Raw genomic sequence first — 72,089 nt, 5'->3', positions numbered from 1 at the left:
CAGCTCACAAATCACTGCACCTGTACATAGCCCATCTATAAATGTATTTATTTTGCTCCTTTGCACACCAGTATTTCTACTTTGCACGCTCATCTACTGTCAAATCTACCATTCCAGTGTTTTAATTGCTATATTGTAATTCCTTCACCACCATGGCCTATTTATTGCCTTTTATTGTCTACCCCGACCTCCCTTATGTCACCTTATTTGCCCACATTGTATATAGACTTATTTCTCTACTGTATTATTGACTGTATGTTTGTTGTACTCCATGTGTAACTCTGTGTTGTTGTATGTGTTGAACTGCTTTGCTTTATCTTGACCAGGTCGCAATTGTAAATGAGAACTTGTCCTCAACTTGCCTACCTGGTTAAATAAAGGTGAAGTAAAAATATAAAAAAAGAAAAACATGCCAGTGTGGGTCTGCAGGTGTTTGTATGACTTATGTATGTATGACCCCCCCCCCCTCCAGTATAATCAGACTGATAATGATAAGGTCCACCCATACCTATTTAAATTCACTGCAGTGCTGCCACCATGGTGTCCACTGTGTGTCAGAAATCTCATAGCAGTAGACTGGTACATGAGTCCAGATGGAAAGTTACTAAAGCTGTAGAGTAAACCACATGACACACAACGGGCCCCACCCTGTGGTTTGGTTTACCTGTGGTGAGTTCATAGGCATCCTCATCAGTCATAGTTGTGGTCGGTAATGCTCTCTCAATGGCTAGGCGTGGCCCCTTCATGATTAGAGCCAGACTGAAGGAAGCTATGTGGGCGGAATTTCCTCACAAGGTTCTAGAAATGATTGACGTAGAAAATACCAATGGAGTTCATTCAAATCAAATCATATAGTACTGAGGAAAAAAAGCATGAATACTGTAGTTACAACAGTAATGATTAAATACACAGAAGTATATAAGGGTATTAAAACATGTAACAACCAATTGCTGTGGTGACTCAGCTGAAGGGCGTGGCTCAGCAGTCAGCCAGTGGTGCACCAGGCACCACCCTGCATAAGCCAAGACATGTCCAGGGTGACTCCATGTTAGGGTAGATAGAAAAGCTAACTAAATCAGTGTCTGTTGGAAACTTACTCCTACTTCATAGGAAGGGCTTTTTTTGCTCCCTCATAACTGTAAATCTAATGGATAGATGATATCCTACACTACACATTGGTTGGCTTGCCTCATGTCAACCACAGGAAAGACACTATACTTGGTAGGAATCTGTGCTTCTTTCAAACCAATCCTGAGTGCTCCTGTATGCCAGTGAATCTGACAGATTATACAGCTGTGACATATTTATGCATTGACTTCATTTCCTCTATGGGAAATGTCCTTATGTTGTTCCCTTTGGGAGAAATGTGTTTCCCTCACAAGCCAAATGGTTTGTCACCTGAAGCTTGCATTACCGAGTCGGTGCTTCTATTACTTGCCTGTTAAGTTACATTCCTGTCTTAAATGTTACGGCTTTACAGGTTGAAGCAGGAGTTGATCTGAAGCTCAGTGTGATTTCTTTGACAGCTGGCTGCCTCCACAGTATTTGGGTGTGTCGCTGCTGAATGACATTGGGATCCCAGAGAGAGAGAGAGAGAGAGAGAGAGAGAGAGAGAGAGAGAGAGAGAGAGAGAGAGAGAGAGAGAGAGAGAGAGAGAGAGAGAGAGAGAGAGAGAGAGAGAGAGAGAGAGAGAGAGAGAGAGAGAGAGAGAGAGAGAGAGAGAGAGAGAGAGAGAGAGAGAGATATCTTGCATAACTCTAACCTCTCCCAATGCAAGTCGCCTGTTTGAAAGTGTGTACCGGTCGAGGGAAAAGAGGCAGTGAGAGGAAAGAAAGCATAGATAGACAGAGGGTGAGCAAGAGAGCCACTCCAACCTACACACAGCAGTAATGCATGCAGGCAAACCTAGCAGCCTGTCCCTGGGTGGGAGGAATGGATGCCTACTTGTTGTGTAACAGTGTCCTCCTCCACACTCTGCAGAACACTGAGTTATTACATGGTTTATTCCATCCTTAGTTTTCCCAGCGTTACTCTCAGACCTTCTCTTCTAAGCAGCGTCTTTCCAACAGGAAGATATTCCATTTTTATCCCTCTGCATTTGATTCTCACATGTATTTTTTAAAACTTTATTTAACTAGGCAAATCAGTTAAGAACAAAGTCTTATTTACAATGACGGTCTACCCCGGCCAAACCCGGATGATGCTGTGCCAATTGTGCGTCGCACTATGGTACTCCCAATCACTGCCGGATGTGATACAGCCTGGATACGAACCAGAGACTTTAGTGACACACCTTGCCCTGAGATGCAGTGCCTTAGACCGCTGCACCACTTATCAGTCACATTTATCTGCTTTCGTTCTTGCAATGTCTGTACGCCAATAATAAATCCTATTATTCTCACAAAAACTGTCCCTGCAGCGTTGGTGGTCATATTCTCTAAACTCAGTCCCAACCTCTGACGCACTGCATGCCACTCTCAATCAACACAGGACAACAAACACGCAAGCCTCATTGATTTGACCGGTTTGGCACCTGCACCTCCCCAGCTCCCCTATTGACCACTGTGTAGTCCAATCACTTGGCATTGAGTCAGCCTGACCACACAATGACCTTCGACTACAATAGCAGGCCTGTGACAGATTGGAGATGTGGTTCCATGTAGCCTGGAGGTTTATGTTGGTGCGTAGCCTGTACTGGTCATATGCTCTGGCTGATCAAACACACCACCGTTAGACTTGCGCTCATCAGCAATGGAGTGGAATGTATGAATACAGATATTCTGTTGATGCCCAGAAACATATTACTGCACAAGCACACAAGCATGCAGTACACAGTCACCATCATGGAAGCTGATACCTGACTGTGTGGTGTTATGGGTATTGTGTTGAGTGGAAGTTGTATAGTATGTAATATATTTACATATATGTATATGACATATGTATTACATGCATACTATACAACATCCATGTCTGTGCTGTGTATGTTTGTGAGTTCCAGATGTATGGATACAAAACGACACAATAAAGGGATCAGGCACTACTCAGCTCCACAACACTGTCCCTCATCACACAAGCAGAAAATGGTGTCTATGGAGACTGGAGAAAATAGCCCTATATTTGCTACCATACAGGGAGGCAGGACATAACTCTCACCTTCAATCACACATATCCATGAAGGTTTGATTGTGCACAAAACCTCCATGTACTGGGAAATCTGATACGGGTTGTGTTCTTAAATTCAGGGTCTGTGTTCTTATTACATTCAGTGTGCTCTGGGTGTTCGCAAATGTAGAGTGTTGTCAGAGTGTTGTCTGTTTGTAAATGCAGAGCGCACAACGCTATGGCCGAGGAGTAGGGTTGATCCAATCATTCTGATCTCACCCCAGCAGTCAAGCACCCAAGCTAACTAACTAAAGTTGGCTAGCTTGCTAGCTACTTCCAGACACAAATGAGAGAACATCTCACTCTGATAATTCTACTCGCCCAAGCAGAGCTGGTTAGGCTGTTAGGCTGTTTTCATGTGATCTAGAGCGTTAGTGACTAACTCTGCTGCTGGCAACAATTGAATGAAAGTTTTTTTGCCGACGTTTACTGACACCGGTTATATTCAGCTGGGGTTGCGGTTTGTAAATTCATCAGTTATTCTGCGCTCTGGCACACTCCAGAGTGCTCTGAAATCGGATTAGGTAAACAGCAACAAGAATGTCAACAGTTTGAATGTTACCCTGTTGGAATGTTGAAGGCTTTGGTTAGATGGGGAATTAAATGTGGTTGGTATATAAATGTTGGCTGGTGTCTGTGGTAATGTTATGTTAATTGCACCATGTTAATTGTACCAAATGTTATGTTAATTGTACCATATACGCATAAGAAGCCATTACCGATCCACCACCTTGTGAGTCGAGTCAAACTTCAAGCAGAGGCACTCTTTACGTTGTGAGGGAAATGTTCATTCTTCTCTCTCTCTCTCTCTCTCTCTCTCTCTCTCTCTCTCTCTCTCTCTCTCTGCTTACTCAAGGTCATTCATCAACCCCATCTCTATCCTCCCTCCCGCCTCTCTGTTTCTCCGTCTTCTCTCTCTCTGCCATGTTTATGTGCAGCTCAGCAGGAGCAGATTGACAGTGAAGGGGGATGCAGTCGAATATTTACTTCTGCTGGAGTGTGTTACCCCAAACAGCTCAGGGACCTTCAGAGCTCCTATTCCATTTTGCAATGATGTGGAATGAAACTTGGCAGCCAGAGCTGCAAGCCCTGGAGTGTGTGTGTGTGTGTGTGTGTGTGTGTGTGTGTGTGTGTGTGTGTGTGTGTGTGTGTGTGTGTGTGTGTGTGTGTGTGTGTGTGTGTGTGTGTGTGTGTGTGTGTGTGTGTGTGTGTGTGTGTGTGTGTGTGTGTGTGTGTGTGTGTGTGTGTTGGGTGCATGTGTGATATATCGATGGGGTCTGTGTTAGCAGGGATGCGTTAATTAAGCAATAAGGCCCAAGGGTGTGTGGTATATGGCCAATATACCAAGGCTAAGGGCTGTTCTTATGCATGGCGCAACACAGAGTGCCTGGATAAGTCCTTAGCCATGATATATTGGCCATTTACTGAACCACAAACCCAGAGGTGACTTATTGCTATTATAAACTGGTTGACAACATAATTAGAACAGTAAAAATAATTGTTTTGTCATACCCGTGGTATAAGGTCTGATATACCACAGCTTTCAGCCAACCAGCTTTCAGGGCTTGAACGACCCGGTTTATAATGAAAACAATAACACATTATTCTATAGGGATAGTGATGGAAATAATGAGAATGGTTTGCAGCGCATAGAATGATTTGCCTCTGTGAGAGTATGTTATTGTGCACATATGTGAGTCAGTTTGAACATGTCTGAATGTGATAGGGTGCTTGGGCAAGAGAGGGGGATGGATGGGGGAAGGGAAGCTGAGTCAGCCAACCAGAGGGAGGGAGTGAGAGAGAGGTGCAGTAGCAGCCACCACTATGCCCTGTAACCCTGTAAGACTAGCACACTAAAGGAGCACCAATGCAATGCAAAGCAGAGCAGGAGATTACCAACGAGGAACAGAGGACTGTTAGGGTGTTATAAGAGCATTCTCTTTCATTTAACCTCTGCCGCTCTGGGGACTGAAAATGTGTATCATGCATTCAGTCAATGAAGACTACACTTGCCACTTCCAACCAAAGGAAGAGCTTCTCTGATTTAACTGTTTGGCAGATCAATATTCTCCCATTCAAATACACGTCATCTAACACATCTAACATCTAACACTATCAGGTGTCACACCTGATAAAGACCTAAAGGCCAAAACGTCATAATGAATGCACCTGAGATTGCATATTGTTATGTATAGACACAGCCCACTGAATCTGTATGTGTTTTCTCTCTTTCGCGTGACAGCAACAGAAACGAGGAGTAAGGCAACCTGAACATATGGACCGTACGCTCGTACAGCCTTTAAGAGTCAGCTCCCAAGGTTGACTGTGCTATAGTTGGCCCACGGCCCTGGATTCTGATCGGCTCCGTCTTGGCCTGTCAGCTGGGAGGAAATAGCTATTAAGGACACGTCAATCAATCGCCGAGGAATCTGGTAGAAAGAGCAGCTGGAAAGAACAGCTCACTTCCTGTTAATGTTCCTGTTAGGGACATTTGATTGACAAGCCGAATAAAACAATTGCAGGGAATAATTGCCACTAATTGCCAATAAGTGCTAGACAGCTGCCTACTTACCATAAACCCAAAATGCCCTTCTGAATGTATGTTTTGATATCTGGCTAAGCTAGCCAATTGACATCACCGATGCTAACAAAGTTAGCCAGCACAGAAACCAAAATGTCCCCTTTGTTGCACCTCAAATGAAAGCATTATAGCAATAAACTCAGTCTGAGCTGGCTGGTCTCAGTGATGCATTGCATGCCTCTTATCGGACGTATATCTTAAAGCTATCTGAAGGTTGTCTTGTGCCTCTGGGTAGCGTTACACTGAGAACGACTATACATTTCCATTACACCAAGCTACGGTAGGACCAAACATACATTTGTATTCATACAAGGTCTCAAAGCACTGTGCTGTGACTGAATGATCTCCCTCTCCATCTCTGACACACTCAGTACAATAACCTGCCTCTTTAATGCAAAGCAAGTGTTTGGTTTTTGAATCCCCTCCATGTTATTATTCATTTGTTCAAAAGAGTGTTCTCCACTGTGCTGGTATAAAAGCAAGCTGGGGAGAAAACACAAGCAACTGACCTTAGTGAAGGTCACATGATTCAATACATAACACACACACAAGCACGCACATGCTCACACACATACACACACACACACACACACAGTGGTGTAAAGTACCTAAGTAAAAAATACTTTACAGTACTACTTAAGTAGTTTTTATGGATAACTGTACCTTACTTTTCCCTTTATATTTTTGACAACTTTAACTTTTACTTCACTACATTCCTAAAGAAAATTATGTACTTTTTACACCGTACATTTTCCCTGACACCCAAAAGCACTCATTACATTTGCTTAGCAGGACAGAAAAAATTGCAAAATTCATGCACATATCAAGTGAACATCCCTGGTCATCCCAACGGCCTCTAATTTGGCAGACTCATTAAATGTCTGAGTGTTGGAGTGTGCCATGGTCTATCCGTAAAAAATATATATATATTTTCATAATATCAGGAATTTTAAATTATTTATTTTTTATACTTAAGTATATTTTAGCATTTACATGTATTTTACTAAGTAATTTTCTATTAAGGTATCTTTACTTTTACTCAAGTAGGAATGTTGGGTACTTTTTCCACTGCACACACAACAACATCACAGGCACTTGCACATTTGTATTTGTATTTATTAAGGATCCCCATTAGCTGCAGCTACTCTCCCTGGGGTCTTCCTGGGGTCCATACTGTAGCTACAGTGACAGTCATGCATCTAAACCCAGTTGTACACTCTCACAAACACACACCTCCAATTGAAAGGCTTTACAGAGTAGTGGTGTGGTGTAAGAACACTCTCTATAGAATGGTACACTTGATGAGCACTGTGTCTGCATTATTCCACAAGCTAGTCATGGGGATATCAAAGAGTGCAAGACAGAGTGCTGCTGCACCGTATCTTCTCAGCATACCAAACTGAACACAGCATCCCACTGTGCCCACTGTGCCTGACATACTCCACAGTCCAAACAATACAGCTCATATGCACGTACCTACTTCACATACTGCGTGCATAATGCACATCATAGAGCGGTGAGTAATTAGCTAAACTCATTAGCAATATGTTTGTGTGAATCAAAAGACTAATGGAGGGTGGAGTGGTGGAAGCAGGTCAATAATACCAAGAGAGAAAAAATCCCACTTAACTATTCAGTATCTCTCTATCTCTCTATTCAGTCTCTCTCTCTCTCTATTCAGTCTCTCTCTCCCCCCCCACCCTCTCTCTACTCAGTATTTCTCTCTCTCTCTCTCACTCTCTTTCTCTCTCTATCCAGTATGCCTCTCTCTCTCTCTCTTTCTCTCTCTATTCAGTATGCCTCTCTCTCTCTTTCTCTCTCTATTCAGTATCTCTCTCTTTCTCTCTCTATTCAGTATCTCTCTGTGTGTCTCTCTCTCTGTCTCCCCCCCTCTCTCTCTCCCTCGCTCTATTCAGTTTTTCTATGTTCATAATGAGATCCCAGACCCAACCAGCTGTGGAGGGTAATGTAATATGAGTAATAATGATGTCCTCTCCACCAGTCAGTCTCAGTAGGAAGAGACACACACCAAAACACACTCACACACACACCCTGGTGCCAGTCATACAGAAGGCGTTTTAATTGGCTTTAATTGCAGTAGTGGGTTGGGTGGTGAACTGGAACACACAGGCCGAATTGCTATGCTTTCCCTCCTAAACATGCCTCCTCAATGTGTAGACCACCTCCTGCTTGCTCACTCCATCAACACTCCTCTGGCACAGGTGGACTGCCAGATGGACCTGTCGAGTGCACGAGTACATACCACAGGAGGATGTTTGATTTATTTGATGCCATTCCATCTATTCCGCTCCAGCCATTACCACAAGCCCGTCCTCCCCAATTAAGAAGCCACCAACCTCCTGTGGTACATACACTGTGTCGGACAAAGACATCCAAGAAAAGAGTTTAATAACTCTTACCCTGAACATTCACATGCCTTAGTCAATATCATTTCCACAACAAATACATTACTCTATTCTTCTGCAATAAAGCACAACACTGAATTTTTATGAATTCCAGCACACAGTTGCCATAATGTTGGCTGAGATCCAAGATGAGAACTCAAAAGTAGAACTCCCACCATGGGATTATTCAGCCTATTTAAGGCCACTATTTATAAACTGGAAGCACTGGGGTGGACAAGAGGCACTCCACTGTCTAAAATGAACAATTCTCAATTAACCCGTGATCAATGTGACTTAACCCAGATTAACCCATGATCAATGTGACTTAAACAACATTAACCCATGATCAATGTGACTTAACCCACATTAACCCATGATCAATGTGACTTAACCAACATTAAACCATGATCAATGTGACTTAACCCACATTAACCCATGATCAATGTGACTTAAACAACATTAAACCATGATCAATTAACATTAACCCATGATCAATGTGACTTAAACCACATTAACCCATGATCAATGTGACTTAACCCACATTAACCATGATCAATGTGACTTCATCAATGTGACTTAACCCAATTCAACCATGATCATTGACTTAACCCATGATTCAACCATGTGACTTAACCAACATTAAACCATGATCAATGTGACTTAACCCACATTAACCCATGATCAATGTGACTTAACCCAGATTAACCCATGATCAATGTGACTTAACCCACATTAACCCATGATCAATGTGACTTAACCCACATTAACCCATGATCAATGTGACTTAACCCACATTAACCTGTGATCAATGTGACTTAACCCACATTAACCCATGATCAATGTGACTTAAGCCACATTAACCCATGATCAATGTGACTTAAGCCACATTAACCCATGATCAATGTGACTTAAGCCACATTAACCCATGATCAATGTGACTTATGACACATTAACCCATGATCAATGTGACTTAAGCCACATTAACCCATGATCAATGTGACTTAAGCCACATTAACCCATGATCAATGTGACTTTCACAAGTGCCTAATAAGAGGAAGATAAACAAATCTTATCTGCATCAATCAATGACTCAATCAACTTATCAACCTTCTTAGTCGCAGTTGGAAATACAATACAGCCATGCTTAATTATGAAACACTGTGTGCTGAAAATCTGATTGGAAGGCTGCGGTCCAGGCTGATTATCACCATGCCCTAGTGTTTTGTTTGTTTGGCCAAACGTTTAAAGGCCCAATGCAGCCATTTTTCTATCAATATCAAATCATTTCTTGGTAACAATGAAGTACCTTACTGTAATACATTTCTGTAACACTTTATTTGGGTCGTCCATCTGTAGATGCTCTACCCTTGTGTTTTCATGTGATCCGATGTGATCTTATGTGAACACATGACGTCATGTGTTTTCCACATGTGAAATCATATGTTTTTTTTCTTTAAGTGTACAGACTATCAGTAACATTTCAACTAACTATCTGCTAACCATAACCCTAGCCACAATGGTAACCTTAGCAAGCAGTTCCTTATCAACATATAGCTTGTTGATAGTATGACCATCTGTAGAGCATCTACAGATGGAGTATCTGGACTATGCAAATAAAGTGTGACCTAGATTCCCATTAAAAAGGGCAAAAATAGCTTTTAAGCAAAAAACTATTTCTCAAACAATAATTTTACTAGGGCTGTCTGGGAGTGGTCTGAGTGGGAAGTGGAAACTGAAAACGAGCTGTTATTGGCAGAGTGGTTTGGAACTTTCTATACAAAGTTGCTGCAAGATTTTGACCTTTCGCTCTTTGAGCCCTACAAGAAAATGAGTAAACCTAAACCCATATTCCTGGTGCCACGGCTTCCTCCTTCCACTCCACCTACACCTTCTTGTTGACAATACCATTCTTTCAAGAGTGAGGTCCTAGGCGTCTTTCCTACACCATCCCAGGCATTTTCTTCACAAGAGTTTTGTACTTTGATTTTTGTCTGGTTTCTGGTCATTCATCTGTACATGAATCAACTTGCTTACTCTGCTGTATTTGCATGTTACAGCAAACCTATTGCCCTTTCTCATATCCTTACTTATCCTGCCACACCTTTACCCAGTCGTTAACCTGAAGGGGAATAACACCCACACTGTACATTAAGCATGGAATACTTTTGATATGAAACAGCAGTCCACAAAATAATGCTTTGTTCATACAAAGTACAACTATGATTTCATGATTTATAGTCTGAGGTGGAATTGGGAATGGAATGTTTGGGAACATAATTCACAACTTGAAAATCTCAGGCATGTACTTTATTTTTCAAAATTGCGACAGTGTAGAGTTCTCAGTGTAAATGTTCCTAATTCCACCACTGATTGCAGGACCCTAGCTTACACATAGCCATTTTGCACACTAGGCATACTGCCAACAGTATGTAGGTATCCATTTATTCAGGCAAGATACAACATTTACAACCAATGGTCAAGATTTTAGGCCTCCCACTACTTTATACTTCTCTATAGACCGATCTCGTATCAATCATCATTCACTGAAACAGTAGGCCTGCCCAGCACCTAACCCCACCCCCAGTGTTCGAAAACGACCCTTGTCTTTCTCACTGACACTGAAAACCTTAGGTATACTGAACAAAAATACAAACGCAACATGCAACAATTTCAAAGATTTTACTGAGTTACAGTTCATATAAGGAAATCAACCAATTGAAATAAATAAATGAGGCCCTAAACTATGGATGTCACATGACTGGGCAGGGGAGCAGCCATGAGAGGGCATAGGCTCACTCACTTGGCAACCGGGCCCACTGCTGCAGTCAGTATGCCAATTGCACGCTCTCTCAAAGCTTGAGACATTTGTGGCATTGTGTTGTGGGACAAAACTGCACATTTTAAAGTGGCCTTTTATTGTCCCCAGCACAAGGAGCACCAGTGTAATGATCATGCTCTTTTATCAGCTTCTTGATATGGCAAACCAGTCAGTCAGGTGGATGGATTATTTTGGCAAAGGAGAAATGCTCACTAACAGGGATGTAAACACATTTCCACAAAATGTTGATTTGACTTGATTTGAAATTTGTGCCAGAAAATGTAGATAAATAAGCTTTTTGTGCGTATGGAGAAAAAAAAATCTGGAACTTTTTATTTCAGCTCATGAAACATGGGACCAACACTTTACATGTAGCATTTATATTTTAGTTCAGTGTACATTGGGTTGAGCTGGTGTTTATCTTCTTATCTATCTTCAGTAAACCTGCACATGGATTTTCAGGTTATTAATCAAAGCATGAACAGTGTGATAGACTTTGGCTTATGCGCTATGTAAACAACATACTAAAGGTCCGCGCCTCGTAAAATCTCGTCACTGTCTTTTGACAATGGTCCTAGCATACTATGCCTACTCCCACACATACAGTGCGAATGCATACTGCAGCTACTGAATATAACCTATACTCAGTACTCAGAGTTTACTTTAGCCTGGGTTTCTCCTCAACTCTCACATCATGCTGCAGTAATTTCTGTTTTCTGCTCAGTAATTTCTTTAAAAATGAGAAATGTTTTCAAGATAAATAAATAAACAAATACAATATAGAGGTGTTTGGGTGAATGTTATTGTTATTATAAAATAAATATGTTTTTTTGCCTTTTCACTTGACAGACACTCCCAAACCACATCAGGCTTCACACAGAGCCAAAAGGCTTCAGGGGAGAATCCATCCAGCCTCCAGACAGTCTGAGTCAGTCTGCCCAGTCATTAGACGCAGTAGGTAGAAGCACACGGCTGCAGTCAACTGTGAAGAGGAAAATAGTCCAAATAAAACACAATGCATGTAGTCTGAGAGCAACAGAATCTCAATTATTTCCCTTATTCATTATTCTCACAAACCTTTCTGCCTTTGTTGCATCTGGGGTAAAGGATTGGGAGTTTTGGGGGATTTTAAAGCCAATTCCAACAGGAGCCAAGTTTCAAGATTTAATGTCACGCGCACAAGCACAGTGAAATGCCTTTCTTGCAAGTGTAAGGTTCTGTATTTATTTTCTTAGTCACTTTGTGTTCTGTTTCGTTGTCTTCTTGAATGTAGCCCTGTTTCTTTGTGTTCTTGAACATAGCCCTGTCTTTCATTTTTGTTCATTGATTTCTCCTGCCGCGCTCTGCGTGTGAATCTACAGTTGAAGTCGGAAGTTTACAAACACCTTAGCCATGTACATTTAAACTCAGTTTTTCACAATTCCTGACATTTAATCGAAGTAAACATTCCCTGTCTTAGGTCAGTTAGGATCACCACTTCATTTTAAGAATGTGAAATGTCAGAATAATAGTAGAGAGAATGATTTATTTCAGCTTTTATTTCTTTCATCACATTCCCAGTGGGTCAGACGTTTACATACACTCAATTAGTATTTGGTAGCATTGCTTTTAAATTGATTCACTTGGGTCAAACGTTTCACAAGCTTCCCACATTAAGCTGGGTGAATTTTGGCACATTCCTCCTGACAGAGCTGGTGTAACTGAATCAGGTTTGTAGGCCTCCTTGCTCACACACACTTTTTCAGTTCTGCCAAAAACATTTTCTATAGGATTGAGGTCAGGGCTTTGTGATGGCCATTCCAATACCTTGACTTTGTTGTCCTTAAGCCATTTTGCCACAACTTTTGAAGTATGCTTGGGGTCAATGTCCATTTGGAAGACTCATTTGCGACCAAGCTTTAACTTCCTGGGTGGATTTCGTTGCGTCTCTACTCACAGGCAAAGCCTTGGATTGGGCCACTGCCATATGGACTGCCAACAGCACAGAACTCGGATCCAAGACCCATTTCCACACCCTCTTCAAAGAGGTATTTGATCACTCTCCTTCCGGTCGTCCTATAGGAGACCTCATAGAACTTCAACAAGGACGCAATTCAGCTGCTGAGTATGCCCTCGAGTTCCTCAACATGGCTACAAGGAGTGGATGGAGTGAGGCTGCTTTACTTACCGTTTACCGAAGAGGGATCAGCAGGGAACTTCAGTCGGAGCTGGCCTGTAGAGGGGACCTTCGGGATTTAAATAAATGCATTCGTATGTCCATCTCCATCGACCACCACATCGCCGACCGCCGAAGAACTCTGCCACCCAGGAACCTGAAACCTTCTCTTTCCATGATTCGGCCATCCTGTCCGAGTCTTCCAGAGCCCATGCTCCTCTCCAGTGTATCTAACATCAAAGGCAGATGCAAAAAGGGCTCTGCCTATACTGTGGAGAGAAAGATCATTTACTCAGCCATTGCCCTGTTCGCCCCCCACAGAGAGATGAGAAGGGTCCCTCTGCTGCCATGCAGGTAGGCGTGTCCTTATTTCTAAATATCTCCCAGAAGCAAATCTCCATCCCAGTATTGATAACCGTGAACGGGGTTACTAAGTATGTAGAGTGCTTGTTGGATTGTGGGACTTTTACCTGCTTCACCAGTTGTCTCAGCCTACCCTGCAGAGCCACCACCATTGAGGACTCTGCATCTGCAGTGCCACCCATCATACCATCTGAATACGCCCAGTACAGCAATGTCTTCAGCAAAATCAAGGCCTCCACTCTGCCACCACATCGCCCAGGGGACTGTGCTATTGACTTACTCCCAGGAGTGTCCCCACCGAAGGGCCGTGTTTACCCCCTATCTATCCCGGAAAATGAGGCAATGTAGAACTACAGTGAGGGGAAAAAATGATTTGATCCCCTGCTGATTTTGTACGCCCACTGACAAAGACATGATCAGTCTATATTTGAACAGTGAGAGACAGAATAGACGGGGGGTACTGTAAGGTTCTGTATTCAGTTTCTTAGTCACCTTGTGTTCTGTTTCGTTGTGTTCTTGAACATAGACCTGTTTCTTTGTTCTCTTGAATGCGTGAATCTACACCCTTTTCTCCCTGAGTATTCATTACAACAACCTTTGAACCCAGCAATGCAGTGATTAATATCAATGTAGTACAAAACAATTAAGTAGGGTAGAACAAAAACACATGAGAAATAAAAATAAGAAATAAGAAGAACACAAGAAAGCAAGAAGCTATATACAGGGTTAGTTCCAATACCATAAAGTGCCCAGGGCAGTTGAGTAAAAGTCCATGTTGAAGCCAAATTTGGGGTAAGTAATTGCTGATCTGATGTTCAAAAGTTATTGTCGGTTATAAGATATTATGGCAGATATATTCTGTGAAAATATAGCAAAAATAAATGCCAAAAGAATCACAAAATAGTCAAATTGGGTCAGAGCTGGCAAAACGTCGGCCATCCAGTTCGGCGCTCCTTAAACCAAAGATCGTGATTTTCCTGGCATCGTAGAGCTCTCTCTCTCACTCTGCCTCCCTCCATCTCTATCTGTCACTTTGGACAGGCCATTGGAGACTGGTTGCCATGACTAAGACCCTATTAGGATGACTGCTTCTAGCGGCCTAAATAATGGAAGTTACCTTGGACATTTATGACTCAGCACTTTCAGGGTCCAATCAAGCCTAGCCATTTATTGGATTCATATCCGTCCCGTCTATCTGTGCAGGCCTGGTAGTGAATGAGAGTCAGTAGAACTGTTGCATGGCAGGTAGGTTTCAGTAGAGACAAACAAAACCCAGGGACTCTGAGTTACGTAAACCTACGCCTGCCTGTTCAGTTACTGAGCAGCCTGGGATCTACTTTACATACTGGAGGTGAGACAGGGTGGCAATCACACTAAGTGCTGAGGGTGGATAGGGGAAATGTATGCAAGAAGGGGAAATTGAAGATGGATATTGTCCATTGACCATCACAGCTGTTTTTTGTGCTTAAGGCAATAAGCTTTTAGAAACCATTGCTGCTGTTTCTCTGATTCCTATTTATTCCCTCAATGGCCTTTGGGTAGCTTCCTCACGGAGTGGAATGTAAAGGTGTTTGATTACCATTTGTTCAAATGGGCCAGAAAGGCAGAAATGCCCAAATTCAAGTGTTATCCTTACACTGTCTATGAACTCATCCTCAAATCTGTCATATCTCTGCAATATCACATAGGTTGTGAATTAGTCTGCATTCAGTGGACAGATGAACCCCCTTGAAGCGAAGACAAATCTACAGGGAAATTAGTCAAGATTCAAGGCATAAAAGAGATGAAAGTATAACTCTCCTTCCTTGTTTGTTCAGTCATAGCCATTGAGGTTCTAGAGTTACAGGGCTTGTGATGGGACATTACAGACCTTTATTATATTTATTAGACTTATCCGTATGTGAGGTCACTGTAAAAATGTGAGGCCACTGTAAAAAAAAACACCCTGATGCATAGCCTATAGACCATTCTCCCTCTAACAATCAAGCACATCCAAACCTGCTGAATTCATAGGGACTGCTGCAGGATCCATCGCAACGAAAGTGTCAGGACTGAGTAGAGCATGATGAAAGAACTTACACACAGAACACTTTCAACATCTATCTAAGACTTGTCTCAGTCTAACACAATCACAGTAGTGTACTTTAAAGCCCCCATGCAGTATTTTTAATTGTATTTTTAAATCACTGCCGCATGTCAAATAAATCACTGTGTGTGTTTATTTCATGAAAATAATTTCATTTATTTCCCTGAGCCTCATTTTGCCAATAAAATGCTCAGTCTGATTGTGTGGGCGTGTTGACACAAATTTAAATATACTGACATACACATCAATGATTGACGGATAGGATCGTCTAGACTCTAAAGTCTACCCTGCTTACCCCTTCAAAGTTGGAGAATACATGTGCAAATAAAAAATGACTGGTCATTGGTCAGAATAATCAAATCAGATGTCATGGTGGGTTAAAAACGCCACCCCACATGAACAGTCTAAAATTCCAGGCATTTTTTCCCACAAACTCTCACACTAAAAGGGCATTATCATAATTATCACAATTTCAGAGTGTTATTTTGACCTCATAGTGTGGAAATAGCTTAATTATATAAAATCAAAATGTATTAGTCACATGTGCCGAATACAACAGTGAAATGCTTACTTACAAGACCCTAACCAACAATGCAACCAAAAATACAAATAAGAATAAGAAATTAAAGTAACAAGTATTTAAAGAGCAGCAGTAAAATAACAATAGCGAGACTATATACAGGGGGTACCGGTACAGAGTCAATGTGGAGGCTATATATAGGGGGTACCGGTACAGAGTCAATGTGCGGGGGCACCGGTTAGTTGAGGTAATTGAGGTAATATCTACATGTAGGTAGAGTTATTAAAGTGACTATGCATAGATAATAACAGGGAGTAGCCGCTGTGTAAAAGAGGTAGCTATTTAATTAGATGTTCAGGAGTCTTATGGCTTGGTGGTAGAAGCTGTTTAAAAGCCTCTTGGACCGAGACTTGGTGCTCCGGTACCGCTTGCCATGCTGTAGCAGAGAGAACAGTCTATGACTAGGGTGGCAGGAGTTTTTGGAGCTTTCCTCTGACAACGCCTGGTAAAGAGGTCCTGGGTGGCAGGAAGCTTGGCCCCAGTGATGTACTGAGCCGTACTCACTACCCTCTGTAGTGCCTTGCGGTCGGAGGCCAGGCAGTTGCCATACCAGGCAGTGATGCAACCAGTCAGGATGTTCTCGATTGTCCAGCTGTAGAACCTTTTGAGGATCTGAGGATCCATGCCAAATATTTTCAGTCTTCTGAGGGGGATTAGGTTTAGTCGTGCCCTCTTCACGACTGTCTTGGTGTGTTGGTGATGTGGACACCAAGGAACTTGAAGCTCTCAACCTGCTCCACTACAGCCCCGTTGATGAGAATGGGGGCATGCTCGGTCCTCCTTTTCCTGTAGTCCACAATCATCTCCTTTGTCTTGATCATGTTGAGGGAGAGGTTCTTGTCCTGGCACCACACGGCCAGGTCTCTGGCCGCCTCCCTATAGACTGTCTCGTCGTTGTCGGCGATCAGGCCTACCACTGCTGTGTCATCGGCAAACTTAATGATGGTATTGGAGTTGTGCCTGGCCATGCAGTCATGAGTGAACAGGGATTACATGAGGGGACTGAGCATGCACCCCTGAGGGGCCCCTGTGTTGAGGATCAGCGTGGTGGAAGTGTTGTTACCTACCCTTACCACCTGGGGGGTGACGCGTCAGGAAGTCCAGGATCCAGTTGCAGAGGGAGGTGTTTAGTCCCAGGGTCCTTAGCTTATTGATGAGCTTTGAGGGCATTATGGTGTTGAACACTGAGTTGTAGTCAATGAGTAGCATTCTCACATACAGTAGGTGTTCCTTTTGTCCAGGTATGAAAGGGCAGTGTGGAGTGCAAATGGATCTGTTAGGGTGATATGCATATTTGAGTGGGTCTAGGGTTTCTGGGATAATGGTGCTGATGTGAGCCATGACCAGCCTTTCAAAGCACTTCATGGCTACAAACGTGAGTGCTATGGATTGGTTGTCATTAAGGCAGGTTACCTTAGTTTTCTTGGGCACAGGGACTATGGTGGTCTGCTTAAAACATGTTGGTATTACAAACTCAGTGAAGACAGTTGGTCAGCGCATCCTTAAAGTACACGTCCTGGTAATCCATCTGGCCCTGCGGCCTTGTGAATGTTGACCATTTTAAAGGTCTTACTCACATTGGCTGCAGAGAGCGTGATCACACAGCTGGTGCTCTCATGCACGTTTCAGTGTTATTTGCCTCGAAGCGAGCATAGAAGTAGTTTAGCTCATCTGGTAGGCTTGTGTCACTGGGCAGCTCTCGGCTGTGATTCCCTTTGTAGTTTGTAATGGTATGCAAGCCCTGCCACATCCAACAAGCGTCGGAGCCGGTGTAGTGCGATTCGATCTTGGTCCTATAGTCCCGCTCCTTGAAAGCAGCAGCTCTAGCCTTTAGCTCAGTGCAGTTGTTGCCTGTATACTCCATGGCTTCTGTATGGGTAGTGTGGGGACGACGCCATCGATTCACTTATGGATGAAGCCAATGACTGATGTGGTGTACTCCTCAATGTCATAGGAAGAATGTGCTAGCAAAACAGTCCTGTAGTTTAGCATCTGCTTCAACTGACCACTTTTTCATTGACTGAGTCACTGGTGCATCATGGTTTAATTTTTGCTTGTAAGATAGAGAGAATATTAGCTCTGACTTTGCTGACTGCACTGCCCCTTTAAAGTCAACAAATTCACAGGTTTTATGATGAACGGACATGGCTTTGATGCTCTGTTTTCCACTGTAGAGCTGTTCCCATGACGCTGTGTGAGAGCATTCAGGACCCTCCTGAGAGACTGTGAGCCTTTCAGTCCAGCTAATGCATCCTGACAATTATCTGACAATAAAACCACAGGGCAGACAGACTCAACGGAGACATACACAATGGCTGCTGAAAGTGGTCGCAATGGAAAACTAATTCTGATTATATTTCTGAGTACAGAGCGATGGAATTAGTTGTGAAGATAAGCTTTAGATAGAGAGAATATCAGTTGATCTCCGACCTCACGGAAAGAACATATGATCAATATAAATCACAGGTTGAGGTCTGAATTTGAAAACGGATTCTCCCGATTACACCCCCTGTTCAGCTGGTCTCGGGTGAAATATTTATCAATAGCATATCCAGCTGTGAACATCTGCTATCAGAACGCATCTAGATGTAGGACTTGAGTAGACAGGTGGATCTCCCATGTGACCTAGAGATGTGACCCCAGAGATAAGAGGGAGTTAGGGCACTGAGTCCTGCTTGCCCATCGGCAGACCTCTTTTGCAATTGTGATGCTATTTTTACAAACCAAGCCAAACAGTATTATGCAATCACAGCAAATTATGACGCGGAGGTCTTCTTTTCACCTAGGGGCTACAATGTGTCATGGCTGGGATACAACATGAACACAAGGGTTGCCGAGGACCCAGCCAGTTGATCATCCAAGGAATAACAATTATCACCATCAAGATTCAGGGACATTTCCCCATGGGTGAAATTAAATATTGAGTTCATTTAATTAATTTTTTATTGAACCTTTATTTAACTAGACAAGTCAGTTAAGAACAAAATCTTATTTACAATGACGGCCTACCAAAAGGCAAATGGCCTCCTGTGAGGATGGGGGATTACAAATAAAATCAAATATATATAAATATAGGACAAAACACACATCACAACAAGAAAGACAACACAACACTACATAAAGATAGACCTAAGACAACAACATAGCAAGGCAGCAACACAACATGACAACAACATGGTGGCAACACAACATGGTAGCAGCACAAAACATGGTACAAACATTATTGTTAAAGGCAAATTAATATTTGATATACTCTGGCCTATGTAACAAAGATTCTAATAAAACTGCATGCTGTCTGTGTGCCCTATCACCAGCATAATGTGTTCTGTGTAGTGAAAATATTATTAAAGTGAGCACTAAGTGAGCACTAAGCAGAGGTCATCTGGTCAAGGTTGGGTGGCTGATCACCCACAAAAGGAAAGCTTAGGAAAAGGAAAGGGGTATCAAGAGGAGAACATAGGAATATCTCGGTCACTATAATGAGTGGGTGCCACGCCCGCCTCGGGCCTCCCTGATGCTGCTACAACTTGTGAAAGGGGGTAGGAATGGAGGATAACCATGGCAATGGTGACGTCTTCTCCCTTGCTCTAATTGGAGGAAACCCCGTGGCCCCAGCCGCAGCCTACACGCCAGTCGAACCCATTTCTGAACTCCCTCCCCCTTTCCCCGCGCTAAATAGCTACTGGCTAATATTACTAGAAATGATTGTTGACAGGAAGAAAAGTCTATTTGTGATTGGAGAATCATTCTCACATAGAGCTGCTCCATCTAGCATGTCTGGTTGAATTTCACGGTTGCTGTTTTTTTTGCTCTGCTTCATACCAATCTCACAGCGGATCAATTCGGAGGAACAAATCGGGACCTTAGAAGGTTAGAATATTCAGAAATCAGTTCAACATATTTTTTGTTTTCTATTTGTAAATTATTGTTCTGTTGTAGTCAAGCGTATGGCATGGTAATGTTATTTTGTAGCAATCCATTCTCAATGAAAGGAGTGGCCCAACGCTAGTTGCTAACTATAGTAGCTTTTAGCTACACTAACGTTAAATATGTGTGCTAACGTTACCGTAGGTGGTTAGTTAACTAACGTTAATTATATGGCTAGTTGTTGGCTAATTTGCTCCGCTGGCTTGTTTGGCCGTAGCAAGACCGATGCATCATTTTTGTGGTAAATACATGTCCACCCAGCAGGGATGTAAGTTAGCTTGTTAACTGATTATCTCTAGTGTAAGACTAACGTTAGTCAGCAACCGTGACCACTGGTTAGTTTATAGACAACTAGAAAGCTAAGTACATCGAGTCTTTCTGCGTAAGCTAGTTACGTTTCCACTAGCTAGCGACCCATCGAATTTGACAGATACCACGTCAACGCACGCAGGACGCGCGCACACCATCCGTATGTTGCCAGCGCGTGTAACCTCTGCGAGCTGGATTACTACTGTATCTGGTTATTTTCTAAAGGCTGCGGTGTATAATATGTTGGTTCTAGGTACAGTACATTCTGGTCACATTCTGTATTCTATAATAAAATGACTTAGTGACATAAACCTTCTGTTTTACATTTGCAGGTTTTTGGTGGAATACTGCGCAGCATCCGCTACTCTATCGTTTAGCGCCATCTTCAAGTCCCTCTTGCATTCCTGGACTCCTATTGTTTTAACCCGTCCGTGACGAATCAAGCTAAGGTTACACACTAAAGAATAAACAATGGATAAAGCGGAGCTTATTCAGAAGGCCAAGTTGGCGGAGCAAGCCGAGCGCTACGATGACATGGCCGCCTCGATGAAGGAGGTAACGGAACAGGGGGGCGAGCTGTCAAACGAGGAGAGGAACCTGCTATCTGTCGCATACAAGAACGTGGTCGGAGCACGGCGGTCGGCATGGAGGGTCATCTCCAGCATCGGACAGAAGACGGAGGGAAGCGACAAGAAGCTCGCAATGGTCAACGAATACCGGGAGAAGGTGGAGGGCGAGCTGAGAGATATCTGCAATGACGTACTGGTATGTAGTACTAGTAGAGCTTCATTTCAATGGATATGTTGACTGTATCAAATGGGTGTGGATTTTAATGTATGGTAGCCTAAGACATGGTTTCCCAAACTTGGTGCTGCCCCCCAGGGTGCATGTTTGTTTTTTGCCCAAGCACTATACAGCTGATTCAAATAATAAGTAGGGGTGTTAACTTCTGTGTTCTGGCTAAATTCCCAATCTGTCCCTCATACCATCATGGCCATCTAAACATCCCCAGCTTCCAATTGGCTCTTTCATCCCCCTTCCTCACCCCTGTAACTATTCCCCAGGTTGTTGCTGTAAGTGGAAATGTGTCTCAGTCAACTTACCTGGTAAAAAAAAAAGTTTGGGAAACCCTGACCCAGGATATTGAATACACCTGTTTCTCGCTCTCACTGCCTCTCACAGCTTGCTACTGGGAAAGTGTGGTCACTGGTCAGACAATTGGTCAGATTTGTATTGTATCATTATATGGGGTAATTTATTTGGATGGACGTAAAGTAATTACATGGACAACAAACATATAGCTAATTTGAAATAGAATTTCAGAAATTCTAGTCCATATATTAGTCATGTCTCACTAGGTCTGGGAAGTGTTTTGTTGTTGGGTCTTTGGAGTGCACACCTCATGCTCCTCCAGGGGCTTATTTTGAGTGCATCAGTGCAAAGCACGAGGCATCAGTAATTCACCCAGCCCTAGTGCTACAGGATTCTTGTCTCTATGATGTCTGGATAAATTTACCTTTAGAAAAGGGAGTCTTTTAAAATGAAGAGCAATGCCTTCTCTGAACAGTGAACAATATATTCTGTATGATGAAAGATGTCCATTTCTTCACAAAAGCATAGCTATTCAACTTTTCCTCTCACGTGTTTGACCAGTCTACCATGATTGGATTTAATTCTCTCAATTCAGGTAGAATTGCACATGTAGGCTTTTTTTCTGTGGACTTTTTAATGAATGAATGAATGGAAGTGACCCCAACTCTGGTCTCATTATCAGCAGTGAGTGCTTCCAAGTTCCAACCATGAATTTATTTTGAAGCATTTAGTACACCACACATCCCATTTCTTTTACTGTAAAATGGGGACTAACATTAGATTGTTTAAATGCACTATGGGTCAAATGTCATGGCCCAGGTTTCCTCAATGAGTTCCTCCAGTCTAAAAAGGGTATCTCCCCTGGCCTCCTGATGAGAAGGAAGTATTGTATTTTCACCCCCTTACCCGGTTCCTTCCTGTTGGGATTCTGTCACAATGAACAATGGAATTTAACCACGTGACGGTGCATACTGACAAAGGTCACAATCCAGTGTCTGCAAAGCAAGGTGTGTCAGAATCTGAGAGGTAGGCTCTGGCAGAGCACCAGTGGTGGCTGTTCGAGAGCCATGCTGTTACAGGCCTGAAACGAAGAGTGTGTCCTCCTGTTTTCATAATCAGTCTCATTTGACATATGAGTTGTAATGAAGCTAGCCAAGTGAAGAAGTTCATAGCCAGTTTGCTCAATAGGCTACGTCTCTCAACCCCACTAACCTAACTAGTTACCCATTTGATGCTCCGAATTGCTATGGCGCTCTGTGATTTATTAAACATGAAACATGCAGGAAAATATATTTTATTAGTTTTTAGTAAAATTATTTGACTTTTATTGACTTGAACTTTCTAACAACTTTCTACATCTGTTATTGTTTCCTATGGGACAATTGTTTTCAGCTAAATCCAAGGCATAGCTCTGTCTGTTTTTTTCTATTTGGTCTTGATGGTGGATTAAGTGAGGATCTCTGCTGGATTAGCTGGGAGGTTGAGCATTTCCCTGAGCCTCTGACCTTAGACACAAGGTCTGGGATGGGGGGGGTTCAGGAGGTGGGCAGCATTTGTAAGCACACTGGAGCACAATCCAGCAGTTATCTATACATATTAGCGGTTATGGCTACGACAATGAAAGGTCATATGTCTATACTTATTTTTGTTATTTATTTTTTTATATGAAGGTAGCAGAGTGACCAAGGATCCATTCTCTGTTAGAAAGTCTAGCCAGGGAGATATTAAAAACTATGAAATAGCATTCCATTGCCGCTGCCATTCTAATTGGGTTGAAGTCGTTGACTTTGACTAATCTGAATGGACACCAACAGAGATTTGGGTGGCATATATGCATAGTGGTTCTCTATACATGGGAGCAAGCAAACAATGGATAATCCTACATATGTAGCTAGACATAACTGATAAGCAGATAACTGTAGGATATGGTTGGTGTACTTCAGGTTGAATTACTGCCCTCTCCTTTCCTGTATGAGTCATGTTGTAAACTGTACAGATGGTCATGCTTTCAGACCACACCTTACAGCTACCCCACTTCTTTGCACGTGTGTGTGAGAAACACACCCTTCTAGGCTGACTCAGCTGCTTGCCGATGTTGACTGAGGGTGTGGTGGAGTCAGCCTAGAAAGGTGTTTCACGCCTCTTGCCCCAACTCGTTTCCTCTACTCAGCGGCTGGCTCCTGATGCAAGTAACCACTATGGGATGGGATTCCTATGCCTACTTTCAGCTGACAGGCTTGGTCTGCACTGGGCTGAAGTGAGCCTGGTGGCAGAGACGACTGGATAATGTGATACTCACTTTCCACTAAGGTGACATCATGCCAGACTGGACAGGGACATGGTGGAACCTCTCTGCTCTGCTGCCCTCTGCTGTGGCCTTACCCACTCTGTCTGCTTGCACTGTGTTGGTCAAGACCAGGGTTAGGGCTGGGTGATGTATCAAATTAATTCAAATGAGATTTTGTGCAATATTCCAAATGCCTAGATTGCAGAATTTTTTTTGTTCTATAAAAAAAAAAAAATGTTTGTCTACTTGTTCTTATGTTGTCATGTTGGTCTCATCTCCTTCACTCCTTCTGTGCTGTGTGCACCTTCCCATTTATACTTGAGCTCTGTGTATAATGACGAGATGCACATTTCTCCGCCCCTAAAAATGGAAGTTTTTGTCCCAAAGGCGGGAAGGCAGGCGACAAGCTTAGGTCCAAAATAAGCCAATAGAAATGCATTGGGCTTCACTTCACCTCTTCCTCTCTGTTTACATACACACCAAGCCCCTGCCACTCACACAACAAAGATGAGAGATTACTTCCTCTCTGACAAGCAGTTTCAAACTCGCTATTTGCATTTGAGGTTTGGGCCAGCAGAATCAGAGACATAATTTTACTATCTATTATTATCTCTAATAGAGAAGTGACTTTTTCTAACAGTACCCTTTTTATGTCTCAACTGCTCACATTGAGAGCAGAGCAGACACTACTAAAACGAGAGTATCAATGAACATTGATTCTGGAAAATAAATGCACAGTTTGTCACGTGGCATTATACTAGCTGTCTAGTGTGAGATTTTATAAATGTACAATAAGCATAATATACAACTTATAGAAGGAATTTGCAACTCTTTCTCATTCTGAGAAATAAGGTAGGCCACTTGATTTCAACATGTGGACAGGCTAGCATGCTGTTCAAACCGTTGGAGACGGACAGAAGGGTGTGTTCATAACATTTAAACTTTTCTTCCTTGTTAGCTGGCTAATAGATCCATGTTTGCTCAACTTGAACTATATAAAGATTCCTGTCCAGATTTGCTGGATACTCACTAGCATGTGGGCTTGTGCTTGAGAAATGGTTTGAGACCTGTGTTCATTTTTTATAATGCCTGCTTCAAGAAGTTTGTCATTAGTGAATGTGCATTATGCATGGTTCTGGTTAAATTTGTAACAAGGGCATTTTCATAGACCAACTTGAAAGCCAAGACAGTGACTATTGCAGAAAAACTACATTAAATTATTTTGCAAAAATAATTACCTTAATAGTGGGTCTTATGGTTGTGAGAGACTTTTATATTTAGCTTTGGTATAATTTCACGAGCCCTGAATTCATTTGATTATTGCTGACTGTTTGAAATGCAGTGTATTTGACCTTTAATTGTACAACAAAGCTTATTTGAAGAATATTATTATTTATACATGCCGCAGAGTGAAGGAAAAGCGGCCAACAAGTGCTCAGCATATGTGGGAACTCCTTCAAGACTGTTGGAAAAGCATTCCAGATTAAGCTGGTTGAGTGAATGCCAAAGGTGTGAAAGCTGTCAAGGCAAAGGGTGGCTACTTTGAAGAATGTGAAATATAACATTTTAATTTGTGGAACACATTTTTGGTTATTACATCATTCCATGTGTGTTATTTCATAGTTTTGATATCTTCACTATTGTAAAATGTAGCAAATAGTAAAAATAAAAACCCTTGAATGAGTAGGTATTACCCAACTTTTGACTGGTACTGTATGTGTATATTTACAGTGGGCCAAAAGTATTTAGTCAGCCACCAATTGTGCAAGTTCTCCCACTTAAAAAGATGAGAAAGGCCTGTAATTTTCATCATAGGTACACTTCAACTATGACAGAAAAATTAGGAATTTATTTGCAAATTATGGTGGAAAATAAGTATTTGGTCAATAACAAAAGTTTCTCCAATAATTTTTTTAATCATTTTGTCTCTCATAGTTGAAGTGTACCTATGACAAATTACAGGCCTCATCTTTTTAAGTGGGAGAACTTGCACAATTGGTGGCTGACTAAATACTTTTTTGCCCCACTATATGTGAATTGCCCATAAGTTTGAAATAATAGTGATATGATTTTTAAACCATATCGTCCAACCCTAACCAGGCTTTCCGTTAGCCGCTGGCTTTTGGCCAAAAATGAATAAATGAAAAGCCAATAGATAAAATGGGCATCGGGCAGTAGAATAAATAAATCCCATTGCAAAATAATACTTTTCAGCCTATACATCGATGGAAACACGGTCATGCTTATCGGTCTATAGGTTACTTTGCATTATTAGTGAAATTAAAATGATTGTGCATATTTTCGTTAGTCATTGTTACTTATTTACCACACGCGCTCACAGTAGACCGATACAGAGCCTAGTTTGAGTGTAAAACCTGTCAGACAAGCGAGTGCTGCTGCCACAACTCCTGTTGCTGCTGGAGTGAAACGTGCCTTTTTTTTTTTCCACAAAAAAATCGAAATGCAATCTTGGGTTTAAAAACAGTTAAGGCCACGATTTAAGAAATACTGGTAATTGAAGTGCGCTTCCCATTCTGCATTCAAATGCTTGGCCAACGGTAGGCAGGCTTCAGTGTTTTCTCACACCACTTTGCATTGTAAGCTGGAGGCAGTATGCATTTTGAAAACATGTACTTAACTTTTTACTTCATATTACGAGGCAAATGAACTTAAATCCAAATAACATTTTATTTGTCCCATGCTTCGTAAAACAACGTGTGGACAAACGGTGAAATGCTCATTTCCCATCAATACAGAGAGAAAGAAAATAGTTAAATAATAGAAAAGTAAAACATGTAATAATAACTTGACTATATACAAGGGGTGCAGCTGTATTCACTTTGAGGATCTGAGGGCCCATGCCAAATCTTTTCAGCCTCCTGAGGGGAAGAGACGTTGTTGTGCACTCTTCAAGGCTGGTGGTGTGTTTGGACCATGATAGATCCTTAGGGATGTGGACAGAGGAACTTGGTTTCGACCCAGTCCACTACAGCCACATCGACGTAAATGGAGGCATGCTCGGCCCTCCGTTTCCAGCTCTTTTGTCTTGCTGATGTTGAGGAAGAGGTTGTTGTCCTGGCACCACACAGCCTATAGGGAAGTCGTCAGAGACCTGGCAGTCTCATCGGTGATCATACCTACCACCGCTCATTGAGTGCAGTCTTAGTGCCAGCATTGGTTTGTGGTGGTAAATGGACAGCTACAAAAAATATAGGAACTCTCTTGGTAAATAGTATGTTTTTTAAAGTTATTTTGATGTACTGGTTGTATGAATTTGGGATCTATTGTCCTAGAGTCTGTTTGGAATAGGCTGTTTCTTTCTTGCACAGAACGACAAGCTGACCAATAGAATAGGTACTTTTCTACAATGGGGAATAGATTGACATAGGCTAGTGATGTTGCTGTTCTTTACTCATGTTGGCTGAGGAAAAGTAAATGTGGACACTTATTGTAACATCTTCAAAGTGTAAATCGAAATTCGGTAAGAAGGACGCGTGCCGTTGTAACCTCGAGTTGCATGTTCTGTTAATCACATTCAGATTAAGGTACACTCTCATTCTGAGCACTGTGGGTGGACACCCTAATTAGGTTACTCACCCAATCCAACGGTCAAATGTCCGGTGCCACATTTTCCTGATGAACCCTGGCCTAGTCATACTTTATAGTACTAGTTTATGCACGCTGAGTAGTTGCCCCTAATAACCCCCTCAATCTGTTGGCAACTGTAGTTTGTAAGCGACTACAGGCGATCGTGGTCAGAATCTGTTAACTTATTGTTGATTAAGCAATGTTTGTTGACTGAGAATGGTGCAGGCTATTTTCAGAGCTCCAGTTTCAGCCATAGGTAAGACTGAACAGGGCCCAATTACAAAACCATCCAGGCTGGCAGTCTCTTCGCCTGTGGATATAACCTTGGCAAGACACATTTTTCAAAGTCAAACCATTTAGGTTGTCATGGCGATGGCCCACATTTCTCGTGAAGATAATTGAAAACCCAGCCAGATTCACACAGTAGTCTTGACAGAATCACACAAATATGCCTACCCGGATGTTCAGGATACACGTCTCCAACACGAGCACAGCTGCAAATTGCAATCCATTGGTTTGAGGAGTGCGATACTGCAATTAGTCAAACCCTGGAGAATTTCGCCACCAGCTCTTGGTAGGCCTATGCCTATATCATGGCCACATAGGGGATATGGGGCACTGGGTTTTATGGAGCACAGTGCTCTTGCCTGTGTCCTATCCATTGAGGCACACCGTAGCAAAACGTTTTACAACGAAAACCGAGAACAAGCATTTCTTATTGGCCATGTTCAGGTAATTCATCCCCGTTTCCTTCCGTTTGGTACCTGTAAATACTGTGGTCTGGGTGAAACTGATGCATCGTGTGAACTGAACGCATTGTGAAAATCCAAGCTGCTTCCCCTCCACTCATTTGCAGCCGGGGAGACGTATGGGAAGGAATGCTTGACATTTTGAGTGTGCCATGTATCGTCTGGACTAATCTCTGTAAGTAGGTTGGTTGGGAGTGGTTGGAGTAGGTGGGGGCTGGGCCGGTTGGGAGTGGTTGGAGTAGGTGGGGGCTGGGCCGGTTGGGAGTGGTTGGAGTAGGTGGGGGCTGGGCCGGTTGGGAGTGGTTGGAGTAGGTGGGGGCTGGGCCGGGTGGACAGCCTCATCTGCGGGGAACTTGTTTAATCTGGTATTTGAAACCAGTTACGGTGACCTTAAACCCTTGGTCTCACTGACACAGATTAGCAGTAAAGCTGTAATCAGGCAGCAATCCGGCCCTTCGAGATCCTGATGAGTTGGCCACTGGATGGTTAGGCTCCTTCACGCTAGCTAACTGGGGATTTAGCGTTCCAGAACTCAATGTCAGGAGCTGATCATTTTCCCTTACAGAAGGAAACATGCATTGGATTGAATCCCACATGGCGTGTGTGGGGCACCTACTATCTTACCTGTACCCTCTACAGTCTATTTAGTGCGTTGCATAGGAACTGGTCTGCAGTAATAGTTTCTGCTGCTGTGGGGTTTAAATATTGGTGCTTTGGAGGCCCTGTGAGTGATATCGAAGATGTAGCTTACAAGGGATACTACTTGCAGTCAGCTGTTGGTTTTGCTTCCGAGAGTCGCTGTGCCACTAAGACAGAGCAGTGAGGGACGTTGGTACGAAAGAAGCCTGGATGAATCTAGGGCAAAAGATGGTCTGGAACCCGCAGTAGGGATGGCCTATTTGTGGACAAGTTGGAATGACTTGTCGCAGTGCAACATGCTGGCTCCCTCCCTGCTTGTTCTTGACCTATTGCTGCGTGTCCATATGCACAGCTAGGCTCTTGGTGGGGACAGAACAGGCTAGATTAATGATGCAGAGGTGTTCATCAAGTGACACAACTAGCCTGGTCAGGATTTTTCAACCACATTTTTATACAATTGTTTATATTCAACTTTGAATCCTGTGGTCCTCATTGATACACCTCCTTGGTCCAGTACAGTCACCAATGCTGCTGCTAATCCAGTTAGTTTCATCTCAGTTGTAATGGAAAGATGGAGGCTAGTTGCTGTCTGACTTCACTTATCTGCCCACCACTGGTGTGGGAGGGTTTTGGTTAGGAACTCTGGATATGATGGGAACTCCACTCGCATGGTCATGTTTGGGTGGATGTTGTCTCAGCCAATCATAAGCAAACTTCTTTAGCCAGTCAGTAGGTTTGAAGATTTTGAAATGGGGTTACACAAACACAACTTAAAGGAAACATTGACTGTCAAATGGAAGGTTTATGCAGTGTGAACAAATTATACATCTGTGTTTCCTTCCCACAGGAACTGCTGAATAAATATTTAATTGAGAACTCCACAAATGCTGAAAGCAAAGTCTTCTATCTTAAGATGAAGGGCGACTACTATAGATACCTTGCCGAAGTCGCCTCTGGGGATGACAAAACAGGTGAGATTGCAATGAAATTGAACTGAATGCGGCAAAGGTATTTGCCATGTTGCGATTTTCTAGCAATAGTCCTACATTTTATGTGTAACCAAGTTATATTCGAGATTGATATCAGTACAAAAATATATATTTTTAAATATACAGAATAAAATACTCTTTGGGGGGGTGACATCTAAGCAGGTTTTACTGACTTTATTGGCCTCAGACTCCCACTTGTACCAATTGTGTGACGCACACTAAAGAGAGCTCTATGCCCTATTTTAGACTTATTAGCTTGTTATCAGCATGTGCAATTCAAATGGGTCCAGGAAAAAGAAAATAAATGTGCCGCTCAACTGAGAGTTGCTTATTGCTGAGAATGTACCACAGTCAGAATTGTCCAATACTGCATTTGTCGTCTTCAACCTAGCAGACACAAGCTGTCAAAGTCCACGCTCCCCTATCTTAATCACTATAGAGTGAATTTAGCTCAGGCTTCTGTCATTGTTACACTTGATTGTAATCCAAATAAGTCAGATAGGGTGCCATACTATATCATTGCCTCCAATAATGTCCATTCTGATCTTTTTGCTCCCCCAGCAACCATAGAGCACTCTCAGGAGGCGTACCAGCAGGCATTTGACATCAGCAAGAAGGAGATGGACCCCACGCATCCCATCCGCCTGGGCCTGGCCCTCAACTTCTCAGTCTTCTTCTACGAGATCCTCAACTCTCCAGAGAAAGCCTGCTCACTGGCCAAACAGGTCAGTCCTGTGCCTCTCTCCTGTTTGCTTTAGGTATTGGGACTTTGTTACAGATGTTATCTGCTTGTTCCATGTCAGAACAAATGAAAGGGAATGTTAAGTGGTGTGTTTGATTGAATTGTTAACAAGTATGTGAATGGGTGGATAATGTTTCTTCTGGGAAAAGTTATTACAATGGGAGATCTCAAGTATATGACTTTATATCTGTGATGGACAAGCAGAGGGTTTACTTGATGGTAGCTTGGATTTTGTACAGCGATTCTTCTTTTAAACTTGCCGTGTGCTTTTTGTGTCTCCAGGCATTTGATGACGCCATTGCAGAGCTGGACAAACTGAACGAGGAGTCATACAAAGACAGCACTCTCATCATGCAGCTGCTCAGAGACAACCTGACAGTTAGTACCCTTCCCTCTCTGCTCTCCCCATGTTCCTCATTTTAGTCAAACAATGCTTAGACTGTTACAAGTTTAATTTAGTTAAAAATGAAGACTGTACAATAATGATAGTGTATAGTTGGAGGAAGACTGTCAGCGTGGGTTAATGAGTTGCTCGTAGAGGAAGTAAACTAAGATGTGTTTAACGTCAATGTGTCTCTTTCCAGTTATGGACATCCGACAACGCGCCTGAGGAAGGCGAGGCTGGAGAAGCCGGCGAAGCCGGAGAGAACGAGAACTGAAACTCACAGGGTCATCGCTCTCTCAAAAAAAAACCTTTTTACACATCTCCATTCCTGTATTGCTCCACTTAAAGTCTTTTAGCAATGAAACCCATTACTGAACAAAAGCTGCATGTGGAAATTCCAAAATAATTTGACTTTTCACGCTGCAGCTTTTGTGCAAATAAAAAAGAAAAATATTGATTGAGGGGGGGGGTGAAACCTCCATTCCTTGGTTTGTTTGTCCTGACCTTCCATACGTGCAGTTTCTCCTGTTAGAAAAGTATTAATAGCTTCTTTTTATCAATGTTTTAGTCCAAATTAGAGGAAAAAAAACATTCTAGGGCTTTTTGCTGAGCTACTGAATCTTAGTCCCATCAAAACACAAGGGGAGTTAAGATGTTAGAACAGGGGTGTCTGTTAAGCAAATTCAATGAATTGCTCCCTCACCCTCCATAGGCTTGTTCTCTATTTCTCCACACGGTTATCCTGTATGGTTACAGCTGCTGACATCCTCCACACGGTTATCCTGTATGGTTACAGCTGCTGACGTCCTCCACACGGTTATCTTGTATGGTTACAGCTGCTGACATCCTCCACACGGTTATCTTGTATGGTTACAGCTACTGACATCATCCACACGGTTATCTTGTATGGTTACAGCTGCTGACATCATCCACACGGTTATCTTGTATGGTTACAGCTGCTGACATCATCCACACGGTTATCTTGTATGGTTACAGCTACTGACATCATCCACACGGTTATCCTGTATGGTTACAGCTGCTGACGTCCTCCACACGGTTATCTTGTATGGTTACAGCTGCTGACGTCCTCCACACGGTTATCTTGTATGGTTACAGCTGCTGACGTCCTCCACACGGTTATCCTGTATGGTTACAGCTGCTGTGACGTCCTCCACACGGTTATCCTGTATGGTTACAGCTGCTGTGACGTCCTCCACACGGTTATCATGTATGGTTACAGCTGCTGTGACGTCCTCCACACGGTTATCCTGTATGGTTACAGCTGCTGTGACGTCCTCCACACGGTTATCCTGTATGGTTACAGCTGCTGTGACGTCCTCCACACGGTTATCCTGTATGGTTACAGCTGCTGTGACGTCCTCCACACGGTTATCCTGTATGGTTACAGCTGCTGACACGTCCTCCACACGGTTATCCTGTATGGTTACAGCTGCTGACACGTCCTCCTCACGGTTATCCTGTATGGTTACAGCTGCTGACACGTCCTCCACACGGTTATCCTGTATGGTTACAGCTGCTGACACGTCCTCCACACGGTTATCTTGTATGGTTACAGCTGCTGACGTCCTCCACACGGTTATCTTGTATGGTTACAGCTGCTGACGTCCTCCACACGGTTATCCTGTATGGTTACAGCTGCTGACGTCCTCCACACGGTTATCCTGTATGGTTACAGCTGCTGACGTCCTCCACACGGTTATCCTGTATGGTTACAGCTGCTGACACGTCCTCCACACGGTTATCTTGTATGGTTACAGCTGCTGACGTCCTCCACACGGTTATCTTGTATGGTTACAGCTGCTGATGTCCTCCACACGGTTATCCTGTATGGTTACAGCTGCTGACGTCCTCCACACGGTTATCCTGTATGGTTACAGCTGCTGACGTCCTCCACACGGTTATCCTGTATGGTTACAGCTGCTGACGTCCTCCACACGGTTATCCTGTATGGTTACAGCTGCTGACGTCCTCCACACGGTTATCTTGTATGGTTACAGCTGCTGACGTCCTCCACACGGTTATCCTGTATGGTTACAGCTGCTGTGACGTCCTCCACACGGTTATCCTGTATGGTTACAGCTGCTGACATCCAATGTGAACAAGTGTAATTGTTCCTTGCTGCAGGGAGGGCCAGTCAATGAGCTGGTACCAAGTATCACAGCCAGGTGATTTCCATTGGTTCTGAAAATGTTTTTCCTCGCTCCTTCCTGGTTATGACATTCACAATAAAGCATGTCTGGTTGAAGAGAAGAGGTGGGGGCTTTCTGAAGACCAAAACAAAAATAAATACTCCTACATGCATGTAATTGAATAGTACACTGGAATGGGAACCAATGTGCTATACACACCAAGTCCAAATGTCCAATTTAGTACTTTTCAATGCAGGTTTGTGCACGTGTTAATTAACAAGGGTGTTTGGTTAGTCCAGTGATTTGTCATTAGAGATTTGGACCACTATGTTTTTGCTAATCATCGATTGTAGTTCCCAAAAGCCTCGTGGAAATGTTAATGCCCTATGTTTCAGCTATGTAACATGAATAAAAATGAAATTTTATAAACTCATCTCGAGATAGGATCTTTCTTATAGGGAATTTAGGCTTGTGCTGTTTCTTTTTTATGTGTGCTCCTTTCAACCGTTTCATCAAATGGTGTAGAGAACGATTTGCTGACACGGCTAGATATATAACCCAGGACCAGCGTTCATGTAGGAAAACACTACAATATTGTGGGGGGGGGGGCAAATATCACGTGATTGATTAATTTTGAGAAGAGTTAAGACACCCATTCCACTATTGGAAAGGAGAACATCTGCAGGCTATAGACCTACCGCATTTCAATTAATGAGTATGGTATGCAGTTATTCCCTGTCCTAAATGTCTACCAGTATAATTTTGTTCAATATGAAATATTTGTACATCTTTTTCTCATGCAGCGTATGTTGCTTTTTTCCTTTTACGTGTTTTTTAAACTTCCGGGTGTAGAAAGCAGCCATTGCTAATTAATGACTGAGTGTAACTTCAAATCTGTTCATCTACAATATATTATTAGGCATTTCAAAGTTTGAGCTATATATCTAAGGCTTGCGAATATAACTTAAGTTGCAATCGAAATAATTTTGGTTAAAAAGTCAAGCGCGAACAAGGACCGCTAAACAAACTTGCTTGACCTAGGTAAAATGAGTTTTATACTGGATGTTCGGCTTCTCTCGTCATTAGCTATTGAACCAACCAAGCAAGCCATGCCTATGAATATGATATATTCTGAATCGGGATGGTGGAGAAAATTTAACGGCTTTCAATCTTCAATAGCTCTTACACAAAGCGTGCAATAACTATGAAAAGCATAGATTCTGAATCACAGGAGGATGGAGAAAAATCCACAGCTTTTTTTGTTTCAATCTTTCTTTGTTTATGTTCTAAAATTGTATTTTTCAGACTTAAGACATCCTCCAGCACTTTTTGAACTTTACTGTTGGAAAGTGATATCCTACGTATAAATACAGTAAACTACACACACCAAAGAGTAAAGTGTTTTTTTTTTAGACAACTGCAAAGTTCAAGGAGTTGGGCATTCAGAGTTCGTCTGATGGGAAGTCGTGATGTCATCGGCCTCCCCCTTGCTGAGGAGCAATAGAGAACAAAAGAGGAAAGGCCCACCCCTCCACTTGTGATGTCATGACTTACCTAGACCACCTATTGAGATGTACCTTTTAAGTAAATCAGGTGTTAATAAAAGAGGTGAAAAGGAGACTGGAGTGCCACTTTAAAGTGTTAAAGAGCAGATTGGTGGGGTGGGAGGAGGAGAGTGATTAATGGACTGACCCATTCACTGTAGCTGTTACACCACATGCAGTGATTAGGTCCATCTGCAAATCAGCATTTAGAACCAGAGAGTGAGCTAAAGTGTGTGTGTGAGAGAGAAATAAAGTGAGAGAGAGGGGGAGGATGGCTCATGAACACAATCAGTAAAACAGCCTATTATTACAATGCCTTGTGCTCCTGGTTGTAACCTAATCAAAGGGAATTACTGACCCCACCAAATGGAATGTATTTGTCCACAATATGTTTCAGGGGATTTTAACTTTAGATTAAACGTGAATGTTTTCTATTTAGAATAATGAAATTACTTACAGTGAACCAGCCTCAGAACAATCACATGGATCATTTTACAATGATCACTGTCTCATAGGAACAGGCGTTATTTAGAGGCATTCAAAAACAATGACTGCACAGTAAAACCAAGAGCCAGCTAATTCACTCCTTCACACACCTGGCTTTCTGCCCATGCATCGAAGAGCATGCTGCCCTGTGTTGTGGCTCTATAATATGCACAATGGTCTGGTACTGAAGAATTCTAGAGCTCACATACACAGAGTGTACAAAACTTTAGGATCACCTTTCTAATATTGAGTTGCACCCCCTTTTGCCTTCAGAACAGCCTCAATTCGTTGGGGTATGGACTCTACAAGGTGTCGAAAGCATTCCATAGAGATGCTGGCCCATGTAGACTCCAATGCTTCCCACAGTTGTGTCAAGATGGCTGGATGTCCTTTGGCGACCATTCTTGACACACAGGAAACTGTTGAGTGTAAAAAACCCAGCAGCGTTGCATTTCTTGACACACTGAAAACGGTGCGCCTGGCACCTAATACCATATCCCGTTCAAAGGCACTTAAATATTTTGTTATTCACCCTCTGAATGGCAGACATACACAATCCATGTCTTAATTGTCTCAAGTCTTAAAAACCCTAATTTACTTGTCTCCTCCCCTTCAACTACACTGATTGAAGTGAATTTAACAAGTGACATTAATAAGGGATCATATCTTTCACCTGAATTCACCTGGTCAGTCTATGTCAAGGAAACAGCAGGTGTTCCTAATGTTTTATACAATCAATGTACATAATAAAGTGGGGGAATCCTTGTGCTGTGTGTGTGTGCTTGAATGCGTGTGTTCCCCAGTTGCACTACACTCCATTGGCTGTGTGTAGAGGAAGGGTACAGATTCCAAACTTTAGAGATGGTTGCAATTCGTTGCAGTCATTGGCAGCAGAGAACTGGAAGGAAAGGAGGCCAAAGAAAGTTTTAGCTTTGGGGATGACCAGTACAATATGCGTGCTACGGGTGGGTGTTGCTATGGTGACCAGTGAGCTGAGATAAGGTGAGGCTTTACCTAGCATAGACTTGGACCCAGTGGATTTGGCGACGGATATGTCAGGGCCAGCCAACGAGAGCATACAGGTCGCAGTGATGGGTAGTATATGGGGCTTTGGTGACAAAACGGCATATAAAACGGATGGCACTGTGATAGACCACATCCAGTTTGCTGAGTAGAGTGTTGGGGGCTAATTTGTAAATGACATCGCCGAAGTCAAGGATCGGTAGGATAGTCAGTTTTACGAGGGTATGTTTGGCAGCATGAGGGAAGGAGGCATTGTTGCGAAATAGGAAGCCGATTCTAGATTTAATTTTGGATTGGAGATGCTTAATGTGAGTCTAGAAGGAGTTCTAACCAGACACCTAGGTATTTGTAGTTGTCCAAATATTCTAGGTCAGCACCGTCCAGAGTAGTGATGCTAGTCGGGCAGAAGGGTGCGGGCAGCAATCAGTTGAAGACCATGCACTTTGTTTTATTAGCGTTTAAAAGCAGTTGGAGGCCACAGAATGAGTGATGTATGGTGTTGAAGCTCGTTTGGAGGTTAGTTAACAGTGTCCAAAGAAGGGCCAGATGTATACAGAATGGTGTCATCTGCGTAGAGGAGGATCAGAGAGTCATCAGCAGCAAGAGCGACATCATTGATATATATATATATATACAGAGAAAATAGTTGGCCCGAGAATTGAACCCTGTGGCACCCCCATAGAGACTGCCAGAGATCCGGACAACAGGCCCTCCAATTTGACACACTGAACTCTATCAGAGAAGTAGTTGGTGAACCACGCGAGGCAGTCATGAGAAGCAAAGGCTATTGAGTCTGCCGATAAGAATGTGGTGATTGACAGAGTCGAAAGCCTTGGCCAGGTCGATGAAGACGGCTGCACAGTACTGTCTTTTATCGATGGCGTTTATGATATCGTTTAGGGCCTTGAGCGTGGCAGAGGTGCACCCATGACCAGCTCTGAAACCAGATTGCATAGTGGAGAAGGTACGGTGGGATTCGAAATGGTCTGTTTGCTTTAGAACAAAAGGCCCTGGATCTTGTGACTGAGGTTATAACCTGGCCTTGGGTATTATCTTCACAAGGGACATACCTTTTAACTAATTATTCACCATTGATTTAAGTGACAACTCTTCATTTACACAATATGGCCTCTGACTTGAGCATGATTGTCACCTGAGGCAATTAGCATAATATCCATGTTGACCACAAAGCTGACCACGACTCCATTTTGTTGCTCCCTGCCTATAGACAGAGACTAAAACAGGAAACTCCCGCGCTCAGGTCTGTTCAACGCTGGTCTGACCAATTTGATTCCACACTTCAAGATTGCTTTGATCATGTGATAATTGGGATATGTTCCGCATTGCGTCAAACAACAACATTGATGAATACGCTGATTCGGTGAGCGAGTTTATTAGCAAGTGCATCGGCGATGTCGTACCCATAGCAACTATTAAAACATTCCCAAACCAGAAACCGTGGATTGATGGCAGCAAACTAAAAGTTTCAGTTTCGTGCGAACCACTGCTTTTAACCAGGGCAAGGTGTCCGGAAACATGACCGAATGCAAACAGTGTAGCTATTCCCTCCGCAAGGCAATCAAACAAGCTAAGCGTCAGTATAGAGACAAAGTAGTCGCAATTCAACGGCTCAGACACAAGAGGAGACCACAGGAGACCACTTTTGATGTCTGGAAAAATCTTTTTTTTTGTGTGTGTAGTTAATTGAAGTGTGTAGGCATCTAGCACTGTTGTTTGGTTAGCAGTGTTTCTGTAGCACATGAGATGGAGTTTGCAAAATAAATGGCTAGGCTACCGGATTGATGCAAATAATCATTTCACTGACAGATTGGCGTAGACTACTTTGTAGCTACGGTAGTTAACATTTAATAGAGAAGGTTTTTGGGAAAGCCTTTCCATCGACCAGAAAATGGTTGGGTCTATCATTGGCATTGCTATATTTTTATATTCCTTAATTGTTTGAAACCTGAACATTTTACTTCATATGAGGTATGTCTTACCTTACTTGAAAGTAGCCTATAGACAAAATCCCACCATAGAAACATGGAGGAAATTATTTGTAGAAAGACTCATATGCTTTCTCCTATTCTATTGATTTTTCTTTCAACTTTCTTTCGTTGTCTAGCAGCCAAAGCCATTATCATAGTCATTTTAGCAACCCATGATAGTAGTTGCATATTTAAATCCGCCCTCTTTCAAAATTTCTAACGGATATTTCCATCTCTGTCCATGACACCCGGTGCACATTTTAGAACAGCATTTTCCCGCAAATTGCATTTTGGAACATTCACGCAAAAGCACACCGTCTGTATGTTGCTGCGCCTAAAATGCGAAGAAATAATAGTTGATCAACATTTAAGCTAAACGTTCTGATCTGTTCAATCAGCCTTATTAATTGAAACGGAGAATACCTCAACTACACGACTTTGGTACTATCAGTGAGGATTAAGAAGTGAGTACACGCAAATGCCCACGGGAATAGTAAGTGGGTATATGGCCTATATCTGCCAATATCCTCAACTACACCAGTGATGGCATGATTGGTACAACAGTCATTGACGAGAGAACCAAAATATCCAACATAAAACTAATTTTACCTCGGTGCTACACCTGCTCTGCCTAGCCTGGTTAACGGTTCCTGTGTTGACATTATTCTTCAACAACTTGCAATAATGACACAGGTGGAGTAAGCGCTTTTAACGTCATGATGAAGTATCTGGTACTTGTGACCTTTTTGTCTCCTTGTTGGGTCAATTGTGCGATTAAATCAAGGGCCACCGAGGAAGAAACACGGGAAAATGACACAGAGTTCGGTGAGTAACGTTAACCTAGCTAGTGGCTAGCAGACATGTTCTTGAGGAGCAAGCTGTCAGTCAAATATATGCAAATTAGGCTGTTAGTTAGCTACATCTTCAATTGCTAAAGTTTGACGATAGTGTTCGCTAGATAACTCGTTTGTTAGTTAACTAGACAGCTAATGTTGTTAGCAAATCCCGAAGAAAATCTTACTCGCTATCTAGCTAGATGGAATGTCTGGTATTCAGCATCATAGTGACGTGCATCAACTGTGTGCTTTCAAATGAATCTAGACAGGGTGGCTATTCCTTTTCCAGTGGTGCCAGAGCAGTGATCACCAATTCTAGTCTCATCACATCTTGTGATTAAACTGAAATATTTTGTTAGTTAACTAGCTACAGATGTATGGCACTGGCAGGAATAAATACCTGCGCAACCTGTGGGTCCTCATGGATTGAATAATACATTTGTTCTCAATCTTATCGAACAAGATCGCAATTCAATGTTTTACATAACCTGTAATGATGTGCTGAAACAACAAACGTGTACGCATAGCTTTCCGGTGTTGGCCACCCCTGAAATAATTTATTAAATTAAGATTGGTATTTATGTCAATTTTTATTTAACCAGTTAAGTCAGTTAAGAACAAATTCTTATTTACAATGACGGCCTAGGAACAGTGGGTTAACTTCCTTGTTCAGGGGGAGAATTACATATTTTTACCTTGTTAGCTCGGGGATTCGATCAAGCAACCTTTCAGTTACTGGCCCAAAGCTCTAATCACTAGGCTACCTGCCGCCCATAAAGGCCCATAGCTTGAAATTGTCACAGGCTGAGGATGTCAATTAAGTACCTAGTTAAAATTTAAACCATGCTCAATTTGTTTTAATTAGGAAGGTGTAATGCTCTGACTAACCCCACAAAGACAGTGTTGACAATCTATTTGGAGGCTGTGTATCATTAAAGGCAGGGATTTCAGTCTACACAAAATTCAGCCTCGCAAAAGTATGTAGAACTACGCTCTGTTGGATCTGTTTCATAGACTGTGTAGAGCCCTTTAGACAGGAAGGAACTAGCTACATGACAGCTTTCAAGAGGAAGTGAGAAACTTCCATTTAGGCTGTTCCATTTTGTCTGAATCCTCTTAAAGATTCATGGTTAAAATGTATTTTAGACTACTAACTGTTACTCAGTGCTGCATCAATCCAATATTATTTGCCACAGAGCGAGAAGAGTATAGGCTACTGCAGAGGTCACTAAAAATAAACCAGGGTTTTGTTCCAGCACTAACACATCTGATTCAGCTAATCAGGAAGACCATGATTAAAACATGAATCAGGTGTGTTACTGCTGGGTTAGAACCAAAGCCTGCACATTTGAAGCTCATTGGGACAAGGGTTGGTGACCACTGTACGGTTACTGTACCAATGATATTGAATGTTACCATTTTCACTTTATTGGAGTTACATTGAGGGAGTTCAGCCGTGTGTGTGTGTATGTGTTTTCAGTACCTTTCAAAAGTTTGGAAACACCTACTCATTCCAGGGTTTTTCTTTATTTGCACTATTTTCTACATTGTAGAATAATATTGAAGACATCAAAACTATGAAATGACACATATGGAATCATGTAGTTACCAAATTAGTGTTAAACAAATGAAAATATATTTTATTTTTGTGATTGTTCAAAGTAGCCATCCATTGCCTCGATGACAGGATTGGACACTTTTGGCATTCTCTTAACCAGCTTCATGAGGTAGCCACCTGGAATGCATTTCAATTAACAGAAAAGAGAGTTGGACTAGTACACTAAATGGTTGCAAAAGAAAAGTGTTAAATACATCTAAATATATTTGAGATTTTTCAAAGTAGCCACCATTGCCTTGATGACAGCTTTGCACATTTGGCATTCTCTCAACCAGCTTCACCTGGAATACTTTTCCAATAGTCTTGACGAAGTTTCCAAATATGCTGAGCAATTGTTGGCTGCTTTTCCTTGCGGTCCAACGAATCCCAAACTATCTAAATTGGGTTGAGGTCGGGTGATTGTGGAGGTCAGGTCATCTGATGCAACACTCCATCACTCTCCTCCTTGGTCAAATAGTTCTTACACAGCCTGGAGGTGTGTTGGATCATTGTCCTGTTGAAAAACAAATGATAGTCCCACAAAGGAACTTTTAACAAGGCACACCTGTTAATTGAAACGCATTTCAGGTGACTACCTTATGAAGCTGGTTAAACAACACTTTTTATGGATATCTTTAAGAAATGGCTTTCTTCTTGCCACTCTTCCATAAAGGCCAGATTTGTGCAATATACGACTGATTGTTGTCCTATGGACAGAGTCTCCCACCTCAGCTGTAGATCTCTGCAGTTCATCCAGAGTGATCATGGGCCTCTTGGCTGCATCTCTGATCAGTCTTCTCCTTGTATGAGCTGAAAGTTTAGAAGGACGGCCAGTTGTTGGTAGATTTGCAGTGGTCTGATACTCCTTCCATTTCAATATTATCGCTTGCACAGTGCTCCTGAGCCCTAGGACCATGCCCCAGGACTACCTGACATGATGACTCCTTGCTGTCCCCGGTCCACTTGATTGTGCTGCTGCTCCAGTTTCAACTGTTCTGCCTTGTTATTATTCGACCATGCTGGTCATTTATGAACATTTGAACATCTTGGCCATGTTCTGTTATAATCTCCACCCGGCACAGCCAGAAGAGGACTGGCCACCCCACATAGCCTGGTTCCTCTCTAGGTTTCTTCCTAGGTTTTGGCCTTTCTAGGGAGTTTTTCCTAGCCACCTTCTACACCTGCATTGCTTGCTGTTTGGGGTTTTAGGCTGGGTTTCTGTACAGCACTTTGAGATATCAGCTGATGTACGAAGGGCTATATAAATACATTTGATTTGATGCTTAAAGCTTGGGAAATCTTTTTGTATCCAAATCCGGCTTTAAACTTCTTCACAACAGTATCTCGGACCTGCCTGGTGTGTTCCTTGTTCTTCATGATGATCTCTGCGCTTTTAACGGACCTCTGAGACTATCACAGTGCAGGTGCATTTATACGGATTACACACAGGTCGATTGTATTTATCATCATTAGTCATTTAGGTCAACATTGGATCATTCAGAGATCCTCAATGAACTTCTGGAGAGAGTTTGCTGCACTGAAAGTAAAGGGGCTGAATAATTTTGCACGCCCAATTTTTCAGTTTTTGATTTGTTAAAAAAGTTTGAAATATCCAATAAATGTCATTCCACTTCATGATTGTGTCCCACTTGTTGTTGATTCTTCACAAAAAAATACAGTTTTATATCTTTATGTTTGAAGCCTGAAATGTGGCAAAAGGTCGCAAAGTTCAAGGGGGCCGAATACTTTCGCAAGGCACTGTATGTTATTTCATAGTTTTGATGTCTTCACGATCATTCTACAATGTAGAAAATAGTAAAAATAAAGAAAAACCCTTGAATGAGTAGGTGTGTCCAAACTTTTTTCTGGTATTGTTATAGAGATAACATGCCATTTAGTAGATGCTTTTATGCAAAGCGACATAGTCATGCATGCATAAGTTTTACGTACAAGTGGTCCCGGAAATTGAACCTACTATCCTACCGTTGCAAGCACCACGCTCTACCAACTGAGCTACATAGGACTGGCCCTCTCAGTCTCCTCATATGACTCTTCCCTTATTCCAGAGGCTCTGAGCTCATTGCTGTCTGACTTTGAGGTGCTGCCCGTGTCCGGCCTCCAGCAGCACTCACTCAGGAAGAGGGACGTCCACACAGAGTCCCAGCTGGAGCGCATTGTCAGCTTCAGTGCCCTCAAGAGGTAGGTGGCACAAAGTCTCTAGGCTACACACGATTTTAAGGTATTCTTCTCAGTACTCACACACACACACATGCACACAGAAATGGAAGCACACACACAAACAGGGTAGCCTAGTGGTTAGAGAGTTGGACTAGTAAACTAAATGGTTGCAAGTTCAAATCCCTGAGCTGACAAGGTACAAATCTGTCGTTCTGCCCCTGAACAGGCAGTTAACTCACTGTTCCTAGGCCGTCATTGAAAATAAGAAATTGTTCTTAACTGACTTGCCTAGTTAAATAAAGGTTAAAAAAATTATGGGACTTCTACATCGTAAGCTAAGAGCGTCTGCTAAATGACTAAAATGTAAAGGAAAAACAGCTAACACTCCATTATACTCAATGAGGCGCTTCCACCCACTCATGTAACATTCAAAAGCAAGCCAAACAAGTTGATGTTCAATGGTTTTGTATCATTCTGATGCCGCCCAGTGCTTAGGAAAGATCATATGACGTTAGGGGTTGGAGAAATAGACTGTCTCAATTATCTGTAACTTTTCTCAGAGGTTCTAGTCCTCCCTGCTAAGTCCTACTCCTATGTGTTTTTACATTGTTACTGGATTGGCTTTTTATCATTGCCATGGCCTAATGACTAGAGTGCATGGATTTTCAGTGCAATTGCAACAGACCATTGGCAAAGTTAAAATGTTATCTGTACCCTCAATAAACCAGAATATGTACATTCCTCATGTTTCTATCCATCAAACTGTAATTGTTTTTTTCCGCAGACATTTTAAGCTTTACTTGACAACTAACACAGACTTGTTCACTGAGGACTTCAAAGCTGTGTTTGTAGATAAGCAAGGGAAGGAAGACCGCTATGATGTTCAGCTGCAGAACTACTTTACTGGACATCTTGTAGGTGAGTCTGGAGGGTATTTGTTTTGTTGGTTTTATATGGAATATTTTGTGTATGTTGCTTCCATTTCTGTGTGTGTGAGAGAGTGAGTACTGAGAAGAATACCTTAAAATCGTGTGTGTGTGTAGGCGAGGAGCACTCCCGTGTTCAGGCACACATAGACGGGGCCGAGTTCTCGGCACACATCCTGACAGAGGAGACAGAGTACAACGTAGAGGTAAATCCCAAAACAGGAGCACTGCTTTAAACAGTATGGATCACTCTCGTTCCAGGTTCCGGAACCCGGAATGAGAGTGATCCATACTGTTCCGGAATGGAACCATTATTTTAAAAGCATGGGAACCGGTTAATAATGTTATTTTACATTCCAGGCATTTTTTGTTTTGTCCCACATAAGAAAAGCAACAAAGTTCCTATGCAAAGCTCTTTCACTAAAAAGCGTATTCCAGTGTCCACCTGCAAGCTGAAAATCTTTGCCAATGTCTGTGTGTTTAGGCTACCTGCCCTTCCCCCCTCCAAAACAGTATACTGTACTGACATTGCAACCGTCATTCAGAAGATAGGGAGAGATATTTTTAAATAGCTAGAGAAGAATGGGTTAACTTGTTTAACGCTATTTAAGGATACTATAGGCCAGTTATCACGTTTCACATTGGATTTATTAACTACAAAAAGGTAAGACGTGTTTTTTAAATTCTGGTGCCGCTCTGCACATACAAGCTTTTTAGCTAGCTAGCTCACACTTGTTAGCGAGCTAGCTCCAAGGACATTCAAAGTTCTCCACAGAAGCCGCTCCTCCTAGGTATAATTCTGTGGACCTAATTCAGATAATGCATGTCATAAGATGCCCAGCACTTCAAGCCTACTCCTCAACCCTCTCTCCCCACCCGGAAAATGTCATACATTGACTACCGGTACACGCATGTCCATTACGCATGTAAACAACTAGCTTGCCTGCTCTATCCGCACTGATTGGTGAAGTAATATAATGAGCTAAATGTACAAAAACGGTTGATTTCACAGGTTTAAAAAGGAACGATATAAACCAGTACTTTTTGAGATCCAACCGGTTCAGAACTTTATTTTGATGGTAGGAACAGTGGAACGGGGAAAAAAAGTGGTTTTGTTCAGAATGAAACAATTGGAAAATAATTCTGGTTCCAACCCCTTGGTTTAAATTAGGCCAGAAAAAGGGTCTTAAAACAGTTGCTGGGAAAAAGAGATAAAACTATCAGCTAAATAAACCAGCGCTAGCCTTTGTTTTGGTAGAATACTTTATCTAACCAATCCTACTTCTCCTACTCCTTCATCCTCTCTCGCTCTCTCGCTCTCTCTTTTTTTCTCTCTCTCTTATTCCTCTTTCTCTCCATCCCCTCTTCCCTCTCTCCTCAGCCCCTTTGGAGGTTCACCGAGGTGCCCCCCGATGGCCGTCTGTTGGTATATCGCTCTGAGGACATCCGGAACCTCAGTCGCCTGGCCTCGCCCAAGGTGTGTGGATACATCCACGCTGGGGCCCAGGACCTGCTACCAGAGGCCGCCAGAGGTGGAGAGGCACGGGAGGGTATGGATTGTGTGTGTGTGTGTTCGACAGTATAGGCCTATAGACAGAGTAGGAGACACCCCATTTATGTATGTTTCATACGCATAGACCGAGTGCTTGTGTGTGTGTGGTGTGCAAAAGTGTGTAGGAGTCAAACATTAGAAGCTACCTTATACAACCTTAGTGTGAGGAGGTAGGGAAAGGGAGGAAGATGATTCCTTGAGGAGAAGAGGTAGTAGGTAAGTGGGCGCCCAATCTATCTTGTCCCCACACAGCCTCACAAAGAATAAAAACCCTTTAATGTCTAAACCCTATGTTCCATAGGCTGGCAACAGGGTGTTATATAAAGCTCTGATTCCTTTGTGCTGCCTGTAAAATGTAAAGTTCATTAGAATGACAATGACCTGGGGGAAATCTGAAGGCACTCAAGACAATGTCCTCTTCAAAAAAACTGTGTGGAAAATGAGGTGAATGATCTCCACAGAAGCATTAGAATTCATGAGAGCTGTTGTATGTAATACACGGAGGGGAAGCCATAGTGAGTACACCCACATGCTGTGGTTCTCTACAGAAGAATCTGAGGTCTTGTGGAGGGAAGGAGAGCACATGATTGACTTGTCTTTGTGGGGGGGCTGCTGACTGTGATGTGTAGCCTAAGACACACACTACGTATGATACACCAGGCCCACTCCAAATGGATGTAGTCGGAAGGGAATTAACATAGTTAGTTTGAATTGACACATGCTGTACAGTGTGGCTTCTGAGCTGAGCAGAAGCTATTATTCTACAGATGGAATAACCTGTGAATTTCAAATAAGGGTTAATAAAAACGTTTATTCCAAAAGTAGTGCTTTGTTATTTTGATGACAGATTCTTGTAATGATGAATCCTACAAGCCACACAGCCAGTCTTCCTCCTCATAGAATAATTGGTGTTGATTCATTTGACTAAACACAAAGTTGGAAATCTGACAGTTCTGAAAATTCATCAGCTGGGCCTATATCTTACATTTTTAATTTTACTCTTCTGAACAAATAGTGTCAAGAAAAAGTATGTGAACCCTTTGGAATTACCTGGATTTCAGCATAAATTGGTCATACAATTTGATATGATCTTCATCTAAGTCACAACAGAAGACTAACAGTCTGCTTAAACTAGTAACACAAACTATTTGATGTTTTTCTTGTTTTTATTGAACACACCGTATAAACATTCACAGTGTAGGTTGGAAAAAGTATGTAAATCCTTGGATTTAATAACTGTCTGACCCTCCTTTGGCAGCAATAAACTCAACCAAATGTTTTCTGTAGTTGTGGATCAGACCTGCCCAACGGTCAGGAGGAATTTTGGTCCATTCATCTTTACAAAACTGTTTCAGTTCAGCAATATTCTTTGGATGTCTGGTGTGAACCACTCTCGCGGTCACGCCACCGCATTTTAAATTGAGGTCAGGACTCAATTCTGTTGTTGATTTACTTCTGTTTTGGGTCATTGTCCTGTTGCATCACCCAACTTCTGTTGAGCATCAATTGGCAGACAGATAGCCAAACATCCTCCTGCAAAATGTCTTGATAAACTTGGGAATACATTTTTCCGTCGACAATAGCAAGCTGCCCAGGCCCTGAGGTAGCAAAGCAGCCCCAAACCATGATGCTCCCTCCACCATACTTTACAGTTGGGATTAGGTTTTTATGTTGGTGTGCTGTGCCTTTTTCTTTTTCTCACGTGTTGTGTGTTCCTTCCAAACAATTCAACTTGAATCTGTCTACAGAATATTTTGCCAGAAGCACTGTGGAACATCCAGGTGCTCTTTTGCGAACTTCAGATGTGCAGCAATGTTTTTTTTTTGACAGCAGTGGCTTCTTCCGTGGTGTCATCCCATGAACACCATTCTTGTTTCGTGTTTTACATATTGTAGACTCGTCCTTCTCATCCCCCCCCCCCCAACAAGATTTAGATGCAAGTGGCTGTTCCACTGGTTGTCATAAGGTGTATGCACCAATTTGTAAGTCGCTCTGGATAAGAGCGTCTGCTAAATGACTTAAATGTTAAATGTTAAATGTCGTCAGAGATGTTAGCATGTTTCAGAGATTTCTGTAAATCTTCAGCTGACTCTCAAGGATTCTTCTTAACCTTATTTAGCATTCTGCACTGTGCTCTTGCAGTCATCTTTACAGGACGGCCACTCCTAGGGAGAGTAGCAACAGTGCTGAACTTTCTCAATTTATAGACAATTTGTCTTACCATGGACTGATGAACATCAAGGCTTTTAGAGATACTTTTGTAACTATTGGTCAATTACTTCAACAGATGGTCAGGTCTATATAATTGTCAAACTTATATATTGGTAGTAGAAAGGAAACACAGACTCTGTTTAAGTATTAAAATGATCTTTTAGTAATACAATTGTAGGCAGAAGTTGGTACAGAGTACAGTATATGAAGCTCTCCCCAGGTTCTGCAAAGTGTCTTAAGACATCCTGTAACTCATATAACCTCTCCCAGTCCTCCTTGTGTTAGTTTCCCTGGCAACAACATTTTAATAAATCTAACCTTCCCCTGACAGCAGCAACCATCTGGTAAGCAATTAAAAGCTCAGAATTGGGTTTGACCGAAACTTGACCTTTCATCACAAGAATGGAGGCATAACAAAGTGAACGAGTCCAAGCATCTTCTGACAGGTGACTGTTTTCATCAGGCCTGTGGCAGCCTTGTGTTCTCGTGAAACCAGTCATATTCTCAGAACCTCAGCCAGGTGGGGCCCAGACAGGAGGAGTATGAATGTAGGCAGTTTCCTACTCAGAACAGGTGTTACACACACACACACACACACACACACACACACACACACACACACACACACACACACACACACACACACACAGGTCTCCTTGAAGAGGCCTTACAGTTTATCATAACACAATTTATTAACCTTTTTAAAGGTATTAGGCCTTGGTTTAACCCCTTCATAACCCTTTCCAGATTTATGCAAGTCAACAAAAATTATTCTGAGATCTCTTTTGTTTGAGGCATGGTTCACATCAGGCAATGCTTCTTGTGACTGACTAGCAAACTCCATTTTTTTTTTTTTAATAGGGCAGGGTAGCTCTAACCAACATCTCCAATCTCGTCTCATTGATTGGACTCCAGGTTAGCTGTCTCCTGTCTCCAATTAGTTTTTGGAAAATTCGTTAGCCTAGGGGTTCATATACTTTTTCCAACCTACACTGTGAATGTTTAAATGATGCATTCAATATAGACAAGAACAATACAATAACTTCTGTGTTATTAGTTTAAGCACACTGTGTTTATCTATTGTTGTGACTTAGATGAAGATCAAATCAAATTTCTTTGACTAATTTATTCAGAAATCCAGGTAATTCCAAAGGGTTCACATACCTTTTCTTGCCACTGTATAGTACACTGCATGAAATTAGTTCATAGGCAAACGGAATGTGAATACAAGGGCACCGAACAGTTGGAACTTAAGTGCTGGCCTCATTTCACTCATTCTCCCAGCTGTGACTTCTTACAGTGTTTCTCTCCTCCTCTCCTTCCTTCCTCCCATCATAGATTCCCTCCACAGAGAGAAGAGAGTGACCCACAACCACAAGAAGAACACCTGTCCTCTAGCCCTGGTGGCCGACTACCGCTTCTTCAAACACATGGGCCGCGGAGAGGAGAGCATTACACTCAACTACCTGGTGAGAGTCCCAAACTAATCTCAGATACCCAGATCTAAAATCTTGCATTATTGTGTCGGATGTTCGATTTTGAAGTTTTCCGGGGCGACGTGTTAGAAAGGATACTAACGAGACTAGCGAAGTATTTACCCCTCTAAAGGGAAACTTGCAGCCAGTTTCTGGGCAAGTCTATGGGCCAAATGTCCTTTCCTCTTCCGAAATTCGAAAGATGCTAGTACCTGTGATTTGTCTAAATGATCAGTGCCCAAAAAAATCTGCATTCCATGAAATTAGTCCCTTTTGGGTGGTGTAATTTGATGGGAAAAAAGTTTTATTTCACCTAATTTTAACATTCTTTCATGATGAGAACAAAGTAATAAAAAACAGGTATTCCCATCTCAAGAGGTTAAATAAAAAAAATACTATAGTAAGTGCCTATTATGTACCAAATAAAGATTTAATATTGCAGATTGTGGGTTCTATCAATTTAATTGTTTTGTATAATTTCTAATCCCCTTTTTATTTATTTATACTTTCCCCCTACCATCCCTACCCTGATTATACTAAACTAAGGGACAACAATACTTAATGTACACATTATACTGTATGTGGTTAAATAATTATACATATATTCCCATTTTCCTCTTTTTTCAAGTGCTGAATTTTCACCCACAGCGGCCAATCCACCATTCATTGTGATTTTAACACCAACCCTCCGGTGTCCACAGATGAACACATTGTTCACAGTATAACTCCAATCCCCCCCATGTCCACAGATTAACCCATTTTTCACAGTATAACGCCAATCCCCCCCATGTCCACAGATTAACCCATCTTTCCCAGTATAACTCCAGCCCTCCCATGTCCACAGATTAACCCACCTTTCACAGTATAACTCCAATCCCCCCATGTCCACAGATTAACACATCTTTCACAGTATAACTCCAATCCCCCCATGTCCACAGATTAACACATCTTTCCCAGTATAACGCCATTTAGTAATTTCCTTGTGCAATTACATCCCTCCATTTTACTGTGATGTCTTACGAGGCTCCTGAACCTCCCTATTTGTAACATTTCTACCGATATTGCTTTAAAAATAAATACTTTACGCAAGACTAATGATATTTCCCATTGACTGATCATGGTTTTTCAGATCCCCTAACAATATAGTTTGCAGGTCCATCTGAACCCTAATATATGACTTACCAACAATGTTGGGAACTCTTTCTTATTTGTCTATTAACTAAGTTATTGCCTGGTGATGTCACCAAAACAGGTTGAAATTTGAGGCGTTCTCTTCAAACTGCTCTTAAACTAACAGGGCATTATCATAATTTTCAAAAAAAGACACAGTATTATTCCAACCTCATAGTGTGGAAATACAGCTGCAGTTGACATTGAGAGGACGTTTCTTTTTTGCTGAGTTTATGACAAATAATCATATTACAGACTTAATTTACATCACAAATAGTATGCGTAATGGGGTTAGTGTGAGTATTCGAACACAGCTCTAGTGTCTGCTAGTTTTTGTTTTTTCCTTTCAATTAAGACTTAAACAAGCGGGTGAGAGGATTTCTATACTAATTAGTGACCTTTAATTCATCAATCAAGTACAAGGGAGGAGTGAAAACCCGCGGACACCGCCGTGGAATGAGTTTGAGACGTGTTTTAAACCTTCATGAAGTGCCTGAAAGTAGAGCCATGAGGTCCATTTGGAATTGTGTAGTGCTGCAACGAACCACTGTTCAGGAACAGGCATCATCTGGGTTTGTGCTTAATACTGTCTGTTTCCCCCAGATTGAGTTGATTGACAGAGTGGACGACATGTACAGGAACACAACCTGGGATGATGAGTTTACAGGATACGGTGTTCAAATCCAACAGGTGGGACTATTTGCTGACTGTGTGTGTGAGTTGGTAGTAGTTGTATTGTTTTAGTAGTTGTAAGCAAATATTTGGCATGTTGTCATTTGGCGTTGTCATTTCCATGCCAATCATTCCATATCACTAGTGACACCATAGCTCAGTGTGTTATGTGTCAGTGCTGGGTTAAGAAATTAAGCTGAGCATAACTGTAGTACCCTAATTGGAAAAGCATTTTTGGAGCAGACCGTGGAAGCTCTTTGTGTGGAAATGAATGGCAACACTGCGTCTACTACGAAACCACCGCCTCACTGAATAAATGTGGCGGTCTATGATCCATATCTTCTCCAGACCATAATATCTTGTGCAGAGCATTATGGGGACTGTCGTACGTGCTGTAACCTTAATTGGGTTTAAGAAGTTGTAATGTCCTGGTTGTAGATCATCATCAACAAGGAGCCGACCAGAGCGCCGCTTGGCCAGGCTGGGCCGGACTGGACCCACTACAACATGAATGGAAGCCCCATCCAAGGCAAGGAGGTGTGGGACGTCAAGAAACTGCTGGAAGTGAGACACTGCTACTGACTCTAATCTACTCAGATGCCATTACATCGTGTAGCCTGTACAGTGTTCTGTTGTCTGTAGGTAGGGAATACATGAAGACACATTTTTTGGGGGGTCACTGAATGAACTTTATGTTGTAGACTCTTCAATAACATTTACTTGAACAGGCCTAAACATGATTGACAACAAACACTCTCACCCTGGGGATACTTTTGGCTTGTAATGACTAGTATTTTCTTCTCATTCATTTTTCAATACCTCTTTTATCTGCAGCAATTTAGCACGGACATAGCGGACAATGCTAGCACTGTGTGCCTTGCCCACCTGTTCACCTATCAGGACTTTGATGAGGGGACACTGGGCTTGGCTTACGTGGCCCCTTCTAAAGCCCAGGCTATGGGGGGCCTCTGTCCTAAACGTAAGGCTTAGCCTCTCACAGAGGTCCTCTCAATTCTGATCAAATAACTATGATTAGTGTTTTGATAATGGTGTGATAGATTCTCAAGATATTTCTAGTCTCATTTCTCTTTTTGTTTTCTGCAGCTTTCTTTCCATCTAGTTCCGTTAAGAACCCCAGTTTCCTCAACACTGGTTTAACCAGCACTAAGAATTATGGCAAAACCATTCTAACCAAGGTAGGTTCCTCATTGAGTATCTGAATCCAGCCATGCTATTTCTAAGGCTTCTGCACCCTCTATCGAATAAACTAGAACCAGGACTGAACAACTCTCTGTATTGCATAATTCATGACATCTTTCTGGGTCATAGGTCAGATGATGGGCAGTACTCAGTCAAGATGATGGTTTTAGATGTTGTCTAATGACACATGGATAGTATAACCTGTGGGGCACATTGTGTTGGGTCATGGGTTGAGTAGGCAGCCGTATGCATCACTAATATTAATGACTTAGACCTTACAAGACCCTCTTCAAGTCACTGCTCCTCAGATATTTACATGCTTTTATATCCCAAAGATAATAGATATGTCATTTCTTTATTAATTGTTGCAAGTCAATATATGGTTTCCAAGCATTACATTTTTTTTTTTTTTCTCCCATCACCAGGAAGCAGATTTGGTGACAACCCATGAGCTAGGCCACAACTTTGGAGCTGAGCACGACCCTGACAGCATGCACTACTGCGCCCCTAGCGATGACCACGGGGGCAAGTTTGTCATGTACCCCATCGCTGTGAGCGGGGACCACTACAATAACAAGGTAATGCTCTTGTGTGCTTCAAATCTTCTGTCAAATGACTCATATATGCTCACATGACATTTACCTTATATTCTTTCCTTCCTCCCTTCCTTTATATTTGTCTTCTCCCCACAGCGTTTCTCCAACTGCAGTAAGATCTCCATAGGGAAGACGCTGCGCCTCAAGGCTCCCATCTGCTTCAAGGAGAGGAACAGCAAGGTGTGTGGTAACCTGCGCGTTGAGGAAGGGGAGGAGTGTGACCCGGGCCTGCTGCACCTCAACGACGACCAGTGCTGCTCCACCGACTGCAAGTTCAGGCCCGAGTCCCAGTGCAGGTAGAAACCCGCCACCTCTGAGTGCAGTAATTCATATGGCAGGATGACATTTACAAAGGCTTCAGTGAATTCCTGCCTTTCTTTACTTACTGGCTGACTTTATTGTCCCCTTGGGGAAATTTAGTTTGCAGTGTCATGTAGAAGTTACAACATGGTTACATACAGAATCATGTCAATTTCATAATACACAGTAAACTAATAAAGTAAACTGACATTGCAGTTCTTTTGTGTGTGTTTAAAGGCCCAGTGCTCTCCATTTTTTTCCTTCCTGTGTTTTATATAGATTTTCACACTGGTTGGATTAATACTGTGAAAATGACCATGAAGCTGTTTTAGTGTAAAAGCTGTTTGAAAAGACAGCCTGAAATTTCACCCTCTTTTGGCAGTTTTTGCCTGCCTGGTGACACCACCAGGCGGTACATTAGTTAATAGACCAATAAGAGAGAGTTCCAAACCACTCTGCCAATTACAGGTTGTTTTCAGTTTTCCCCTCCCCACTCAGACCACTCCCAGATAGTCGTAGCAAAATTCTTGCTTGAGAAATTGCACTTTGCTAAGAAGCTATTTACATGTTTAATTTTTTTTTTTTTAACCATTTTAATAGAAAAATAATCACAGTAAGGTACTTTATTGTTTCCCAGAAATGATTTGATATTGAGATAAAAATGGCTGCATTGGACCTTGAACATACTATCCAGTAACCTTCCTCTCTATCATCACCGTGCCAGTGCATTCACACTACTATGTTGCTTAGTGACATTACCCACATGGAAACTGAAGTTATTGTGTTCTATGTCCGGGTACATCCAGTGACAGGAACAGTCCATGCTGTAAGAACTGCAAGTTTCAGCAGGCAGGCAAGCCGTGCCAGGAGCCAATCAACGCCACCTGTAAGGGCATGTCCCTCTGCACAGGTAACCTCCCCTACTGTTCATACACAGGATAGCCACGACTAAACAGACCGATGTGATTTTATTTTTTATTGATCATTGATTCTTTGTAATACAGGGCTCCCTAGTAAAATATGTTGTTGTCAATGGACCTGTTTAAAGAAAAATAAATATACTCTTATTCAACCGGACAACTAACCATTATCTGCTATGTAAGTGATATTTTGGATCAACATCCTCTAGCTGGCTAGGTCTCCAGGTCTTGCTGTTGAGACATCAGTTTGGGTATTTGACTGACTCCCTGAGGGAGATTCTCAATTTCTTTGATGTCCTTTCTCCCCACCGCCTTCTCAAAACCTTAGGTAAGAGCAGTGAGTGCCCAAACCCAGACAACGCTCCGGACAATACCATCTGTGTGGACAGTGGGAGGTGCAGCGACGGGGAGTGCATGACCTTCTGTGAAGCTGTGCAGAACCTGCAGCCCTGTGCTTGTAATGGTACAACCCTCTCACATACACTGTACAGTACCATGGTGTACTCATAGAGCCTCTCTATAGTTGTATTTCTATCTCTATGGGTGGACCCAATATCTTTGCATTAAAGGTTTTGTTCTTTATTTGATTTGAGGCATAAAGTTTAAATTAATGTTCGAAACGCAAAGCCTTAAATTTGATTTCTGCCAATATACTGTACAGTGCCTTCAGAAAGTATTCATACCCCTTGACTTATTCCACATTTTGTAGTGTTACAGACAATTCAAAATGGATTCAATTTATTTTTTCTCACCCACATGAAAACATGTTTAAAGAAATGTCTGGACATTTGAGTTTCTGGACACCCCTGAGTTAATACTTTATAGAAGCACCTTTGGAGGCAGTTACAGCTTTGAGTCATCTTGGGTATGTCTGCATCAGCTTTGAGTCGTCTTGGGTATGTCTGCATCAGCTTTGAGTCGTCTTGGGTATGTCTTCATCAGCTTTGAGTCGTCTTGGGTATGTCTTCATCAGCTTTGAGTCGTCTTGGGTATGTCTGCATCAGCTTTGAGTCGTTTTGGGTATGTCTGCATCAGCTTTGAGTCGTCTTGGGTATGTCTGCATCAGCTTTGAGTCGTCTTGGGTATGTCTGCATCAGCTTTGAGTCGTCTTGGGTATGTCTGCATCAGCTTTGAGTCGTCTTGGGTATGTCTGTATCAGCTTTGAGTCGTCTTGGGTATGTCTGTATCAGCTTTGAGTCGTCTTGGGTATGTCTGTATCAGCTTTGCATCTGAATTTGGGTCTTCTCTCCCATTTATTCTTGGCAGATTTTCTCAAGCACTGTTATGTTCGATGGAGAGTGGCAGTGAACAGCAATCTTCAAGTCTTTCCACATATTTTTAATGGAATACAAGTTTGGCCTTCGGCTGTGCCTCATAAGGACATTCACATTATTGTTCTGAAGCCATTCCAGCTTTGCTTTGGCTGTATGCTTGGGGTCAATGTCCTGTTGGAATATAAATCTTTGCCACTTTCTAAGGTTGTTCTATCCTCACCAGTCTCCCAGTCTCTGCCACTGAAAAGAATTCCCATAGCATGATGCTGCCAGCACCATGCTTCATGGTAGGGATGGTTTTAGACATGCGATGAGCAGAGCCTGGCTTTGCATTCAGGCCAGAGAATTACATTTTTCAATCAGACCATTTTGCCTTGTGCTCTGAGTCTTTCACGTGACTTTTTGCAAACTCCAGGCGTGCTGTCATGTGCTTCTTTTTTTAGGACTGGCTTCCGTCTTGCCGCTCTTCCAGATTGGTGGAGTGCTGTACAGACTGTTGTTCTTCTGGCAGGTTCTCCCATCTCAGTCAATGAACTCTGTAGTACTGTCAGAGTGGTCATTGGGTTCTTGGTCACCTCCATGACCAAGACCCTTCTTGCCCGGAGGCTCAGTTTGGTCAGATGGCCAGCTCTAATCAGTCTGGGTAGTTCCATATGTTTTACTTTCCCAATGATGGAGAACACTGTGCTCTTGGAAACTTTCAACATTCTAGAAGTAGTTTTATACCCTTCCCCAGATATATGCCTCATCACAATTCTCTCTCTGAGATTTAAGAACAGTTCCTTGGACTTCATGGTATAGTTTCTGCACTGACACCTTGTATAGATAGACAGGTGTTTCTTTCTAAATCATGTCCAAACAAATGAATTGGCCACAGGTGGACTGCTATCAAGTTGTAGTGACATTTCAAGGATAATCAAAGGAAATTGTATGCACCAGAGCTCAGTTTGTAGTGTTGTGAATACTTGTGTAAATGAGATATTTCTGTATTTAATTTTCAATACATGTGCTAACATTTCATTATGGGGTATTGTGTGTAGATGGGTAAGGAAAAAATAATCAATTTAATAAATGTTGAATTCAGGCGGTAACAACGAAATGTGGAATAAGTCAAGGGATATTAAGGCACTGTAAAGGACATTTGGAGAAAGATACAGATAATAGTATAGCACCAGGTTGTCTTTGAACCTAACTGACCTCCCTTTACTCTCTCAGAGCTGGTCAATTCGTGTAAGGTCTGCTGCCGGGACAAAAATGGCACCTGCACTCCCTTCGTCAAAAAGGACAAGAACTTCCTGTACCTGCGCAAGGGGAAACCCTGCACCGTGGGCTTCTGTGATGAGGGCGTGAGTGACTGACCTCTTCCATTAGCATTGACCTTTCACCTCTACTCATACTGAATGGCCTGTATTCAGAGTTTCAACACATTTCACGTCAATAAATCCATTTTAAAATAATAATAATATACATTTTTACACGAAGATAATGTTTTGAATAGATGGTATTGGTCCTACAGGGAGTGTTACCACGTTCTATTTAAATTGGCTGACAATTATGATATATTGATTTGTCTGTTTGTTTCAGGGCAAATGCATGAAGCAAGTCCAGGATGTGATCGAGAGGTTGTGGGATTTCATCGACAAGCTGGACATCAACACTTTCGGTGAGTTGGGATGCAATGTTGGCGTTAGACTAGCTTGGAGGTCCAGTTAGACTAGCTTGGAGGTCCAGTTGGACTAGCTTGGAGTTTATTTGAAAGGCTGGTTGGAGTTTGTCTTTTTCTCTCGGTCTCCCTCTTGTAGGGAAGTTCCTGGCAGACAACATCGTGGCCTCAGTGGTGGTGTTCTCTCTGATTTTCTGGATCCCTCTCAGTATCCTGGTGCACTGTGTGGTGAGACCTTACTGAGCATGTCTGTCTTTACATGTTGTCCTCTGTTGCTCAATTGGTGGAGCATGGCGCTTGCAATGCCAGGATAGTGGGTTCGATTCCCAGGACCACCGATAAGTGAAATGTATGCACGGATGATACTAAGTCGCTTTGGATAAAAGGGTCTTCATATTGGCATGTTGTATAATAATATTTGAAGCCCACCACATGGTTAAGACACATTAATGTCTATTGCTGATACATTAATGGCATGCTTTCTGTTTAGGATAAAAATCTGGAGAAGGAGTATGAGAACATCAAGCCCAGCGTAAGTCTGTCACGTCATAACTAAAACATGAACTTCCTCAGCGTAAGTCTGCCATGAACTTCCCCAACATAAGTCCTATGCCCTCCCATGTTCACCATTGTCCACATGTTCTAGGTTTGAACTTTGAAGTCACACTCACTATAACACGCTATCCCTTTTAGAGAACTCTGACGACTACAGAGCATGTTGTCTTTTCTTGCCCAGGGACCCCTGTCCAGACAAACCTAGGGACCACCATCATATGTTAGCAAGGTCTTTTGTTAGCAGGTCTTTTCAGGTGAACGGCAAGGAGAAGTAATTAATAGATTTGGTAGATTTATTATTTTGACCTCTCCACATTATAATTAGAAAAGTAATTGTAAACTAACAGCCTTTTTATGTAGATAGGTAACTGAAAACACATAGCAGCCATTTAGCTGGTTAGTCAAAGGTCGGCCATGTGTTGGCAAGATGTTTTTAAGGACTACAGATTGCATGACAGAAATGTAAATGTAATTTCCGTTTTGAGCCGACATATGCAGCGTTTACCGTGAATGCAGTCTAACGAAGGAACATTGCCTTTCAATCATGCTGTAAAGCTGAACTGGTGCGATACGGATTAAATAGAGTCGTAAGTCAAGAAAGCTTACCATCAGCCAAGGCATTTGCCATGCCTAGTACTCATGGGTGCTTTTTCAAAGCCTATGTCAAACGCCAGTGAGTGTGTAATTTGCTCAATATTAGAAGTTGAGAAAGGAAGTTAACAGCATTAGAAAGAATATATTCTCCTCTTTTCTACGGTCCATTTGGAAAGTATTCAGACCCCTTGACTTTTTCCACAATTTGTTACGTTACAGCCTTATTCTAAAATTGATTAAATCATTTTATTCCCTCGTCGATTTACACACAATAATGTCAAAGCACAAACATTTTAAACATTTTTTAAATAAAAAATGGAAATATTACATTTACATAAGTATTCAGACCCTTTACTCAGTACTTTATTGAAGCACCTTTGGCAGCGATTACAGCCTCGAGTCTTCTTGGGTATTTTTATTTATTTGATTTATTTCACCTTTATTTAACCAGGTAGGCCAGTTGAGAACATGTTCTCATTTACAACTGCTACCTGGCCAAGATAAAGCAAAGAAGTGCGACACAAACAACAGCACAGAGTTACACATGGAATAAACAAACGTACAGTCAATACCACAGTAGAAAAGTCTATATACAGTGTGCGCAAATGAAGTAAGATTAGGGAGGTAAGGCAATAAATAGGCCATCGTGGCGAACTAACACTACAAGCTTGGCACACCTGTATTTGGGGAGTTTCTCCCATTCTTCTGTGCAGATCCTCTCAAGCTCTGTCAGGTTGGATGGGGAGCGTCACTGCACAGCTATTTCCAGGTCTCTCCAGAGATGTTCGATCGGGTTCAAGTCCGGGCTCTGGCTGGGCATTCAGAGACTTGTCCCGAAGCCACTCCTGCGTTGTCTTGGTTGTGTGCTTAGGGTTGTTGTCCTGTTGGAGGGTGAACCTTCGCCCCAGTCTAAGAACCTGCTCCAGAGCGCTCTGGACTTCATTAAGGATCTCTCTGTACTTTGTTCCGTTCATCTTTGCCGTGATCCTGACTAGTTTCCTAGTCTTGGTTTCGTCAGACCAGATAATTTTGTTTCTCATGGTCTGAGAGTCTTTAAATGCCTTTAGGCAAACTCCAAGCGGGCTGTCATGTGCCTTTTACTGAGGAAAAAAATATTTTACTAGCAATTCACTTTAAGGGCTTTATTGGCATGGGAAAATGCTAGCTAGACAACATACAAATATAATAAAGTGAAAAACAACAAAAATTTAAACAGTTTCAAAACAGTAAAGGTTTGAATATATTATAAGTCATATACATATATATATATATATATATATACACATACACATATATAACATATATCCCTTTTAGAGAACTCTGATGTACTACAGAGCATGTTGTCTTTTCTGCCCAGGGACCCCTGTCCAGGCAAAACCTAGGGACCACCATCATATATATTAGCAAGGTCTTTTGTTAGCAGGTATTTTCAGGTGAATATATATAGGAGAAGTAATTATAGATTTGTAGATTTATTATTTTGATCCACATTATAATTAGAAAAGTAATTGTAAACTAACAGCCTTTTTATGTAGATAGGTAACTGAAAACACATCCAGCCATTATAGCTGGTTACAAAGGTCGGCCATGTGTTGGCAAGATGTTTATATACACATATTATATATATATATATATATATACATATATATAAATATATATATACACATATATATATATATATATACATATGCATATATATATATATACAGCCATATATATATATATAGTCTAATATATAAGGAACACATATATATATATTTCAATCATGTATATAATGTGTATATATGTGTATGAATGTGTATATATATATGTGTATATATATATGTGTATATATATATAGGATATAATATATATGATGTATATAATATATAATATATATATGTATATATATCAGCCATAGGCATTTATATGTATATATATATATATATGTGTATATATATATATATATATATATATATATCTATATGTATATATGTGTATATATATATAATATTATATGTGTATCAAAGCCTATGTAAAGCTATATATATGATGTGTATATTTGCTCAATATGTATATATATATGTGTATAAGTATGATAATAAGCTTAACAGCATTATAAAGAATATATTATGTCCTATATACGGTGCATTTGGAAAGTATTCAGATATATATATATATTATATATTATATATATATATATATTATATATGTATATATATGTATATATATAATATTATTCTATAAATTGATTAAATATATTATATATATGTATGTGTATATATATATATATATATATATTTATAATAGTATATATATATATATATATATATATATATACCCCTAAATGTGTATATATATATATATATATATATATATGTATATATATATATATATATATATATATATATATATGTATGTGATTTACACACATGTATAATGTCAATATATGTATAAATGTGTATATATATATATATATATGTATTTAAACATTTTAAATAAAAAATGGAAATATTACATTTACATAATATATAGACATACCTTTACACATACAGTACTTTATTGATATATATATTGGCATATATTACAGCCTCGAGTATATATGGGTATTTTTATTTATTTGATTTATTTATACCTATATTTAACCAGGTAGGCCAGTTGAGAATATGTTCTCATTACAACTGCTACCTGGCCAAGATAAAGCAAAGAATACACATAATACAGTCAATACCATATATACGTGTGCGCAAATGAAGTATATTATGGATATAAGGCACAAAATATAGGCATATATATATATATATATATATATACACATACATATATATATATACATCGTACAACTATATATATAAGCTTGGCACACCTGTATTTGGGGGAGTTTCTCCCATTCTTCTGTGCATATACCATCTATATATATCTGTCATAGGTATATATGGGGATATATACTACACAGCTATTTCCATATATCCAGAGATGTATACACATATCAAGTCCGGGCTCTGGCTGGGCATTCATAGACTTGTATATGTATATATCCTGGTTGTCTATGTGTATATATATATATATGTGGTTGTCCAGGTGTAGTATATATATATAGTCTAAGAACCTGCTCCAGAGCGCTCTATATATATATATATATATATATATATATATATACTTACATTAAGGATACACACATATATACATATATATATATATGTATATATTGTATATATATATATATGTTGCCGTGATCCTATGTACTATATATATATATATGATATATATATTTGTATATTGTATATATATGACTAGTAACCGGCAATATAAGCGGGCTGTCATATGCCATATATTTACTGAGGAAAAATATTTTACTAGCCACTTTAAACAATGCTACTTAATATATACACAATGTACAAATAATTAAAGGACACAAGATAAAATAAATAAGCATAAATATGGGTTGTATTTACAATGGTGTTTGTTCTTCACTGGTTGCCCTTTTCATCTCATATATGTATATACTGTACTCTATATAATCTGGGGAGGCAGGGTAGCCTAGTGGTTAGAGCGTTGTACTAGTAACCGGAAGGTTGCAAGTTCAAACCCCTGAGTTGACAAGGTACAAATCTGTCGTTCTGCCACAGGCAGTTAACCCACTGTTCCTAGGCCGTCATTGAAAATAAGAATTTGTTCTTAACTGACTTGCCTAGTTAAATAAAGGTAAAAATAAAATATACTGCATCTTTATGTTATACACTAGCCACTTTAACTATGCCACTTTGTTTACATACCCTACATTACTCATCTCATAATGTATATACTGTACTCGATACCATCTACTGCTATGCCGTTCTGTACCATCACTCATTCATATCTTTATGTACATATTCTTTATTCCTTTACACTTGTGTGTTTTGGAATTGTTAGATTAGATTACTTGTTGGTTATTACTGCATTGTCGGAACTAGAAGCACAAGCATTTCTCTACACTCGCATTAACATCTGCTAACCATGTGTATGTGACAAATACATTTGATGTGATTTGAGGAGTGGCTTCTGTCTGGCCACTCTACCATAAAGGCCTGACTGGTGTAGTGCTGCAGAGATGGTTGTCCTTCTGGAAGGTTATCTCATCTCCACAGAGGAACTCTGGTGCTCTGTCAAAGGGACCATCAGGTTCTTGGTCACCTCCCTGACCAATTACATTTTGTAAGTTATTTTCACTGCATCAAGGATAATGTACACAAGACGTTTTGGCTTTACAGCTTTTTTCAGTGTGTAGGTAGAATTTCAAAATTAAAAACAGCATTTGTAAAGAACAACAGATGGGCAGCAGGTGCTTCTAATCAGGGTTGCCACTCATCTGCCAATCAGGGATGTGGCTTTTCTGGTCTACCTGTATAGAAATTAGTCACTAAGAAATAAACACTTCTAGGGTATGGGAGCGGGCACGAAGGGCAACTCACAAATCAATCGCCCCAGGTGTCCACTCACCTAAATACATCAGATTCATGAGATAGCCCACCACACTTGGGAAATAGGCCCACCCACAAAAGGTCTTTATTACAGACAGAAATACTCCTCAGTTTTATCAGCTGTCCAGGTGGCTGGTCTCAGACGATTCTGCAGGTGAAGAAGCCAGATGTGGAGGTCCTGGGCTGGCCTGGATACACGTGGTTGTGAGGCCGGTTGGACGTGCTGCCAAATTCTCTAAAACGACTTTGGAGGCAGCTTATTGTAGAGAAATTAACATTAAATGATCTGGAAACAGCTCTTGTGGACATTCCTACAGTCAGCATGCCAAGTGCACTCTCCCTCAACTTGAGATATGTGGCATTGTGTTGTGACAAAACTGCACAGTTTAGAGTTGCTTTTTATTGTCCCCAACACGCTATTTAATCAGCTTCTTGATATGCCACCTGTCAGGTGGATGGATTATCTTCACAAAGGAGAAATCCTCACTAACATGGATGTAAACAAATTTGATCACAAAATTGGAGAAACATTTTCTTTTTGTGCTTATGGAACATTTCTAAGATCTTTTATTTCTGCTCATGAAACATGGGACCAACACTTTACATTTTGAAATAAAGGATAAATAATAGTAACTGGGATATTTGAGTTTACAATGACCTGTTCCGTCACGTACCATTTGCATGTTTTGATTTAATCATCCCCTTTAGAAAGTGCTGTCCATTGTAGTTGTTAGGCTTTAATAGGCTTTAAAACAACACCCACAACGACCATGTTTTCCATTCGTTTTCAAACTGTTGTTGAACTTTCTTCAAATTGATCAATCACAGTAAGTTGAGTTTTAAAAGCAGTGTTTTGATGATGTTTGTTGTGATTTTCGATTGTATTACATTGATGTCAGAGTGGTTAGAGGGACAATAGAGTCCTGAGTACCAGGCCATTAGACTTCCCTGGTGAAATAAAGGATAAATAATAGTAAACTGAGAATTCCGTTACAATGACCTGTTCTGCCCCCCCAAAGCCTTGGCCCCTCGCGGAACTGCAGCGGATGGTGAAGGTACCTGTATTTGGTACAGCTCCACCTTTTAGGGGAGTGGGTTTGGGGGGGCGGGGCCAGGGTGCACGCTGCCGGCGTGTCACAAGGATGCACGATGTATGTGAGGAGAAGAGCCGTGTTGTCTTTATAAAAGGCAGAGTGTCTGAGTTGTTTGTTTTTGGGCTATTCAGTTGTAATGGTGTGACCAGACCATTATAGATCAACTGAATTGAGTTCAAAAGGATACAGTCAGGCAGTGGATTAGTCAAACACAAACCTGACCCTGCTGTCCTCCTGTCCCCCCTCAGAAAGCAGAGATGCTGAGCAGCCTCGAGACTGCCTCTGTCGTCGTCATCAAGGCACCTACGCCTCCAACCTCCTCCTCCGGCACTCGGATTCTTCTCCACTCCCTCCCTTCTCTACCCCCAACGGGCCCACCTGCCTCAGGCAGCATCAGTGCCCCAGGCTTGTCTTCTGGCCCGGGAAGTGGGGTGGTCATGGTGGGGGAGGGCCCGCGGATGGCCACCATACAGGAGGATCCCAGCTGCGATTCTCACCTCGACCCGGATGATGACGACTTCCCTCCACCCGGAGGCTCCAACGCCACCAAGTCGTCTTACGAGGACCTGACGGCAGAGTGGAGCATGCCACGGTCGGGCAGCCACGACAAGCCCCGCCTCGAGGCAAACCTGTATGGTGAACAGTAAAGAGTCCCAGTGCTGAGGAAACATGTTTGTACAGTGGGGCAAAAAAGTATTCAGTCAGCCATCAATTGTGCAAGTTCTCCCACTTAAAAAGATGAGAGAGGCCTGTAATTTTCATCATAGGTACACTTCAACTATGACAGACAAAATGGAGAAAAAAAATCCAGAACATTACATTGTAGGATTTTTAATGAATTTATTTGCAAATTATTGCAAAATTCTTAAGTATTAAAAGTAAATAGTTTCAAATTCCTTATATTAAGCAAAGCACAGGGCACCGTTTTTTAGGATTGTTATTTTTATTATTTACATTTTTTACACGGATAGCCAGGTGCACACATCACTTACAAATGAAGCATGTGTTTAGTGAGTCCGTCAGATCAGAGGTAGTAGGGATGACCAGGGATGTTCTCTTGATAAGCATTCAAAATGTAACAAGTACTTTTGGGTGTCAGGGAAAGTGTATGGAGTAAAAAAGTATGTTTCTTTAGGAATGTAGTAAAGTAAAAGTTGTCAAATATAAATTGTAGAGTACAGATACCCCCCAAAAACTACTTAAGTATTACTTTCAAGTATTTTTTTACTTTACACCACTGCCCAAATTATTTTATTTGAAGTTGGTGTACAGACGCAAAAATGAAACTTAAGAACAGGAAGCATAGAAATAGCGCACCTAGGACAGATCTACTGCTTCTTAGACTTGCTTTCAATTATGACAGATTTGTAAACACGCATTTCTATGTGAATTTGGACGGGTTGCCCAAAAAACAAATATAGTGCAGCTTTAATTGTTAGCCAGAAATGATTAAAAATGACTGCATTGGACCTTGTTAATGTCATCTTTCCATTGTCACGTCAGTAAGACAATGTTTTTAATTATTTGCCTTTTATTTCTGATATTCCCGTGTTTTTTACCTTGTTAATTGGTTGTGAATATGTGTCTAGTCCTTATTACCATGGTTTGTCTTCCAAGTTTGAACTTCATCTGTTTGAAATTTTGGCAATTATTTTGGGTGATGCCTAACATTACTACTATCGACAAAGTCATTCAGCTGTGAAATGGATGCCAAAGGGTATTGTTAAAAAGTTTGTAATGTTGCAGAGGAAGGAACTTTTTCTAGTAATTGCAACCAAACAGGCACTGAGTGTCAGGCTGTGTTTACACGGGCAGTCTATTTCTGATCTTTTGCCAATAATTGGTCTTTTGACCGATCAGATATTTTGCCCATAATTGAGCAAAAGATCAGAATTGGGCTGCCTGTGTAAACGAAGCTAGTAGTTAGGCTGGGCTGGATACTTGGTCAAATCGGAGCGCTTCATCGGACCTTGGCCTACCGAACATCAATTTATCTGTTCTACTGTGTGTCTCCACTGAAGTATTGGTTCTGTTTCATTTGTAATGAAATAATGATGAACCGTTTTGATATTTGTGTATGGCCTTATGCTGGTACAATGGGCTATTAATCTTTTCATCTTCAATCTGAAGTTTGCAATTCATGCAAGTCATTTATTTGACAATTTACTCAAAACATTGGATGATGAGGGACTGTTAGAGCAGTGCAGACATTCTATGCAGTCAGAAGTTTGTAGACCAACTTCTGTTTTTTTAATCTGAAAAAAAGACTAGTGCCTTATTTCATAAGTTGAGTATTTTTGTTGTATATCTCACCTCATTTCTGTAGTTATACAGTGGCTTCAGAAAGTATTCACACCCCATTCACCTTTTCCACATTTTGTTGTTACAAAGTGGGATTCAAAAGGTTTAATTGCCATTGTCCAAAGAAAAAAAAACAATGAAAAATCAAATACTAATATGTTGAATTAGTATTCAACCCCCTGAGTCAATACATGTTAGAATCAACGTTGGTAGTGATTAAAGCTGTGAGTCTTTAACAGCTTTCCACACCTGGATTCTGCAACATTTACCCATTTTTTAAAATGTATTATTATTTTTTTAAATTCTTCAAGCTCTGTCAAATTGGTGGTTGTTCATTCCTAGACAACCATTTTTAGGTCTTGCCATAGATTTTTGGTCACTCAGGAGCATTCGGTCTTCTTGGTAAGCAACTCCAGTGTAGACTTGACCTTGTGTTTTAGGTTATTGTCTTGCTGAAAGGTAAATTCATTTCCCAGTGTCTGTGGGAAAGCAGACTAAACCAGGTTTCTCTCTAGGATTTTGCCTGTGCGTATCTCCATTCAATTTTGCGTATCTCCAAGTTACAAGCATACCCATAGCATGATGCAGCCATCACTATGCTTGAAAATATGGAGCGTGGTACTCCAAACAACTTCTTGTCCTGAATACGAAGTGTTAATTGCTTTATCACATTTATTTGCATTATTATTTTAGTGCCTTGTTGCAAATAGGATGCATGTTTTGGAATATTTTTTATTCTGTACAGGCTTCTTGTCACTCTGTCTATTAGGTTAGTATTGTGGAGTAACTACAATGTTGTTGTCATCTTTAGTTTTATCCTCTCACAGCCATTAATCTCTTAACTGTTATAAAGTCACCATTGGCCTCATGGTGAAATCCCTGAGTTAGGTTAGGACACCTGTATCTTTGTAGTGACTGGATGTATTGATACTCCATCCAAAGTGTAATTAAAAACTTCACCATGCTCAAAAGTATATTCAATATCTGCTTTTTTATTTTTACCCATCTACCAATAGGTGCCCTTTTTTTGGAAAACCTCCCTGATCTTTGTGGTTGAATCCGTCAGCGATGACGCAGTCATTGAAAAATCATGTTGCACATGGCACTTATGTGACTTATGCACCTTTTTACTCCTGAACTTATTTAGGCTTGCCATAACAGGTTGAGTACTTATTGACTCAAGACATTTCAGCTTTTCATTTAATTCATTTGTAAAATATACATTTTTTAACCTGTGTGTAGGCCAGTGATGACATTCAATTGAATCCATTTTAAATTCAGGCTGTAACATAACAAAACCTGGAAAAAGTCAAGGGGTGTGAATACTTTCTGATGGCATTGTATGTCCTGTAAGCAAAGGGAATATGTCTATCACCCAGCTGGAACTCATGTTTACTAATGTTAGCTGGCATGGGAAGTGTTGTCCTAAGCACCACTTGGTGTTGGAGTATTCGTGTGCCAATGATAAATGAATACATATCGGCTTGTGGAACGTTACGCTAAAATATAGTTTTATATTGTCTGTTCACCGTTTCCTGTATATTAGGCAATAAGTACTTCTATATGTTCAGTCTGATGAAAGGGAGAATATGTGTCTTGCTTGTGGGTCAAGGGCATTCTGCAGCTTTGCTATGACTTTGAACTAGTATGGTCTGGATACATCTTTAGCATGTACCTAAGTCCATAGTATTAGCTCTGTAGGAGATGTGAGGGGGAAACTCCTTGAATCACATATTCTTCCTGTGTCCTATGTTTCATTTTCAGGGTGTATTAAATTAGCTGGATGAATAAATAAATGCCTCTATGCTAATAAATGTGTACACCAACTTGAAATGTGCCCTCATGCTTACAGTGGAACAAGAATAACATTATTTTAAAAATATATTTATTGTGCATTTCAACACAGGTCTCAGGAAATGTGTGTTGTTTCGGGGAACGCATGACTCAACCTTTGCCTCCCAAGTCTGTTGGGGAGTTGCAGCGATGAGACAAGACCAAAATTGGGGCAGGGGGGGGGGTAAAGATAAAGTAATGTCAGCACTACAGCAACACAGACACTACAGCATTCATCCTCATAATGCAACATCTGTTTGAAGCCCCATTATGTGTTGGACCCCAGTAAGTCTAGCTGTCGCCATTGGCGTCGGCTAATGGGGATCCAAACTGCGTCTGGAAGCAACGTCAGCACAAGAACTGTTCTACGGAAGTTTCATGAAATGGTTTTCCATGGCCGAGCAGCCGCACACAAGCCTAAGATCACCATGCACAATGCCAAGTGTCCTCTGTAGTGGTGTAAAACTTGTCGCCATTGGACCCTGGAAAAGTGGAAATGCGTTCTTTGGAGTGATTAATCATGCTTCACCATCTGGCAATCTGATGTATGAATGGGTTTGGTGGCTGCTAGGAGACTGGTACCTACCCCAATGCATAGTGCCAACTGTAAAGTTTCATGGCGGAGGAATAATGGTTTGGGGCTGTTTTTCATAGTTCAGGCAAGGCCCCTTAGTTCCAGTGAAGGGAAATCTTAACGCTACAGCATACAATGACATTTTAGACAATACTGTGCTTCCAACTTTGTGGTAACAGTTTGGGGAAGGCCCCTTTCTTGTTTCAGCATGACAATGCCCCCATGCACAAAGCGAGGTCCATACAGAAATGGTTTGTCGAGATTGGCGAGGAAGAACTTGACTGACCTGCACAGAGTCCTGACATCAACCCAAATCAAACACCTTTGTGGTGAATTGGAACGCCGACTGCGAGTCAGGCCTAATCGCCCAACATCAGTGCCCAACCTCTCTAATGCTTTTATGGATGAATGGAAGCAAGTCCCCACAGCAATGTTACAATTTCTAGAGGAAAGCCTTCCCAGAAGAATGGAGGCTATTATAACAGCAAAGGGGGGGGACCAACTCCAATGAGATATTCGACGAGCAGGTGTCCACATACTTTCGGTCATGTAGTGGACCTGGTGGATGTGTGTTCTTTAACCTTTCGGGATGCACAAGCTATTCGCTACACCCGCAGTAAAATCAGATAAATATGTGTACATGATCAATAATTTGTTATTTGCCCCGTACTAGTCGGAACTAGGCATAGCCTCATGAAGTAGGCACGCTGAGGGTGTTGCAGCACCCCCTCAAAAATCAGAATAAAATATATAAACTCAGCAAAAAAGAAACTTCTCTTTTTCAGGACTCTATCTTTCAAAGATAATTAGTAAAAATCCAAATAACTTCACAGATCTTCATGGTAAAGGGGTTAAACACTGTTTCCCATGCTTGTTCAATAAACCATAAACAATTAATGAACATGCATCTGTGGAACGGTCATTAAGACACAAACAGCTTACAGATGGTAGGCAATTAAGGTCACAGTTATGAAAAGTTAGGACACTAAAGAGGCCTTTCTACTGACTCTGAAAAACACCAAACGAAAGATGCCCAGGATCCCTGCTCATCTGCGTGAACGTGCCTTAGGCATGCTGCAAGGAGGCATGAGGACTGCAGTTGTGGCCAGGGCAATAAATTGCAATATCGGTACTGTGAGATGCCTAAGACAGCGCTACAGGGAGACAGGACGGACAGCTGATCATTCTCACAGTGGCAGACCACGTGTAACAACACCAATACATCCGAACATCACACCTGCGGGGCAGGTACAGGATGGAAACAACAACTGCCCGAGTTACACTAGGAACGCACAATCCCTCCATCAGTGCTCAGACTGTCTGCAATAGGCTGAGAGAGGCTGGACTGAGGGCTTGTAGGCCTGTTGTAAGGCAGGTCCTCACCAGACATCACCGGCAACAACGTTGCCTATGGGCACGTGGTACCCGCCCTGCAGGCTCAATCTGACATGACCTTCCAGCATGACAATGCCACCAGCCATACTGCTCGTTCTGTGTGTGATTTCCTGCAAGACAGGAATGTCAGTGTTCTGCCATGGCCAGCGAAAGAGCCCGGATCTCAATCCCATTGAGCACGTCTGGGACCTGTTGGATCGGAGGGTGAGGGCTAGGGCCAATCCTCACAGAAATGTCTGGTAACTTGCAGGTGCCTTGGTGGAAGAGTGGGGTAACATCTCACGGCAAGAACGGGCAAATCTGGTGCCGTCCATGAGGAGGAGATGTACTGCAGTACTTCATGCAGCTGGTGGCCACACCAGATACTGACTGTTACTTTTGATTTTGACCCCCCTTTGTTCAGGGACACATTATTCCATTTCTGTTAGTCACATGTCTGTGGAACTTGTTCAGTTCATGTCTCAGTTGTTAATCTTGTTGTGTTCATACAAATATTTACACATGTTAAGTTTGCTGAAAATAAACACAGTTGACAGTGAGAAGACGTTTATTTTTTTGCTGAGTTTTTGCTGAATATATATTGTTGACCAATTCCAACACTCTCTCATTGACTTCCATACAAAAACTCCTCGCTTGTTGAGCGAAAGAAACAAAACAATGACACCTGCTGGAGAAGATTTTTGGCCCAGTGAACAACTGTGATGTGTGAGATTGTTGAGAAACAGCAGTTTTTCATCCATGTTTCTATGTCATCTATTAGTGGATTGCTAACCCGTTATGACATGTATGATGATGCAATCACTACTGTTGTGTTGGAGGTCCACTCACATTTGCAACAGAAAAGGTAATCCCTCCATGTTCCAGTCCATTTTCTTCTGTTTGGTGCCAAATGTACAAGGCCCAGATTGCAAAATAATGTCCGTTTACCTCCACCATTACCATGCCAACCTCATGCACCAGGGGCATGTTTTTGAAGAAAAAACAAAACAGCCCTAGATGATGCCCTTTAGTTGATCCGAAGACTGGATAGATGTTGAGCTCCCAAGTGTTGCAGTGGTCTAAGGCACTGCATCTCAGTGCTAGAGGTGTCACTACAGACCGTGGTTTGATTCCAGGCTGTATCACAACCGGCCGTGATTGGGAGTCCCATAGGTCGGTGCACAATTGCTTTATGAGTTTGCTGCTGTGGATTTAGATTAATAAACTAGCTTAGTATTTTTTTTAAATATATATGTTTTATTTAACCTTTATTTAACTACACAAGTCAGTTTAAGAACAAATTCTTATTTACAATGACGGCCCCTGCGGGGGCTGGGATAAAAAAAATAACACATCATGATAAGAGAGAAAACACTACATAAAGAGAGACCTAAGACAACAACATAGCATGGCAGCAACACATAACAATGTGTCAACAATATGGTAGCAACACAATATGGCAGCAGCACAACATGGTAGCAGCACAAAACATGGTACAAACATTATTGGGCACAGACAACAGCACAAAGGGCAAGAAGGTAGAGACAACAATACATTACGCAAAGCAGCCACAACTGTCAGTAAAGTGCCCATGAGTGAGTCTTTGAATGAAGAGATGGACATAAAACGGTCCAGTTTGAGTGTTGCAGCGAACTGAAAAGAGAAGCGACCCAGGGATGTGTGTGACTGGCAGAACGGGTGTTGAATGTGGAGGATGAGGGCTGCAGTAGATATCTCAGATAGGGGGGAGTGAGGTCTAAGACGGTTTTATAAATAAACATCAACCAGTGGGTCTTGCGAAGGGTATACAGAGATTACCAGTTTACAGATGAGTATATAGTGCAGGGATGTGTCATATAAGGAGCATTGGTGGCAAATCTGATGGCCGAATGGTAAAGCCACTCGAGAGCACCCTTACCTGCCGATCTATAAATTATGTCTCCGTAATCTAGCATGGGTAGGATGGTCATCTGAATCAGGGTAAGTTTGGCAGCTGGGGTGAAAGAGGAGTGGTTACGATAGAGGAAACCAAGTCTAGATTTAACTTTAGCCTGCAGCTTTGATATGTGCTGAGAGAAGGACAGTGCATCGTCTAGCCATACTCCCAAGTACTTGTATGAGGTGACTACCTCAAGCTCTCAACCCTCAGAGGTAGTAATAACACCTGTCGGAGGAGGGGCATTCTTCTTACAAAACCTGTTACTCAGGCCCAGAAGCCAGGATATGCATATAATTGGTACCATTGGAGAGAAAACACTTTGAACTTTGTGGAAATGTTAAAATAATGTATGAGACTATAACACAATTGATATGGTAGGAGAAAATCCAAAGAAAACCAACCTGAATTTTTTTTTTTGGAGAGCTCATGCTCTTCCAATGGAACTTATAAGGTCATATCCAAATCCAGCTCCCAGATTGCAATTCCTATGGCTTCCACTAGATGTCAACAGACTTTGTTCAAGGTTTCAGACTTGTTTCTTCCCAAACGAGGAAGAATTTTGAGTTTTAATACTGGAAGTCAGAGTTGGAAATCAGTCTGTGCGTGCGCCACGAAGAGGGCATGCACCTGCTAATTTTGCTTTTCTATTCAACATCTTTCCGTATGAAATATTATAGTTTACTTACATTTTAGGGTACTTGAGGTTTATATAGAAACGTATTTTGACTTGTTTAAACAAAGTTTAGCAGTAGCTTTTTGGATTCCTTT

At 41.6% G+C, this 72,089-nt stretch overlaps 2 protein-coding genes across 2 annotated transcripts; both read left to right on the top strand.

Moving 5' to 3' along the window:
- The first annotated feature begins 19,855 nt into the window (after positions 1-19,855).
- On the top strand, positions 19,856-33,440 carry LOC118362312 (14-3-3 protein zeta-like). Its single transcript, XM_035742542.2, has 6 exons — positions 19,856-20,020; positions 20,719-21,151; positions 29,589-29,712; positions 30,292-30,455; positions 30,755-30,850; positions 31,057-33,440. The coding sequence occupies exons 2-6, from the start codon at positions 20,858-20,860 to the stop codon at positions 31,129-31,131; spliced, it is 753 nt and encodes a 250-aa protein (XP_035598435.1). The 5' UTR covers positions 19,856-20,020; positions 20,719-20,857; the 3' UTR covers positions 31,132-33,440.
- A 5,201-nt stretch (positions 33,441-38,641) lies between these two features.
- On the top strand, positions 38,642-67,434 carry LOC118362310 (disintegrin and metalloproteinase domain-containing protein 17-like). Its single transcript, XM_035742541.2, has 19 exons — positions 38,642-38,873; positions 42,548-42,680; positions 43,444-43,577; positions 43,703-43,791; positions 44,967-45,135; positions 48,687-48,817; positions 50,597-50,683; positions 51,104-51,229; positions 51,500-51,644; positions 51,770-51,861; positions 52,291-52,443; positions 52,558-52,757; positions 53,568-53,671; positions 54,010-54,144; positions 56,171-56,301; positions 56,540-56,618; positions 56,758-56,846; positions 57,109-57,150; positions 63,549-67,434. Exons 1-19 carry the CDS (start codon positions 38,765-38,767, stop codon positions 63,945-63,947), a joined length of 2,547 nt encoding a protein of 848 aa, XP_035598434.1. The 5' UTR covers positions 38,642-38,764; the 3' UTR covers positions 63,948-67,434.
- Positions 67,435-72,089: the final 4,655 nt, after the last annotated feature.

The sequence above is a fragment of the Oncorhynchus keta genome, chromosome 29 (genome assembly GCF_023373465.1).
Source record: "Oncorhynchus keta strain PuntledgeMale-10-30-2019 chromosome 29, Oket_V2, whole genome shotgun sequence".
In the NCBI taxonomy this organism is placed as follows: Eukaryota; Metazoa; Chordata; class Actinopteri; order Salmoniformes; family Salmonidae; genus Oncorhynchus; species Oncorhynchus keta.
Note: the sequence above shows the minus strand (reverse complement) of the source record. Positions and strands in the feature narration are given on the sequence as shown.

Coding starts and splice junctions, on each gene's coding strand:
- LOC118362312 (XM_035742542.2), top strand. CDS start 20,858: ATGGATAAAGCGGAGCTTATTCAGAAGGCCAAGTTGGCGGAGCAAGCC. Junction 21,152..29,588: donor ATATCTGCAATGACGTACTG/GTATGTAGTACT, acceptor TCCTTCCCACAG/GAACTGCTGAATAAATATTT. Junction 30,456..30,754: donor CCTGCTCACTGGCCAAACAG/GTCAGTCCTGTG, acceptor TTGTGTCTCCAG/GCATTTGATGACGCCATTGC.
- LOC118362310 (XM_035742541.2), top strand. CDS start 38,765: ATGATGAAGTATCTGGTACTTGTGACCTTTTTGTCTCCTTGTTGGGTC. Junction 38,874..42,547: donor GGAAAATGACACAGAGTTCG/GTGAGTAACGTT, acceptor CCCTTATTCCAG/AGGCTCTGAGCTCATTGCTG. Junction 57,151..63,548: donor ATGAGAACATCAAGCCCAGC/GTAAGTCTGTCA, acceptor GTCCCCCCTCAG/AAAGCAGAGATGCTGAGCAG.